The 72,089-nt window shown below is 44.3% G+C and overlaps 1 protein-coding gene across 1 annotated transcript; it reads left to right on the top strand.

Moving 5' to 3' along the window:
- Nucleotides 1–18,520: 18,520 nt before the first annotated feature.
- Nucleotides 18,521–57,024, top strand: ccdc136b (coiled-coil domain containing 136b; the record flags this gene model as incomplete). The annotated part of the gene is made up of 8 exons (XM_084050190.1): nucleotides 18,521–18,636; nucleotides 19,506–19,684; nucleotides 32,319–32,654; nucleotides 33,279–33,353; nucleotides 38,274–38,573; nucleotides 44,976–45,093; nucleotides 55,796–56,048; nucleotides 56,836–57,024. 8 exons carry the CDS (start codon nucleotides 18,521–18,523, stop codon nucleotides 57,022–57,024), a joined length of 1,566 nt encoding a protein of 521 aa, XP_083906316.1.
- Between the last annotated feature and the right edge of the window lie 15,065 nt (nucleotides 57,025–72,089).

The following is a 72,089-nucleotide window of genomic DNA, read 5'->3' as shown; positions in this document are numbered from 1 at the left end:
AGCCTATTAGAGAACAAGTGAATAAGGGCGGGATAGAGACAGCATCTACCATTCAAAAATATAGTCAATTATGAATTGCACAATAATGTCAACAATATTGCAATACTGATGTATAAAATGTATCCGCTATATGGCAGTCTCAGACCAAATGTAATATCTCACCTGAGCAAACTCATCAAAACAAACAGTTTACTTAAAATGTTTTTCTCCGAACTGAGCTTAAATGCTTCCTTCAATGCATGAGGAGGGAGCAGGCCGCTTCTTATCACCTGTTTCCCCGGTAGGATGTAGCACGTGAAAGGAACACGTTATTCCAACCAGTATAGAAGATTAGCTGTGTAGGTGATTGGTGCCTGAATATCTTATTGAGGGGTGCCTAGCTGATCGATTATAATCAATCATTAAAACATGGGGAGCATCTTGGGTGGATAATTGGATTGCTATTAAACTGTGGTTGGTTGATTAGAAATCAAAGGGTGGAGTCTGCAAAGTAAGGGCAATGGCTCAGTATGGGGAGAGGTTGACACTTGGCCTCTCCATTCATTTTAGTTGTTTCTTAGAATTTTTGAGTTTGTTGTTGTTCTTGATCGAATTAAAATCTTCATATCCTTTCTGCAAGCTTGCCCCCTGGTCAATATTTTAGTTTTTCCATGATTTACTGACTTTGTGCCTGCCGATCTACATTCCTAATGTTAGTTGTATCTTGTATTCATTAACTCACACAGTTACCCGACCTCTCGCAGACAAAATACTTATCGCATCGATTTAGTCATCTCAAAGGTGTTATACAGCCCCTCAGAACACAGTTGCTGATGCATAAATACATTGTGAAAATACCATTAACATAATGTGAACCAACTTGTTCCTGATGGTACTCTAGCTGGCCTCTCTCCAAGCCCGGCTAAAGACAAAGCCTAAGCCAGCGTTCTGGCCAGCAGCCAGACACAGATTAACAGAGTCTTGACACTGTCTAACAATGTGCACAGCTGCTGTTCCCCTGTCTGCTGTAGTGTATATGCGTGTGGGAGGAAGAAGTGGAGAAAGGCTGGGCAGTGGATGCATGGGTGAAGAGAGGAAATCCCCTGAGCACAGAGCTGGTAGGCAAAGCAATTCAATCATTTGAATAATTCATTTTCTAGCACAAGCATGCATTTGAGCAAAATGTGTGTTACTCCATGCAGGCTGTTTCCCTCTCCATGCACGACCCACCCATCCTCTATAGCATTTGTTCTCAAAGTGGTCCTTGAGGGAGTTCCAGGGGGTCCCCAGCCTAATGATGGATAATTAGGAACCAAATGGACCCTTATGAGTTTGTAACTCTTGAGAGTGTACAAATGGAACCAAATGGACTCGTCCGGGTCCATTTGGTTCCATTTGTACGCTCTCAGAGTTAAATTAACATTGATTGTACAATAGAAATTGGGGTCCCAGAGATAGAAATGTCGTTAAATGGGGGTCCGTAGCCTAATGCATGTCAACCTTGAAATTATGATGGTTGAGAATCACTGCTTGAGCCGTGAAAATCTTCTCCTATGGGGGTCCCTGGCATATCTTTTCAAATGGGGGTACGCGGGCTAATAAGTGTCAATTTGGGGATCCTTGACATGAAAAGGTTTGAGAATCACTGCTCTATAGTCTACATCAGCATGCATCCCTACTGCCTACCTACCTTCTCAGGTTGTGACCCCCCAGAATAATCATATTTGAACTGGGGACCCCTAAAATAATCCTATTTGAACTGGGGACCCCCCAGAAGAATCATATTTGAACTGGGGACCCCCCACCCTGACAAGCACTTGGAATTGTCGGAGTTGAGGCATTACATTTTATTTATCGGTTCCACAGATAAATATTGTGAAAATAGCAGATCTACAAGCTCACAACGCAAGCTTGTACTTTCTCTCTCTCTGTCTCTGTGCTCATCCAGGCTAGTTGGTCCAGTTCAGGCTTTGTGAGAATCTGGGTTAAGAAATGAAAGGAGGGAATGTAAAAGGATGACTAGTGTTAGAAAAGAGAGAGGGCACTGTATTTCAAAGAGTGGTAACAGTATATTGAACATACATGTAGACCATTTTTCCAGTTGAAGGACTACAAAAAAGGAACAGCGTGATATGTAACGTGCATCTGGGTTACACACACACACACACACACACACACACACACACACACACACACACACACACACACACACACACCTGTACATGCTAATAGAATGTAGTTCATAGTTTTGTTGAGTGAATACAAACAGTGACTGAGAGAGAGGATGGGGGCTGACAAAAAGATAAAAGAGAGAAACAGGTCGACAGGGACATACAAGCAGAGAGAGAGAGAGAGAGGGGGAGAGATTCCAGGCCGTTCATCATTTCAGTGGGACTGTTGAGGGAAACCTTTCTACTCTTTGGGGAGCATATAGGTCGTTCATGAACGTTATCAGCAGCTGGTTCAGCGTTGGGTGATCTTCTCTGCTTCCCTCCAGGACCTTCTTGTTTCCTTGAGTTCTGCCTTGACAGAGCTTCTCCAGCTGTTCCTGGGACGTCCCGGCTTTCTTTTCCCTCTGGGTTGCAGGTTATGGCCTGTCTGGGTCATAATATGTCCAATCAAGGCCCGTTTTATGCTTTTTGATTTCAGTTTCAATTTGTTCTTGTTTTGTGATTTCCCTGAGCTATTCAATGATTCTCGAACCTTTTTAATATAAAGACCCCCATAACTCAGTGTACAGATGGAACCCAATAGACCATATTCACACGGCGGCCATATTGCCATTAAGCCAATGAAATGCCACCCCAGTTGCCACCCCAGTTGCCACAGCAACGCAATGTTAAATTCCAAAATGGCCGCCGTGTGAATATGGACTATGGACCCTAGTCTGGGAGACATCGCCTCAGAGCCTGGACAGCAGGGGCGCGGCCACTGCGTTCTGATTCAAATCAACAGCCAATGAAGAAAAGGGGGCGGGATCCACATGCAGGTGTTGCATGTAAATAGGAGCGACGTGAGAAATTGCGGCCGCCATTGTTGTGTACTGCTGTTTGCCTCTCGTCGGACTGTTTAGACGAGTTGCACAGCTCTCAGACCGGTAAGAGGCGTGTCCGCTCAGATTCTGAGCGTATAAGCTACATCCCGCGCACAAATACCAGGGCTCTGGCCCAGAAGTTTCCTCGCCCCTCCCGTTTGTATGCGAGAGCTGGCGAAAACTTCTGGGAACTCAGATTAAATGGACCCTTAAAGACTTGTAAGGGTCCATTTGGAACCCCCTCAAGGAATCCTGAGGGTCCACGGACCACACTTTGAGAGCCACTGGGTCATTGTGTTTGGCCAGTAAGATTCCCAGGATGTGTTGTACTGTAGCATCAGTTTAAGAAGTTTTGAATTTGAATGGTTGTTGCTATCCATAGTTCTCCATGTTTCTGCTCCATAAAATTAGACTGATTTGACATTTGTGGACAGAGAGGTTTGAAGGACAAAATACTCAATGGACAGAAATAAAAATAGGGGGAAGAGGAAATTAATCAGTGCATTTCTAACTGTTCTCTTTTCCATCCTGCTTGTGCTTTCAAGTAGGCCTAAGCATGCGTTGCAAAAAAGGAAAGAAAACCAATATAAGCTTGCATTCCTAGCACATATGTTCCCAAGTAGGTAATATATATCTGATATAGGTACCTGTTAGCTAAACCAACCATCTTATAGAGCCTATAATGAATATAGCATGCATGATATATCTACTGCCAAGGACTGTCTTTTTCCTAATGCTCTGTTGCCATCTAGAGGCTGCTTAGAGTACTGCATCTCTGATGTGGTGAAAGAAAGCAGTGAGGGCCAGTTGTGTAAAGTAACTAAGTACATTTGCTCAAGTACTGTACAATTTTGAGGTACTTTTACTTTACTGGAGTATTTACAATTGTCTATACTTTTACTTATACTCCACTAGATCTCAGAGGCAAATATTGTACTTTTACTCCACTACAATTATTTGAAAACTTAACAAGTTACTAGTTACTTTGCGGATATAAATTATTACATTATAAAGCATACATTCACCACTTTAGCTCTGTTTTATACCCAGGCTATCAAACATTTTAGTACTTTTACTTTTGGTACATTAAGTACATTTTGATACCAATACTTTCGTAGTAAATTTTGAATTCCGGACTTTTACTTGTAACAGAGTATTTCGACATTGCAGTATTGATAGATTTACTTAAGTAAAACATGGGAGTACCTTTCCCACTACTGGTGAGGGGGCACAGATTCAGATAGATGTCCAAAGGGACTTGGCTAAGGTAAAGGTTTGTTTACTCAAAAATGTTTTGCTCAGTTCAAATTAGAAGTTAATGAGAGATGTCAGATAGGCCTATAGGCTATCTATTTGTGTATGGATGTTAGTGCTTGATTTCAGACTATACACACCATGCACCACATCTTAGCTTGATAAGAGTGGCTTAATAATTTAGACTGCCATATTGTGCCCTCCCATGGGGCATGGCCTGAGGTTCTTGGCATTTCGTAGATAATCCTGTACTACCCACTGATGATGGATGCGGTGCGCGTCGGAAGCAGTGCCAACTCCATTAATGACTGATTGAACTGAATATCTCCCACTTGCAATATTACACAGAACATCCAGAGAAAGTGTGTGTGTGTGTGTGTGTGTGTGTGTGTGTGTGTGTGTGTGTGTGTGTGTGTGTGTGTGTGTGTGTGTGTGTGTGTGTGTGTGTGTGTGTGTGTGTGTGTGTGTGTGTGTGTGTGTGTGTGTGTGTGTGCGAATCTCACTCAAATTGTTATTGATGACTTAGAGATGGAAAGTGAGACTGTGAGGAGGGGAGACAGAAAACAGAGTTCACACAAATTTAAGCTGTTAGACCTACCTTAGACCTAACTTTTTTTTATGACATGACACCTGTATTATTTGAAACAAAAGCCTGTTGCAAATGTTGCATACAGTATATGGCACTGGGTCAGCCACATTCAAAACCCCTTTCAAATAGACTGGATTTATCTCGATACCCGTTTTCAAAATGCCAGGCATCTAACATGTGTTATGGTGTTGAAACTATGGTTAGTGAAATTGTGACTGTATTTGTAGCCTTTTCTTTTCTGTCTTTTTTTAAAAACATTTTTATCCCACGATTTTGTAACCCATTTTTCCACCCAGTGCCAATTGCCTATGTAATCCTGGGTGCTACTCTCCCTCTGCCAGCCTAGGGAGAGCCCAGAACTGAGCTCATGCCTCCTTCAATGCATGAGGAGCTAGCAAGCCGCTTCTTATCACCTGACAGGGGGGGAGTTTCCTTGGTAGGACGTAGCGCGTGGAAGGAACACGTTATCCCAACCAGTTCCTTTCCCCTCCTTCAGGCGCCCCGGCTGACCAGGGGGAGGCAGTATAGAGATCAGGATTACTGCATGTTTTTTGTGAGGGTACCTACCCTAAGGGACACGGGGAGAACAGGCAAACTCCACACAGAAAGGCCCTTTCGCCAACCCCACCTAGGGTATGGGCACTGATGACGCTGAGGAGAGGACACTGTTGTAGATGTAGGTGCATAATAAACAGGCAAGTCAAGCTGTGTCTTGATGCTGTGTATTATAGTAAGCAGATAATAATACAACTGAAATGAGGTAAAGTCACTTGAGGCAGGTATATAAGTCACATGCTCAAAACGTCCACAGGGTGGAGCTGTAGGCTAGCATAAACCACCCCGTAACCTCCCTTCCTTTAGTAAAGTATCAACACAGATCAATACTGCAACTCAACTGTTGACCTTCAATCAGAACAGTAATCATCACATTCAACAACAAATAGTGCACATAAGCAGAGACACTTAACCCTTTAAGACCAGGAACGCATCTGTGTCACTTTAGATTTCTATGGCTATTCAAAAATAGCAGATCTATTCAGCTTGCAGATCGGCTATTTTTGTTTAAATCGTGAAAACATTTGGAAATCTTAATTAATATATATTATTATAATATATTTTTTTTAAAGCAAACATTTGTAAGATATTTTGTTCCAGGGACCCCCAGAAGCAACAACTGAACTTACAAATGTTCGCTTTCCCCCTGAAGCAAGCAGCAGCCCAGACCAGCCTGACTGGAGTCGCTCTCTATACGGTGACCGGCTTGCGGACGTCATAGTACCTTAGGACTGGTACCGCGTGACCAGTGCCTTGATTTCCTTCATGGTGGTGTCGCCAGAGCCACATCACGTCTTTGTCCAGCAGTCTCCTCAGTGGTTCACATACAGTACCTCTGACAAGTGCGGCATGAATCTGGACAGATCAGATTCACAAATCCGACACACCGCTGGACCCCTTTTGTGTCTGTGGGGTTTGGCATGTCCAGAACCGCCCTGACTTTGTCAGGGTCAGCCTTGAGGCCCTCCGCGGACAGTATGTGGCCGTGGAAGCGGACCTCCTTCACTCGAAACTGCAGCTTTTTTCAGGCCCAGTCTCAGCTTCACTTCCCTGCATCTGTCCATCAGAGCGTTGAGGTTTGTGTCATGGTCGCGATAGGCTCTATGCACAGCAGCCATATTATCACTTCCTTCACAGGTGTTACCAATGATACTAATGAAGGCTCTGTTCCATTTAGTGTAGCACAGTGGTTTCCCCATAACTCTGAGAGTTACACACCTGTAAGGGGCCATTTGGAAGCCCATGAGGGTCCCTGGACCCCAACTGTAGACCCACTGGTGTAGCAGAGTGTTTCCAGTGGGCCAACATGCACAATATCAGCACCCTGACTCTGTTTGACCAGAATGGAACAGAGCCTTCATTAGTATCATTGGTAACACCTGTGAATGTCTTCATAATATGGCTGCTGTGAATAGAGCCTATTGGCCTCATCCTCTGTGTCCCCACAGCCGACTATAAGGATATCATCGGCTATGGGCTCAATCCCTGTCAAACCAGCCAGCAGCTCATCGACGAAGTCAAAGTCATCGACTTTGACTTCAAGGTCAAAGTCGATGACACAATCATCACTAGCAAAGAAGAGATTACCTATTTGGGATGTATTCTTGACAAACACCTGACAGGTGAAAGCATGGCAACAAAGGTGTTCAAAGGAGTAAACCAGAGAACCAGATTTATGGGCAGAGTTTCCTCTTTTGTCAACCCTCAGGCACTCAGGACCCTCTCTGGGGCCCTGATTCAGCCCCTTTTTGACTATGCTAGCTCCTCTTGGTACTCCAACACCTCAGTGTCACTGAAGACTAAGCTTCAAACCTCCCAAAACAAACTGATTCGACTACTTCTCGGACTGGGGCCCATGACCCACCTCTCTCCCACTCACTTTGCCAGCCTAGGCTGGCTCAGGGTGGAAGACAGGGTTATACAATTAAAAATGGGACTGGTCTTCAAAATTGTAAATGCAGATTTGCCCGAAATGCCCCCTATACCTGCATATCTGTATAAGTACCTCGAAAAAGTTAGTGACACCCACAGTCACAAAACTAGAGGGAGCGTAAACAACAATCTGGTAACACCCACCCATAAAATAAACATGGGCAAATTCTCCTTCTATAGCACTGCCACCAAGGAATGGAATAGTCTAACCCCATCCCTCAAAAAATGCAGTTCGCTGGGCTCATTCAAAACAGCCCTAAAAACTCATCTTTCTGGAGGCCTAAAGAGGAGCTAGTACCAGTTTCCCTGTAGACAGACGACCCCCCCCCCCCTCCCCCTTTTTTGTACACACTTTTTATTTTTATTTTGATCATGTTTTGTTTTGTATATATTTCATTTTCCCATGACCTTTTTTGTACATAATGGTATTTTTTTTTCCCTCTGTATTCTTATGTTGATTTTTGAACTGTTTGGTTGCTACTATATATGTCTATGAAATTAATTCAAGGACCCCAATGGAAACAAGCCCGCAAGGACTTTTTTGGCCGGACCTTTTAGACAAAAGCATTATAAATGTAACTGTGTTGTTTTACATTCTTTTGCCTAATAAAAATGTCAATCAATCAATCAATCATGCTGCTTCCTTTGATACAGCTCCGGAGCAACTGACAGCCAGCGTTTTCTACCCCACGGTGTCCAGAACGTTGTGATCAGGCTGCTCTCTTCATCCAAGAGGCACTGCAGGAATGCATCACGTGCATTCCACCAGGGTGAATATACTGCCTTTGGCAGCTTATACAACACGTCATCTAAAGTGGGCATAAGGTAGTGGGCCGGTTTCAGAGCACGGTTGAGGGGCTTCGGGTCCAGGTGCGTCACGTCCATTCACTGTGCGTACGACACGACACCATCACTCTCACAGTTCCGTGATTTCATACCCCCCACTTTTTGAAAAAATAAAAAAGATATATATTTTTTGATAATAAATCGGTAAAATCAGGCAAAAATAAGAATTAAATAACCTAACCCTAACCCTAAAACCGAAATAAAGTAACCAAAACACGAAGAAAAAAAAATACGCCCAATCTTTTTTTTAAATACAGAATTTGTTTACATTTGACAGTTACAAATGTTTTTCACACTTTTTCAAAAATAGAAGATCTACAAGCTCATCGCGCGGCGCTCAGGTGGTGCCTGTGTCCCTTTTATGCCCCTATACTGTATGGGGTCTCTGCAGTGTCCCTTTTATGTCCATATGTGGATATGCCTGATCAACAATATATCATATCATATCGGATCGGAGGTTCTGGAGGCATATGGAGGCATATCGGTCGGATCGGAGGTTCTGGACAGCAGCATCTCCATATATGCCCATACGTGTCCATATATGCCCATATATGGGCATATCGGTCAGACTGGCAGTTCTGGATCCAACTGAGAGCCAATCAGACACCAATGAGTGATGAGTGATGACGTCAAAATGTGAATATATAAACTCAACACGCTGTTTCTATGCTAGTGAAGAACTAGATTTTTTTGTCTGGTTCTAAAGCACCAGCTTACTGACAAACTTGTTTTAAAGTGGTGAATGAATCAGATAGGAGGTAAACGTAAAGCTCTGAATCTTGTATTTGCTTCCACTGGATTCCTAAGAAACCAAGAATGGGTGAAGAATTCAACTTTGGTCAAACCTCTGGGTTCACATTTGGAGGAACCCCTAGATCTGCTGCTACAACCCCCAACACTGGGGCTTTTAGCTTTGGTGCCCCTGCAATGAGCACTGCAGGTGGAGGACCCTTCTCTTTTGCGGCTCCAACAACCACTGCTGCCGCCCCTGCAGGTGGGTTGTTTTTTACAAGTCCATCACAGACTCAAATGCAGCCTCAAGCTCCACCTGCGGCATCAACAGCAGTACCTGCTGGACCAGGTGGGTCGATTTTTGGAAGTCCATCACAGACTCAAATGCAGCCTCAAGCTCCACCTGCGGCATCAACAGCAGTACCTGCTGGACCTGGACTGGCTGGTCCTGCTGGCTCCTCTGGTTTTGGCGGGTTCCCCCCTGCTGTGGGGTATAGCTTTGGTGGCCCTGCAAAGAGCACTGCAGGTGGAGGAGCCTTTTCCTTTGGCACTCCAAACACCACTGCTGCCTCCCCTGCAGGTGGGGGCTTCTTTGGTACATCCCAGACATCACAGTCTCAAATGCAGCCTCAAGCTCCACCTGCGGCATCAATGCCAGTATCTGCAACAAGTGTCCCAGCTTCCCTGGCTGGTCCTGCTGGCTCCTCTGGTTCTGCCGGGTTCCCAGTTCCTGCGGTAGGGTTTAGCATTGGTGCCCCTGCAAAGAGCACTGCCAGTGGAGGAGCCTTCCCTTTTGGGACAACCACTGCAACCACTTCCGCCTTACCTGGTGGGGGCTTCTTATCACAGACATCACAGTTTCAAATGCAGCCTCATGCTCAACCTGCGGGGACAGCGGCAGTACCTGCAATAAGTATCCCTGCTTCCTTGACTGCCCCTGCTGGCCCCTCAGCTTTTGGTGGGGTGGCATTCAAGACCCCCAGTGCTGCCCAGCTTCAAGCTCCAGCTGCGGCAATAACGGCATCACCATCTGGGGGCCTCTCAATAGGTGGAGGGACGTTCGGTGGAGCCATTGTCCAGGCTACCACAGCAGCCCCTACTGCCTCACCCGCTTTAACAGCCCCAGCGCTTGTAACACATGTCCCAATTGCCCCTGCTGGCTCTTCAGGTTTTGCCGGGTTCTCATTGAAGACCTCCAGCACTGCTCAGGCCAGTAGCACAAACCTAAGTGGGCCGTTTAACTTTGGAGCAAGTACCACAGCTTATGCATCTGACCATAGAGCTACTACTGCTGCTGCTGCTGCTGCTGCTAGAACAGATGCCTCAACTGGATATTTGCTCGGTCACAAACCTCCTGCAGCCACTACAAGCAGTACAATAACTGCCCCTTCAGTGATGACATATGCCCTGCTAGAGGATATGATCAACAAGTGGAGTGTCGAGCTAGAGGACCAAGAGAGACATTTCCACGAGCAGGCAACCAAGGTTAATGACTGGGATTGCATGCTGATGAAGAATGGCGAGATGATCACATCCCAGCACAAGGAAATAGAAAAACTGAAATTGGATCAGAGACGGCTGAATCAGGAGCTGGATTTCATCCTATCCCAACAGAACGAGCTGGAGGACTTGCTTTCCCCACTGGAGAAGTCTATGAAAGAGCAGAGCAGCAGAACCATGTACATGCAGAACGCAGATGTAGAGCGCGAGAAAACATACAAGCTTGCCGAGAACATAGACGCACAGCTCAAAAAGATGTCACAGGATCTGAAGGAGATCATTGAGCACCTCAACACTTCCTATGGCCCAGCAGACACCAGTGATCCACTTCATCAGATCTGCAAAATCCTCAATGCCCATTTGGATTCACTTAGGTGGATCGATCAGAATTCAGTTCTTCTACAGAGGAGAGTGGAGGATGTGTCCAAAAACTTACAGTAATTGCCTGAATATGTACATTTTGAATTAAACAAGTTTGTTTTATAGAGCAATACTTTGTGACAACATAGTATAGTGATTTGTGCTTTCACAAGCATGGTGTTGGATTTGGACTTGTTTTGAACCGACAAGGGCAGCGATCCAGACATTGTTCCAACCACTACACCGATAAAATCTCAAATATCTTGTGATGACAACTTTTTTTTTTAAATATCATCTTATATATATACAATTTGAATCCTGCGCCATGTCGGTTGTCAGTATGTTTGTCAGTATGTTGTATGTACGTTGCATCACTCCGAATATGGACACAACGCCAGTGTGACGTAATCTCACGACAGCATGACATCACGCATGACATCACATCCTACCTATAAATTCTAGGATGCCGTCAGATCGCACCAGTTCGACGGCTTCCATAGTGGGTTTTGGTCATTGGAGAGGTGATGCACGTCACCTCTTTCTGAAGTGGGTACTTTCAAAGCCTGCCGTGGATTTAGGAGAGCACAAAACTCTCTCTCACACTGTGAGGTGCCTGTAAGGTGGCACTGCAAAGTGAACGACGCGTCACGCTAGACGTTCGGGCCGCGTAGCGGCCCGAACTTCTAGTATATTACAATTGGCCAATGGAAGGGAGAGCAGGCGGTCAGACAGACCTCGGCCACGTCACTCTGACCAGGAGGGGCAACCAGAGCCTCATATTAGAGAGTTACGCCACTGAGGGGGCAGAAACAGTGTCGTCACGTGGTTCATGTAAACTGGAAATGGCCCATAGACTCCAATGCATTCGGTAAACTTCCGGTTTAGGGCTTTCTCACTATTTGCCAATAGAAGAATATGCAGAAGACCTGGCCCGAAGAAGTGGACGGAGGTGAAGTATCTCTCCTTGAATGGCTCTGCCATAAACAAACCCGATACGCCCAAATATAAGCAGGACCACGGCCACGTCACTATGTCTCAGACATAACCATAAACAAAACCGATATGCCCATATATATAGGCATGTCACTATGACTCAGACATAACCATAAACAAAACCGATAAGCCCACATCATCACACCACCAGATAGATCTCTGTCCGGGGCATAACTTGGGGAGCGATAGACCAGATGGTCCCAGATTTGGGGTGTGAGCTTGATTGAATGTGCCAAACTGTAATTTGAAGGGGCTTACCGATCCTGAGGAGAAGGCACAGGATTTTCCAAATCCTGAGGTCTGAGGCAGAGGCATCGGTTCTAGGCTTCTCTGGTGGCTCTCTCTTCGTGAGAAGTTTGTGCCGGGCATCGCGAATGTGAAGGGGGTTTATTATTGGCTAAGCTAAGCTGACTGTTGGCTATCCGTAACTCGTTCGTTTTTCAAATTACATATACTCTCTTTTGTAACATGACATTTAAACGTAACGTTTGTACAACATGGTCAATGACGAAGAAAACCCGACTAGGCCGGCGGGGGCCTGTCGGGTGAGAGATTCTCTGGCGGAGATATGCTCTCCACAGAGCACAAGTTTGTACAATACAATACGTTCTTTCATTATCGCGAAATGCAAGTGAAAAGTGCTTGCATTCTTTTATTCACCACAGTAAACCGGGAGCAAGCGTGTACGTGTGCTGATGAACAATGCTTTGTATCCATCAACAATATCGAGGGTGCACTCAGTGGTAGGACGTACCTGGGGAGACTGCAGAATGCTAGGGGAAATTGGCATTGACAAAATAAATTTAAAAATGGCCCACACCTTGTCACGGGAGGCATGCGTTAATCCGACAGACCTTTTCTCCGACTATGTGGCATCCGCGTGCGGTTAGGGTTAGGGTGCGGGTTTGGTTCGGGTTTAGTATTGGAAACGTCGGAGCGCTGCGCTGTCGGAGGAATGCGCTGTCGGACTAACGTACTGCACCCCCTTGTCACGATGAGAGGGCTTTTAGCCAAGACCGGCTTATTCCTCATTGTGTATTGTAACTGAACCTAACCACGGATCTAATGGAAAACTGAATGTCAGGGTGTGAGTCTGGAGAAGGTTGAACCCAACTGCAGAACGAAGAAGCACTGCAGTCCAAATGCAAGGGTTAGAACATGCGGCGGCACTAGAACACGACTACTGACTTACACACAGGACACAGGTGAACAATTGTATTATGGTAAGAATTGGTATCCCGGCCTGAAAATGCATTTTCTGTATACTGAAGAGCTGGAGAGACCCCTGTTACTGAAAAAAACACTCTATAGAGTACTGAAGTCCTGACATCACTCGTTCATCCCCTGGGTCGTGGAAGTAATTTCTCTATGGGGAATAACATTGGGTCGTCTTGGGAATCGTCTCATATAAGAATTGTGGTCCAAAAATAACTGTCCCACCGATATTCATATCCATATGAGTCAAACCGCCGGGATCAATTGTTTATTTTTGAAACACAGTTCTTATTTGACGCGATATTAAACAAGTCTATGGGAATTCTGAATGGGGAAATAAACCGCCACCCAGGTAGGATGAGTAAATTACATCAGACTTCGGTGCTCTATAATAATTACTGAGTGATTAATATCTGAATATAGATACATTTAAAGCAGCCCTGTAGCCAGTCTTTGCTTTGACCTGCAGTTCTGCCTTGGTGCCTTGGCAAATGCCAGGATGAAACTCATTGTCTCCCCTATACATACAGTAGTAATAGAGTCAAGCCCCTAGCAAGGACGGATGGAGGGATGATTGTTATTGCTTAAACATGTAACTGTATAATTTTGTGGGACATAGTATGCAATATAGTTGTTAAAATGTTACATAGTGCGACTCTTACATGTATTTCAACGAAAGAATATCACTTACCCTACCTTTAATAACTTACCCTACCTTCAATAACTTACCCTATCACTTACCCTACCTGAAATAAATAAATAAATCATCTTTCACAAAATAATGTATTGATATTCACAAATGACCAATAGTCAAAAAGTCAGACATTGGACTCCTTTGACGATGGACAGTCAAGGGGAGTTGCAGTGTATGTTTTTGGGATCACAATATAGTTGAATGGTGATGCCAGCTAATCACCATTTTGCCACTGCTTCTTGGCTTTGATCATCTGCCAAGAACATAATGCTGTGACTTGACTAATTGTCTGGGTTGGCCGGTACGGTTCTACACACGTCATGAATACCAGTTCATACCAGGCACAACATCAAACCCACCACTGTTATGTGCACAGCATTTCACCTGATGTTGCCCAATTAGAATTTAGAATCTCAACAAAAGACACTGGTGTCTATAAAAATCACACCTGTGTGAAGGTAGCGGCGCCTTTGATACATTTTGTCACAGATATGTGTTTCAATATTAATATCTAATATATAATATCAATATTAGTTTATACCCCAGTTAATAAGAATACAGAGGACGAACATAAGGATGGACATACACCTGGACATAGACACGGACATACGTACACACAGAGAAATACTAGAGAAACAATATTAAATCTCTGTACATTTATTTCAAGGCTTCCAAATTAATAATAAAATGAAATTACTAAATATTTCTAGATATTACTCATTGTTTATTTAGTCATTGTTTATATAGACATCTAATTCTATATTCATGACATCATAGTGATGTCATGAATAGTCCCCTTGCCTGACAAATCAGAACCTTGACGGGCCTGACCAATCAGAACCTTGACGGGCCTGACCAATCAGAACCTTGACGGGCCTGATCAATCAGAACGTTGACGGACCTGACCAATCAGAACCTCGACGGGCCTGACCAATCAGAACGTTGACGGACCTGACCAATCAGAACCTCGACGGGCCTGACCAATCAGAACGTTGACGGACCTGACCAATCAGAACCTTGGCGAGCCTGACCAATCAGAACGTTGACGCAAAAGCCAGGTATAGAGGGCTAATATCCCTAAAGGTATAGAGCGGCTAGCGCCGCTAAAAACATTAGCAGGACAGACACAGGGCATATAACTGTTTGAGGGACGTTTTGTCAAACCAAGGGGGGCATGGCACCCATGAAATCCCTGCTCTGGTTACAGGTGTCTACTGTAGCCGCCTGTCCTAACTAATAGCATACAGCTGTCATATGGTAGCTAGAAGGGGCTTATGGGGGTTTGGGACTGGTAGTTCACTGTATAGTGACTTAAGGCCCGTTCAAAGTCCCTAGATGGGTCTGAAACGTGCGTCAGGGGGTGAGGGATTCGGTCCGTTCTTTACGGACACATGCATGGTCGCTCACGTTATTTAGGAGAGAGAGATACGCCGTACCCAATGTTGCCATGTCTGCTTATTATAAGCGACTTTGGGCTTATTCTTCTGTATAGTTGCTTGTAAACAAACAAGCAATTTTGTATTGGTGGTTGCGGTTTTATTTGGACTTGTTTCTAAAGTGTAGTTGCTTATTTGGGCCAATTATTATTTATAAACCAGTGATTCTCAAATATATATTGTAGATCTGCTATTTTCATATGCAGTGGTGTAAAGTAAGTACATTTACTTAAGTACTGTACTTAAGTAAAATTTGAGGTAATTGTACTTTACTTGAGTATTTCCAATTTCCAATACGTTTACTTTTACTCCACTACATCTCAGAGGCAAATATTGTACTTTTACTCCACTACAATTATTTGAAAACTTTAGTTACTAGTTACTTTTCAGATATAAATGATGATATTATGAAACATACATTAACCACTTTAGCCCTATTTTATACATAGGCTATTTGAAAATAGCCGATCTACTGTGAGCTTGTAGATCAGCTATTTTCAAACATTTTTGTACTTTTACTTTGGGTACTTTAAGTACATTCTGATACCAATACTTTTGTACTTTTACTCAAGTACATTTTAATTCCAAACTTTTACTTGTAACAGAGTAGCCTACTTCTGCATTGGAGTAGTGATACTTTTACTTAAGTAAAACATTTGAGTACTTTTTCCACCACTGTTCATATGTGGCCTGGTCGATTCTTTTGGGCTTGTTTTCATAGACCTGGTTACTTATTTCTCTCACAAAACCTGGCAACAGGTTACAATGCTATGAAACTAGCATTGTAGCCCAGTGGTACAACAGGCAAAACGTAGTGAATGTCGACTGAACGGACGGAAAAACTGGAGCCGCAAGTGACGGAGGGGGAGTAAAAAACGACAACGCAAGGAGCGCCGGCGCTCGTTGCGTATACTTACGTCCGACTATGAATGATACTTTAAAGGGATTGTTCACCCAAAAAAAGAAAGTTTTTCTATCGATTAAGTCACCCCATGGAGACTTGAATTCATGATTTTATTTTTTTATTTTTTTGTCACATGGGGTGACTAATCGATAGGAAAAAAAAGTTTTTTTTTCGTGAACTATCCCTTTAATCAGAGTTTTAAGGCGTTTATAGTAGTAATTGCAAAATATGCCAGTATGAGTGGCCATCCGGTGGCCCCTTCAACGCAAATAGTTTTTTGAGGGGAGCCACAAACATGGTCTGGTTTGCCTCTCCCCTTCCCTGCAAGCCTGGTTCCATCACAGATATAGAAACCTAGATACCTCATTGGCCTCTGCAGTTCATTGGAGCGACGTGCTTGGTATGGTGGCCGCCATATTTCCGGGGGGACGGGCACTGGCCAATCACAGCGCGTTGACTACTGGCTAATCTGAGTTCCCAGAAGTTTTCGCCAGCTCTGGCGAGGAACTTCTGGGCCAGAGCCCTGGTGTTTGTGGGCGGGATGTACCTTACGCTCTGAATCTGAGCGGACACGCCTCTTACCGGTCTGAGAGCTGTGCAACTCGTCTAAAAAGTCCGACGAGAGGCAAACAGCAGTACACAACAATGGCGGCCGAAATTTCTCAAGGGGAAATTGCTTCCCGTCGATCCTATTTAGATGCAACACCCACTGCATGTGGATCCCGCCCCCTTTTCTTCATTGGCTGTTGATTTGAATCACAACGCAGTGGCCGCGCCCCTGCTGTCCAAGCTCCGACGCTAACCCTCCCAGACTAACTACTGGCCAATCGCAGCGCGTCTTTTCCAGGACTTGTCAGAATCTAGTTGTCCCGCCGCCACCTTCCTCTGATCGGCCTACTGAACGCCCCCTTCTGTGACGCACACGGAAGTTTCCAGCTTGCCCCCCAGAAGCGGAAGTGCGTCCGAGATGCACACGCTTCAGAGCCAGAGGAGGCGTTTACCTTTATATGTCTATGGGTTCCATACCATAGACCCCGCCCACTCTCTGAGTGGACTGCCTCTTGGTCTGGAGCTGTAAATGTGAACCTAAGACTTCTCCGGTACAAAATGCGTTGTCCAATGAGAGGCGGAGGTGGGCGTGGGGATCCCTTGGGATTGGTTTAGGGAATTTCTAATCCCCTCCCCCTTGTAATCCCCGACACTGGAGCCAATTTCAGACTGAAGCTCCACGCAGCTTCAGTCTGATAATCAGGCTACTCCCCTGCTACTGAGAAAAACAAATGTGCCTTCTGAGCTGATAGTAGGCCGTCTGGTGCTATAGCGCGTGGATAGTTTACTGAGAAGCACCAAGGCCTGGATCAGGTGTTTTCGTTCCTGCTGTTCTTATATAATCCACATGTGGTGGGGGTTCGGTTCTCTCCGTGGCATCCTTGTAAAGCACTCATGACCACTGAAGACCTTACATAACTCTTGCTGCAGTGGTAAAATGCAGACCAGTTGCTGTAGGTCTCAAGATGGAGAGGAAAGTTGCATCAACATCAGAACCTGGCTGATAATTGAATACATATGCAGAAGCTATAGACTGAATGTGATGGTGATAGAGAAACGTATCAAGTTAAAATAGTAGTCTTGTGTTTGAGCCTCCTGACACACACACACACACACACACACACACACACACACACACACACACACACACACACACACACACACACACACACACACACACAGTAGGTAGTTGTTATCATTATTGTCATAAAGGCCATTTCCATCAAGTGGCCTTTAACGTCATACAGAAATATTTTACTCCTTCTTTTTGTCCTTGTTGCTAAGCAACTGCTCAAGCACAAGCGAGATGCTCCGAGTTCACATGCAGCTCCATTAGTACCACAAGGGGCTCACTGGGGAGTTAAGTGTCTCTTCCTGGGTGTGTTTACCTCTTCTGTAGGCCTACTTAGTCTAATAAAGAGACAAATTGAAAACCAAGTGCATGTACTTACAGTTTCAAAAAATACAAAATACAGTTTCTACAGTACCTTCAAATAAGGGTGTGCCTTCATATTTCTTTTTCACATTTGATAGCAATAATGTTTCCCTCACTCCACCCTTGGAAACATGAACAATGCTTTGACAATCGTAATGGGATGTACTAACAGTATTTAAGTCAAAAATAAGACGTGTCCTTCATTGGCCAGCATTTTTTTTTTAAAATATACACAGTATCACATCCTAGAATCTCTCTGAATATTAATCTCTCTCTCTCTCTCTCTCTCTCTCTCTCTCTCTCTCTCTCTCTCTCTCTCTCTCTCTCTCTCTCTCTCTCTCTCTCTCTCTCTCTCTGTGCCTGTCTCCGTCACTCTATCAAGCTCTCCCTTGCCAAGTCCCTTCCCCTCCGAGTCCGACTCCTCCTTCTCTGTTGCCCCCCTTCCTCTGTATCGCCCTCTATCTTCTTTCTCCCCCTTATTTCTCTCCTCCTCTCTCTGTCTGCCTCTAAAGGATGGAAGCAGCTGGGTGTCAACCCAGTTTGTCTGACAGGCAGCTGAAGTGGGATGGAGAGAGGAAACAGGAGAAGAGGAGAGAGAGCATTGGAGCATCTGAGCTCTCAATGATGACGTCTGCATAGTTAACCACATGCTTTGACCAGGGGAATTACAAAGGGAGAGAGACTGTCAGAGAGAGAGAGAAAGAGGAAGGGGAGGGGCGAGCATCAGATGAGATACGACTCGCAGGCTGCAGGAGATTTAGCTGTTGGCACGCTGAACTGCATGGTCCGGATTTCACTGCAGGTATTTATTTGTATGTGTGTGTGTGTGTACGTCTGTGTGTGTGCTTATGTGTGTGTGTGCGTGTGTGTGTGCGTTTGCGTGTGCGTGTGCGTGTGCGTGTGTGTGTGTGTGTGTGTGTGTGTGTGTGTGTGTGTGTGTATGTGTGTGTGTGTGTGTGTGGGAGAGAGAGAGTGTTTGTTTGTGTGTGTACCGAGACACACCACATCTGCTAAGATATTTGTTATTGTGTATGGGCTTTCAGTTGCAGGTTGAAATGCAGCAGGTTCAGAGAGAGAGAGAGAGAGAGCGCTTTATCTCTACAAACTACAGAGACTGGGCATTATAAAACATCTCCATGATAGAATAGAATAAGAGAGACCAATACAGATAGACTCAGAGGAGAGAAAAACAGAGAAAACCAAAGCATGCTGAGCTCACGAAGATGTAATGAGAGAGAGAGAGAGAGAGAGAGAGAGAGAGAGAGAGAGAGAGCTGCATGGCAACCAGTGAATGTCAGGAATAGACGTGTCATGACGCAGCAGATATCCCAGTCACCATGCCTTCCGTTGTGTCTGTCTGTCCCTGCATGTAGTGTGTCTGCCCGTGTCTCATCAGCTCCACCATGGAGCGGCTAAGTCTGCCCGGAGCTTGAAGATACCCCCCCGCCAGGGCTTTGTTTGCACCTGCTGCAGCCTCTCCTCTTCTGCCTCACTCCAGGGGGCCATCCATCCATCCTCCTGCCCTCCTTGGCCCCCCGTCCGGGTCTCCATCTCTGCAGCATCAAGTCGACGTCAGGGCACGCCCCCCTTTGACACTTGCCCCGCCTCCTCCGGCCCACAGCACCATGGATGGACTGCGCCTGCCGCCGGTTATAGAGGAGGTCATGGATCCCTCTGGTTAGTGTGTGTGTGTGTGTGTGTGTGTGTGTGTGTGTGTGTGTGTGTGTGTGTGTGTGTGTGTGTGTGTGTGTGTGTGTGTGTGTGTGTGTGTGTGTGTGTGTGTGTGTGTGTGTGTGTGTGTGCGTGCGTGCGTGCGTGTGTGTGCGCGTGTGTGCGCGTGTGTGTGCTCAAATATATAAGAGATGTTTACACTTGGCCACGGACCCCCATTTGAAAAGACTTTGTGCCAGGGCCCCTGTGAGAGAGGACGTTGTTGTTAGATTATATCTAGTACAAAAATCTACTGTTCTGAATAGTTAATCTTACTAGACCATACCCGTCGGGGGATATGAGCACCCAAATTATATGCTGTGTGGGTTATGCGCTGTGCACAGACACTACATCAGGGATGGAAAGTGTACTTGGTACCGGCAACAGTTCCAACACACGCGTGCGCGTCATGTTCCGCTTGTTTCACGGATGTGGCAACGACGGCGCTTGTTTCACGCACATGATTGGGTAACCCGGGAGCCAGCTACTGAACGATCACACCCCCACCCCCCCACCCCCCCCCCCCCCCCCACACACACACACACACACACACACACACACACACACGCACACACACCCGAAGCCACGGACGGCGGACCCCCGAGGGGGTCCCTAGACCCGGAGTCGCAGACCACTTCGGTGTCGTGCATGCTACGTGGCCGCGCATGCGCGTATCAGACAGTGAGAAAACAACAGGCTAACGCTTAGCACCAACAGCTAACAACATACTGTGGGGACTCCGTGGTCTCCAGATCCCATAGGCTGGGGGGCTGTAACCATGACGACAGTCCCATCGGCCAAGCTCAGACTGTCTGTTGTTTACAGCAAAACGCAAATAAACATGTTAAATTGTATCGAAGAGAAAAAGGGGCTCCGTCACGGTGTGCATATGCTTATGATCAATGGCCTTGTGCAAGTACAGAGCAATTGCTTAAGCCACTGCAGGAGAACCAAGCAAGATTGACTGACTGACTGACATTACTAAAATTATATGTAGGATACTGCTCTCTCATTGGGCTACAGCAACTTCTAGCCGATGAAATTAAGGTGAAATTCAATTGTTCCCCCTCACGGACACCTGGGGAAACCATGGGGCATGTACTGTAGCTATAAGCTTGGAGTTTGGAGCGCAAGCTCATTTGTGCACACGGACACGTGCGTATGCTTGTCTGTCAAACAGGCCTGTGTTTCTGGGCAGTCTGATTAGCTCGGAGAAACACAGCCTTACACAGTAAAATTCTCAGTACAAATGGAAAACTCTCATTGTTAATTTGATGACATTCGTAAACTCTTGGATTAACAAATGGACAAAATAATACTGAGGATTTTATTGTGTACCAAATTCCTTTTATGGCTCTCAGCCAGCCCTGAGACAAAGAAAGCAGTTATTAGCAGTGTTGGGACTAACACATTACTTTGTGGTAACTTTAGCGTTATTAGTGCAACTAATTACTCTTTCCAATTCAATAACGTTGTTACTGTTACTGTTACATAATGAATTACGTGCATTGTAGGATGTGTACAAAATATGTGTAATTCTGTGCAGTCTTTAAGTGTGTTTCCAGAAGGAACCATACGTAAATATGCTGCACATGTATTTCTTAGTGAAGGATCGCGTGAGTCTTGTAAAGTGTGTCTTTGTGACATTTTAGCTAAACATAGCTAACTAGCACCTCTATTGCTGTATCATGAAGTCGCCGTCCCCATCTCTCATCTTCAAAGCATTTTGTATGCTGGTGTTGACTGACTGTCAGTGTTACACACTAAAAAGAAAGGCTTTCTTATCTGCCTTGTGTTTCTGTGACGTGCTGGGAGCACAGCTCATTTCTGCACAGAAGGTTCTGTTCTTTCTGCGTTCCTGATTTGACTGGCAAATCACCTGCCGCTGCTGTTGCATCATGCACAGGTCGCTGCAAGGGACAGGAAAGGATGGGGAGGGGCGAGTATAGAGAGAGACAGAGAGATGGAGATGGAGGGGTATAGAGAGAGACAGAGAGATGGAGATGGAGGGGTATAGAGAGAGACAGAGAGATGGAGATGGAGGGGTAGCCTATAGAGAGAGACAGAGAGATGGAGATGGAGGGGTATAGAGAGAGACAGAGAGATGGAGATGGAGGGGTATAGAGAGAGACAGAGAGATGGAGATGGAGGGGTATAGAGAGAGACAGAGAGATGGAGATGGAGGGGTATAGAGAGAGACAGAGAGATTGAGATGGAGGGGTATAGAGAGAGACAGAGAGATGGAGATGGAGGGGTATAGAGAGAGACAGAGAGATTGAGATGGAGGGGTATAGAGAGAGACAGAGAGATGGAGATGGTGGGGTATAGAGAGAGACAGAGAGATGGAGATGATCATGGAGGGGTATAGAGAGAGACAGAGAGATGGAGATGGAGGGGTATAGAGAGAGACAGAGAGATGGAGATGGAGGGGTATAGAGAGAGAGACAGAGAGATGGAGATGGAGGGGTATAGAGAGAGAGACAGAGAGATGGAGATGGAGGGGGCACGGGCTGTTTCGGCGAGTCCTGCAACATTGTTTCTTGATCTCTCTTCCTGCCCTCATTGCACACCAGTAACAAAGATATGGGTAGTCGAGTATTGCATTCAGATGGTATGGGGATGCTGGTTGGTTTCTGGATGAGAATGTGATCATTGACACGCTGGATCGCCTAAGTTATTACAACACCCAAAGCCATGGTGAAAGAGGATATTAACACTACTGAATGCATCTTCCTCTTCTCTATCTCTCCTTGTCCGACACATCCATCATTGCTGTTCTCCACAGCTGCAAAGCATGAGAGCTGACATCGAGCTTGTTTCGTGTGATTTACACACACATATACACATACCAACCGATGCACTGCAGTGACCTCTGCCAACCCACGGGCCAAGGAAAACAAGCACACATTCTACAAAATTGTTATGCAGGCAGAGATTCTAACGTCTCACTTCAATCTCCCCTTCTCATGTGTTCTCGTAGACCAAAGATGTCTAGGCGGCAAAATATTTTGCTCCGCAACTGTGACCACATTCTGCACATCATAGATGGCACGGTAAAGAGGGAGAACACTGATGAGAGAGGAGGAGAAAGATGGAGGGCCTCATGACCTAGCTGTCTCTCTCACGTGCATGCCAACCCCCTTGGCCCATGCATTCTTGGCTGATCTGTTGAAGCAGAAAGAAACACTCTGAATGATAACCTGTAAAGAAGCAGGGCAAAGGGGCGGTGTGGTACACAGATGCATTATTGATACTTCAGCCTGCTTCTCACCCCGGCCCTCGATCAATGGCATTTTCTCATCAAGGTCACAACACAGTGTGTGTGTGTGTGTGTGCGCGCGTGCGTGCGTGTGTGTGAGAGCACGAATAATATTTGAATGGGGTCGGGGAACGATAACAGACTGAGCCAGGTCGCCTGTGGCTGGATGGATCGATTGATGATGCTTTGGAAACGATAGGAGGGAGAGAGGGAAGGTCTGAGAAAGATAGATGGAGGGAGGGTGACAGGAGTGGAGATGCTCAGCTCCTCTCATCCAAGCCTCAGTCGACGTCATCTCCATTCTCCAGGCTTGACCACTGCGACTCAAACCCCTACAACTGATCTAAAATGCTGCAGCATTTTAGATCAGGCCTACAAACCTCCCTAACCTTTCACGTCTCCCCCCTTCTGCGCTCCCTCCACTGGCTTCCAATTGCTATACCTGCATCCAATTCAAAACATTGGCGATGACCTGCAAGACAATTACAGGATATGATCCATCCCTTACACCCCTTCCTGCACAATTAGGTCAGCTAACAACACAGGATGTCTGCCCCTCCCTTTCAACAACAGTAACAACACCAACGCTCTAAGCAGCCTAGACTCCTCTCCCTCGTGGCTCACAAGCTGTGAAGTGACCTGTTCCACTATATTTTCCGCCACAGTCTGAAAACTCACCTCTTCAGACTGTCGCTGGTGGTAAAAGTACATTGTTTACTCAAGTAAAAGTATCAATACTTCATTGTAGAAGTACTCCGTTACAGGTAAAAGTCCGGAATTCAAAATTGACTTGAGTAAAAGTACAAACGTATTGGTATCAAAATGTACTTAAAGTACCAAAAGTAGTAGTACTCATTATGCAGAATGTCTCATTTCACAAGCTTTCAAAGGTATACAAATCTTTTGAAAATATTAGATCTACAAGCTCACAATGCATTGCATCGCAACGTATTGTGAGCTTGTAGATCTGATATTTTCAAATGGTCGATATGTACAGTATATAGGGCTGAAGTGGGTAATGTATGTCATGTAATAATAATCAGAATCTACAAAGTAACTAGCAACTAGTTTTCATATAATTATAGTGCAGTAAAAGTACAATATTTGCCTCTGAGATGTAGTGGAGTAGAAGTAAAAGTACTGAAAATTGTAAATACTCCAGTAAAGTAAAAAATCCTGAAAAGTGTACTTACAGTGTACTTACATTTACTCATACTTACAGTATGAGTAAATGTACTTTACTCATACTGTACCACAAATGCCGATGTTATTTAGGTAGCATGCTAGGTATGATGTTTACTTGGTATTCCTGCTTTGTACCACTAAATGGTGAGACCATTTACCCTGTTGTTTGTTAGGTTCATGCCATTACGCTGATCTTGCACTTTGTAAGTCGCTCTGGATAACAAGAGTGTCTGCTAAATGCCTACATTGTAAATTGTACAGTAGTGAGTGGTTCTCAATTTTCAGCCTGTATCCACTTCCTGTCTTCACCTCCTGATCAGGGACACCTAAGTGCTTGTGTGCGTGCGTGCGTGCGTGCGTGCGTGCGTGCGTGCGTGCGTGCGTGCGTGCGTGTGTGTGTGTGTGTGTGTGTGTGTGTGTGTGTGTGTGTGTGCGTGCGTGCGTGCGTGCGTGCGTGCGTGCGTGCGTGCGTGCGTGCGTGCGTGGCATTCTGTCTGCAGAAATACTGCAATGCAGTAATTACTGTTACAAGTAAAAGTACAGAATTCAAAATGTACTTGAGTAAAAATGCAAAAGTATTGGCATCAAAATATACTTACTAGATACTAACTAGACACAGATGAACATAATTACAATCAACACACACGATAGGCTGAAATTGATCAAGACACACAGGTGAACAACATTTGCAAGTGAGACAAAACAGGCAACAACTACAAGGACAACAGGAAACACTGGGACAACACTTCAAAATAAAAGGCAGACAGCAGTAACGTAAAACCAAAGACACCGCAGATAACAGGAAAGAATAGTTCTGTATATCACTACAAATTAAAATACAAGGTGACAGGTCCTGACACTATATGCGTAATAACCCAGGCTGTTTATATTCATTGACGGGCATGTCATATGATTAATTGTCACTATGATTTGATACATTTGAGTTCTTTATGCTTACTGTATATATCTGGCTTGAGGTTAACACACACACACATTTAACTTCAAATCTTTATTTGCATTCACATTTAACAAGAAATTCTTGAACACAAACAAAGGTAGATGCACAAACGTGGTAAAACTGCCCATTATCACAGACACTGAACAGAATTTTGCCAATGCCTTAGCTCTTGGCTTGGGCATTCCTGCAATCTGCAGGCCTCTGACAACTGTAATGGACATTACAGAGACTTCTAAATATGAACACAAGCAGTTTACATTTGTAACCAAGCTGTACACACGCACACGCACACACACTTAACAGGCCCTTGTCCATTTACAGTGCCATTCAAATACAGCATTCTCTTATTTCACCACGATAGTGCACATTGAAACAGTATGCAAATTTCAACAGTAAAAGGTTAGATTACTCTGACATACCTCACTCCCTTGCTTTTACTTGGCAAATATCTGTTGACCCTACGAGGACAAGTAAAACAATTTACATTTGACTCTGTGCAATGATCAACTACTTGTGATGTCCCTTCTGTACCTGGACTTATTTTGGACACTGACTATAATCATGCTTTTCTCTGAGATGCTCTAGTGTGTTTTCACCTGAACCTGTAACATAATGATTCTTACTGTATATGTAGGACATAGTGCAGCACATTATATCGTTTCAGCATCGACATCGCAATGTACACGTGCAATCATGACATTGCAAAGGATAGCTTGTGCAAATTGGGCAAGTCAATCACATTGTAGGCCTACTAAAACACTTTTACTCCTTGATAGAACATTTTAACTAGCTAGGTTCACTTTTTTCATGACTAATCTGGAACGAAAACAGTCTATATGATAAATAACAATGATTTAATATGACTTGTTGGTATGAGTAGGCCTATAATAAGTAAGCCTTGCCGAATCCTGAGGCCCACAGGGCAGGAATCTATCTCCAGTTTCCTTAGCCTGAGGCAGCTTGATGTACAATTTACACCCACTGGACGGCGCTAGTATGTCACAGGGACTTTACCCCAATTCAACCTTTGATGCCGAGTACCAAGCACTCAGGGAGGCACTGGGTACCATTTTTAGAGTCTTTGGTATGACCCGGCCGGGGATCGAAACCCCTCCAAGTTTTAGGGCGGACACTCTAACCACAAGGTCACTGAGCTGATATTGTTGGTATGAGTAATGTAATGTTGAGTTGACCAGAGTATTGAACAACTGCTTTATTTCACTACATATAACTAGGGAAATAATCAAACTCCTGCTTTATTGTCTCCGCAAGGCCAAAAGGCATGGTGAGAGAGTATGTTTTGACCCCTGTCCGTCCGTCCGTGTGTCCGTCCGTCCGTCCGTCCTTCTGTCTGCGAGCAGCTAATCTCCGCCACCGTTGGTCTGGTCGCTGTCAAACTGTGCAAACACACTCCCTGGATGCCACAGCAGAACCTCTGCCCCACATTTTTCCGATCAGCCTGTCATAGCTCCACCATGAGGCCGACTTTTGCAAAGCACATTTTTGGATATTACTCCTACAGATTTTGTCCGAACAACACGCAAATCGATTTTCTACATTACATCCGGATTGGCTAAGATTGGCTTCCAAAATTTGCAGGATTCATTCGTTTTGAACACAATGCCTCCAATCATGAACGCAGCATGTGATTCCCGTGATTTTTTTCACGTGGATTCCCACTTGGCCCAGGAAGAAATGCCACTTAAAAACTTTCACATCAGCCTCATGGTGGCGCTATAACAGGCCGATTCACGTTTTTACCTATAACTGCACCGATCTCCGTGAAACTTTGCACACACTCCCTAAAGGCTAAGGAAGAAATTCCCCCCTTTTCACATTGGCCTGTTATAGTCTATTTGTCTAATTTATCAAACCACATTTTTGGAACAAAATGCCTCATTCATGAATGCAGTGTCCGATTGCCGTGAAAGGCCTAAGAAGAAATGGAAACCTTTTCACATTGGCCTATTGTAGCGCCACCAGGAGGCCAAGATAACCTACCTGACCTGGCGGAGATTTGTGCTCCGAGGAGCACTTTTTCTAGTTATTTTTGCTTTTGCAATACATATTTCGAACGACAAAAACATTGTTATATAATATATGTCATTTAAAAAATATATATATATTTTTTCTCCTAGTAAGACAATAGCCCCAGCAGCCAGGTTGTTGCCACTGGTAACCAGTGAGTCTTTAAGCACAAGTCCCCCTCCCCTCCCCCCATCTCATGTGATTGCATTCAAGGACAAAGACCACAGCTTCTCTTCTCTGTAGTGTAGGACCGTATGTGTCGACGTTCTGCAGATCTGTGGTACGAATAAAGCACTGTCTTTAACACCATATGCCTTAACACCAATAAAGCAGTAAAGCAGGGTATAGTTAACACCCTTATCTTGTTTATGTAATGCTTTGAAAATAAATGAATGCAGACAAACACAGTGAGAGAAAGTGGACAAATGGTTGGATAAAAGACTGTAAAGAGCTGTGAACAAACAGAAAGCAGTGAGAAAGAAAAGAGAGATGAGCGAAAGAGAGAGAAAGAGATGGAGGGCGCAGAGAAAGAGAGAGAAGATAAAGAGAGAAAGAAGACAGACAAGAAAAAGAAAGAGAAGACTGAGTTATGTTGACAGTGTTTGAACCAGCAGTTCTGTAATAATGTAATGTGATGTATAGTAAATGTTCCAGCTGTGACGTGTTATGTGAGTGTTAGGCAGTGGTCGATTTGGTATCAAAATGTAGGCCTACTTAAAGTACCAAAAGTAAAAAGTACTCATTAGGTAGAATGTCCAATTTCACAAGTTTTCAAATGTATAAAATAGCAGATCTACAAGCTCGCAATGCGACGCATTGGGAGCTTGTAGATTTGCCATTTTCAACTGGCCTAAATGTATATAGGGCTGAAGTGGTTGATGTATGTTTTGTAACTAGTAACTAAAGTTTTCAAATAATTGTAGTGGAGTAAAAGTATAGAAAATTGGAAATGCTCCAGTAAAGTAAAAGTAGCTACCTCAAAATTGTACTCAAGTACAGTACTTTAGTAAATGTACTTAGTTACTTTACACCACTGTCATAATCCAAAGCTTACTGTGTTGCAGACCTGATGGTCAAAGAGACCGTACCATAAAAATTCAAGCCACTGTGTCATGTTGAGTCTCTGCACTGCTTAGTTGCTGACAAGTGACGAGTTTCTTGCCTACCTATGTCGAATGTGGCAGCGGTGGCCTAGTGGTTAGAGGGGCGTCCTTGATACCGGAAGGTCCCTAGTTCGATTCCCCAATTCATCACATCAATCATGAATCACCGCTGAATAGCCCTTGAGCAAGGCTTCCATGCAGGGTCCGGCTGGAAACAAGCTTCGTGCTTAGTCCGACACCCTGGGTAAACAACAAACTTTGCTTTGCTTTGCTTTGAATACACTTATTGTAAGCCTCTTTGGATAAAAGCGTCTGCTAAATGACCGTAATGTAATGTAAGTAGCCTCACTTTGAACTTGCCCTGGGTGTGTGTGTGTGTGTGTGTGTGTGTGTGTGTGTGTGTGTGTGTGTGACTGAAACAACAAAGGAGCTGATTACTGCATTGTCCTGAAGCAGGTGTGAGCTACAGCTGTCTGTTATGAATGCTTCTCTCAAAAACACACCTGGCCATGATGCGCGCGCACACACACACACACACACACACACACACACACACACACACACACACACACACACACACACACACACACAAAGGAGCATAGAGAGAGATGAAGATGAAGACACTAGAGAGAGGAGAGGGAGAGGTGAAGAGTGGAGGAGAGGGACTATTTTTAGACGGGCAGACGGCAGGCAGCCATGAGATGCAACAGCAGTTGGAATGCTGTGTAGTGCTGTCTGTGCGTCAGCTCAACGTCATTATCCACTACTCTCTCCCAGTGGTGGAAAGTATAACTAAGTAGATTTACTTAAGTACTGTACTTACGTACATTTTTTTAGGTATTTGTACTTTACTTGAGTGTTTCAAACTTGCAATAGTTTTACTTCTGCTCCACTAAATCTCAGAGGCAAATATTGTACATTTACTCCACTACACTCGCTCACAACGCCTCGCAGCGCGAGGCGTTGCGAGCTTGTTGATCTGCTATTTTCGGCTAATGTTCCCCTCAGAATAGGGATGCTAGGGTTCAAGTGGTTAATGTAAAGACCCCCTATAGTAGCTCTGAGGACCCCCTAGGGGTCCCGGACCCCCTGTTGAAGACCTCTGATCTAGAGGGCGGATTGTGCGCCCCCAGCTATTCATTTCTATGAAATTGCTCAGTGGCGTTTTGAAGCACCCGGAAGTAAGAAATCTTGGTTCGATATTGGTTCGCGCTAGGGTTTCTACGGAGCCTCTGAAGGGACATTAGTAGGTTTTAACGGTATAGACGCACGCGCAGTAGCATTTTAAATGCGGAAGTGTTGACTATCCCAGATTTGACCACCAGGCGAAGGCAGCTTCACTGTTCTACCTTGGTTCTGGGGGATTGGAGGTTCCCAGTTCGATCCCCCAGAGTTAGTGTCGAAGTGTCCTTGGGCAAGACACTGTACCCTATAGCTTGCCACCTTTGGTGTATGAATGTGGGAAAAGTGAGGACGCTGGCGTCGATTGTTCACTGATTCACCATTGTAAAGTGCTTTGAGCACTTGGGAAAGCGCTATCAAAATGCAATTCGTTATTATTATTATTTTTATTATTATTATTATTATTATTATGGAATTCTTGTAACTTGGAGAGGAGAAATTGAGAAACATTATACTTCATTCTTACCATTAGATGGCTCTTTTGCACACAAAGAGCCAGTGGAGTTCTAACATGTATTATACCGAGGCATACTTATTGGTTGTTAACAGGTGTGTGTGTGTGTGTGTGTGTGTGTGTGTGTGTGTGTGTGTGTGTGTGTGTGTGTGTGTGTGTGTGTGTGTGTGTGTGTGTGTGTGTGTGTGTGTGTGTGTGTGTGTGTGTGTGTGTGACGCAGCAGCTGCGAGTGGAGGAACACCTCATGGGGGGGTCCCTCATCAGCTGCCTGGGTGGGGGGGGGTTAGGGTGAGCAGTGTGAGAGCCCCTTCCACCATATGGGGTCAGTGAGTTCCACTCAAACCAACCAAAACATGATCTTATTATAATCTTCATTTTGTTCTCTCTCTCTCTCTCTCTCTCTCTCTCTCTCTCTCTCTCTCTCTCTTTCTCTCTCTCTCTCTCTCTCTCTCTCTCTCTCTCTCTCTCTCTCTCTCTCTCAAACTGTGCTAGTGTGAAGGAGAAACTTCACCCTAGCACCTCTGCAGGGAATCCGGGACTTGCAGTGGGTACAGTATTTTAAGGCCAGACAGACAGTTTCTAAAGCAGCTGAAAAGCCGCCTGTGAATCTTTTTTGAGCCCTTTTTCATCCCGCGGGGGGGAATTTAGTTTCAGCTTCACCCAGTCTGGTTGAAAAGAACAGACGGTGGCTGGATGAAAATCCATCTTATGACTATGATGGGAACTGAATTTAGATGGTGTATAGAACTCCTTAGCTCCAGTTGCTTTTGATGTATTAGTTGGAGAGTCACATTGATTACTGGGATAATAAAACTGCTGGGTGGGCTGTTTCAAGTCAATGGCATTAGCGGTTACTTCTGCGTGACACAATTTTGCCCCGAGCAGATCAGATCAGATTGCTTGAAGTATCAATACAGGGCAACCGCTGAATTATCCTACAGTTGAGGTCAATAATGTTCAATGTGAGTCTAAGACACAATGCAGAAACCAGTGGCTGACAAAACATTTACTCGAACCGGTGACACATAAGGCTCACTCACAGCCTGAGCACTACACTCACACTAAATGACACTAAATCCATAAACTGATGATGAATTTGGCACTCTGGGTGGAAAAATGCAGCTAGGACTTCGATGGAATTCTTTGGAGTCAATGAGGGCCAGGTGGACCAGCTTATGAATAATCACTATTTCTGAACGACTGAGACCTTTGTAAAATACTCTGCTTCTCCTTGAGGGGGTTCCAGGTGGTCCCCAGCTAAATGATGAAGAGTTGGTGACCAAATGGACCCGTATAGATCTTCTTGAGAGCGAAAAATTATTGATAAACCTCTGCATTACTTAAAGAGGTGGTGCCATGGTTTTGCACTTTTTCTGTTTTTCATGTGTCTATGAGGTTGATAGAACTTCATTAAGCCCCCTGGTGGTGTTGTTATGGTGTTTTATGTCTTCTCTGACTATTTTGAGTTCCTACCTGGAGGCTGAAACCTTGAGGGTCAAACGTGCCAATAGAGAAACAGCGCTTTAGTGACATAGTAAAAACATACCCTCCCCCTCATTATCATAACACAACAGGTGTGGGCATGAGGAGGAGGAGTGACTAGGACAGGTGGGTGGTGCTAAGGTGGTGGAGGAGGTGCTAAGGTGAGAACCAGGTATACTTAATGAACTGGAGGCGTGTCCACATAAAAACGTAATTTTAACAATTTCTGTACACTTTTTTGAAAACAATCTTCCTCCTAGTATAACCATAATACCTGATGATTATGTTTTAGGGGGGGGGGGAATCACTGAAAATCACGGCACCCTGTCTTTAATTAAAGAATTGTTAATTTGATCAATGTTTGCCTTTCATCTCTCCTAATGGTGCCACATCAATACAGTGTTTTGGGTCTGAGGGGCTAAATCTAATCTTTGCGGTGGTCCGTGGCCCAAATGCCGAATAAATAATTGATATGAAAAGGGTTGAAAACCACTGACCTACAACATCTAAACCAGGGGTCTTCAACAGGGGGTCTGGGACCCCTAGAGGGTCCTCAGAGCTACTATAGGGGGTCCGCCAAATCTTTGTGTGATAGGATTTAGTTTTTTTTACATTAACCACTTGAACCCTAGAATTCCTTTTCTGAGGGGAACATTAGCCGAAAATAGCCGATCTACAAGCTCTCAACGCCTCACGCGAGGCGTTGAGAGCTTGTAGATCGGCTATTTTTGGCAAAGAGGTATAGGTGTAGAGGGAAAATAGAGCAGACCAAGTAAAAAAAAAGGTTGAATCTGAAACAAAATTTAATACAACATAGAGGGGGTCCCTGCTTCATCTCTCTCTCAGCTAGGGGCCTCTCCTTGGCCTGAAAACGTTGAAGACCCCTGATCTAAACCTTAGATAATATCATCTCACTGATTTCCTATTCTGTTTGTGTTGGGTTCTCCCAGAGGACGTGTGTGACCTGAAGGCCGAGCTGGGCACCGAGCAAACCCTCACCGCCAAGGAGAGGGGCTCCCTGGAGGACAACGAGAGGACCGAGGCACCGGGGAACGGAGAGAAAGGCCAACAGGAGCAAAAGGAGGGAAAGGAGAAGGAGATGAAGGAAGAGGTCATGGAGGAGGAGGAGGAAGAGGAGGATGAAGGGAGAGAGGAGGAGGAGGAGGAGGAGGAGGAGGAGGAGGACCTGGAGTTGCTCAGGGCTCAGGTGATGCATCTGCTGCTGGAACTGGAGGAGACCAGAGAGCTTTCTCAAAGGCATGAGGAGAGCTTCCTGGAGCTGCAGGGTCAGTGTCCATCCTGTGTGTGTGTGTGTGTGTCCATCCTGTGTGTGTGTGTGTGTGTGTGTGTGTGTGTGTGTGTGTGTGTGTGTGTGTGTGTGTGTGTGTGTGTGTGTGCATGTGCGTGTGCGTGTGCGTGTGCGTGTGCCTGTGCCTGTGCCTGTGCGTGTGCGTATGTGCGTGCGCGTGCGTGCGTGTGTGCGCGTGTGCGCGGCGTGCGTGTGTGTGTGCGTGCCGCAAGGTTTCCAGTTCGATCCCGGGCTCCCCCCCAGAGTTAGTGTCGAAGTGTCCTTGAGCAAGACGTTGAACCCCTAATTGCTCCCGATGAGCAGGTTGGTGCCTTGCATGGTTTCCTCCGCCATCGGTGTATGAATGTGTGTGTGAATGTGTGTGTGAATGGGTGAATGTAATGCACAATCTATGTAATGCGCTATATAAATGCACCATTTACATGGTGTCATAGTAAACCAGTGTCATACATATTCTGAGGAAAACCTGGAGACTGAGACTTTCAGTGATTGGGTCATATGATCAAAATAAGAACATTATGATGTTATAAAATACAAAACATAATATGACCCGTGGTCCTCTTTCCTCCGTTCACGTCTCCTCCCTCCTCTCTGCTCCCAGGTTTGTTGGAAGACGAGCGTCTTGCAAGTGCCCACCAAGCTGAGAGCTTCACCAGACAGATCCACAGGCTGCAAGGTAGGCCTATGCAAGCACATGTACGGCACAGACATAGTACGTGCACACTTGATAAAAAAAAGTCATTTGGAAAGCCCACGACTCTTAACAGTGGTCAGAGAGTTATTTCAGCAAAGTAAAATGACCTCAAAATTGTACTTAAGTACAGTACTTGAGTATGTGTACTTAGTTACTTTACACCACTGATTTTCAGGATGTTAATAGAAACAACTTGTTTTTATTAAATTTGTACAGCGTGTCTCAGTAGGAGGTAAGCCATCTAGAAATGTGTGTGTGTGTGTGTGTGTGTGTGTGTGTGTGTGTGTGTGTGTGTGTGTGTGTGTGTGTGTGTGTGTGTGTGTGTGTGTGTGTGTGTGTGTGTGTGTGTGTGTGTGTGTGTGTGTGTGTGTGTGTGTGTGTGTGCGTGCGTGCGTGCGTGCGTGCGTGCGTGCGTGCGTGTGTCTGTGTACGGGCTAATCTCACAAACCACTGGAGCGATCAGCGCCAAATGTCTTCTTGTGTACGCTGCCAGTGGGCCAAGAAAGCAACTCCCATTTTTCTCTTCACATATGTTTTATATCTACTTATATAATCGGGGAGTGACTTCCGCGCGCCGCTGACGCTATAGCCACAGCTCTGTAATCGAGTAAACACAACGCCGACACACCACATCTCGCCAACACAGTAGCCACGGCGGACGCGCAGAATTTACGGGTGGCGTAGGGCACCTATCATTGCTCACTTCACAGTTTCCACGTCGCAACATAATTTATTCCACTCACCACATTACGGACAAAACGCAAGGTGAAACAGTTTCGTACCGTTTACCGTGCGCACCACCGACACCGAACGGCGACGGCTTTAGCCGAAACAACACGAGCGGCCGCCATTGAACTCTGCGCATCTCCACAACAACACACAAGCAGGTCCTTCGCTTCAACCCCCCCCCCCCCCCCCCCCCCCCTTCTTACGTACCTCTTTTGTTCCACCCAGGCCGTTACTTTTTGGGGCTGAAACTTTGGCCAAATTAATAATCATACATCATACATCATAAGATACGATGACTGATGTGACAGGCCACATGAAGCCATGCTGTTATTACACCCCGCCTTGTTTATTTATTTGTCTATCGCGCAAAAAGTGGTTCATATCATAGTAATTTCTCTCTCTGTGACCCAGAGCCATGATGAATGTCTTTGTTTACCTCAGAACTGGACAGTGTTGGAAAGTAACTAAGTACATTTACTCAAGTACAGTACTTACGCACAGTTTTGAGGTATTATACGTATGATTATATGCTGGAGTATTTCCAATTTTCTGTACTTTTACTTCTACTCCACACAATTTCAGAGTCAAATATTGTACTTTTACTCCTGCAATTATTTGAAAACTTTAGCTACTAGTTACTTTGTAGATTTGGATTGTTATTACAAAACATACATTAACCACTTCAGCCCTATGCACATTTCTGCCATTTGAAAATAGCCGATCTACAAGCTCACAATGTGTCGTGATGCGACGCATTGTGAGCTTGTAGATCTGCTATTTTCAAAAATTGTACTCAAGTACAGTACTTAAGTAAATGTACTTTGTTACTTTCCACCACTGGCAAAGCTCCCGGGCAGTGGGAGGACGAGAGGAGAAGTGTGGGAGGATGGATGAGGAGTGAGAGGAGGAGGAGAGAGAGGAGGATGTGAGCTGTATTTTAGTGTGCTCATTGTTGTAAAAGAACTCCATGGCTGAAATAGAAGCAGAAAATATAATTTTCTGTTGGTGGTCTACTCTAGAACAATGGTTCTCAACCTTTTCAGGCCGCGACCCCACCCAAAATAATCCAATTTGAACTGGGGACCCCCCAAAATAATCATATTTGAACAGGGGACCCCCCAAAATAATCATAATTTGAAAAGGGGACCCCCAAAATAATCATATTTGAACGGGGGACCCCCCACCCTGACAAGCACTAGGAGTTGAGGTATTACATTTTGTTTGACTTGGTTCCACAGATACATTTTATGAAAATAGCAGATCTACAAGCTCACAACGCCTCGCAATCTTTCAATTTTCACAATTTCTGCCTCTTTCTTATATTATTTGACAATCTGGCCAGTGTTTGACCAGTTTTTATAGTATAGTTTGTTGATTACTTTTGATGCCGTAATGGGCTTTTTTAATTTAATTAAATTTCCTTTTTGGTCTTAAAAGTCCTTAAATTGTCACTTTACTGTCAATTACAATTACTTTACTGTCTCGATAAGCAAACACCCTCGCTATACCTCTATCCCAACGGGCATCCGCTCCATCCACGATTACCTTACGCACACATGTGCTAACACAGTGGTCTTCAACAGGGTCCGGGACCCCTAGGGGGTCCTCAGAGCTACTATAGGGGGTCCGCCAAATCTTTGTGTGATGGGATTTCGTTTTTTTTACATTGACCACTTGAACCCTAGAATTCCTTTTCTGAGGGGAACATTAGCCGAAAATAGCAATGTTTCATTCAAAATACACATTTTGCTCCTGACCCTAAACCTATAGCTCTGTAACCCCAACCCCTAACCTCAACCACTTGAACCCCAGCATCCCTATTCTGGGGGGGGAACATTAGCCAAAACTTGCAGATCTACAAGTTCACAACGTGTCGGCGCTGTGAGTTTGTAGATCTGCAGTTTTTGCACAAGCAAACACGCACGCGCGTACGTATGCACAAACACACACAGACGCACGCACGCACGCACGCACGCACGCACGCACACGCACACACACACACACACACACACACACACACACACACACACACACACACACACACACACACACACACACACACACACACACACACACACACACACAATCCTTTGTCTGACACTTTCCACATGGCTTGCTTGGAATTCGGAGCAGGGCCGAGGGGTTTTAGAGAATGCCAGTAATTAGTCTATTTGTCTTCATGTTCCTCTTATCATCACAGTGCAACAGACGTCAGTTATACAAGCTATAGCACATAAACAGAGCCTACACACAGTCAAATCCTCAGTGTTCATTTAATTAATTCAATCCAGGAACGCATCCTGTCATTTTAGATTTCTTTGGCTATTAAAAAATAGCAGATATACAAGCTCTATGAGCTTGTATATCTGCTATTTTTGAGGAGGAAAATCATGAAAATGTGTGCAAATCTTTGAATATATATATAAGCTTTTAACTCAAATATTTGCTTCTGGGGGTCCCTGGAACAAAATATTTTGAGATGGGGGTCTGTGGCTAAATACATATCATTTTGGGTGGTCCTTGACATGAAAAAGTGTGAGAACCACCGATGTACATCAACATACGTTATTTTATTTGTTTTATAGCTGTTAGGATTTAGAACACATTTAGACATTTGTAGAATCCCCAGAAGCAAATATTTGAGTTCAAAATCTTATATCTATATATATTCAAAGATTTACCCTCGATTTTTTCAACAAAAACAAAAAAAAGCAGATCTACAAGCTCATAGCGCGGCACTCAGTGCCGCGCTATGAGCTTGTAGATCTGCTATTTTTTAATATCCAAAGTATAAAATAATCGTTAAAGCGTGTTCCCGGTTTTAATTAACTTAGTTAACTCAGAGAGTGTAGAAATGGAACCAAATGGACCCGGGTCCATTTAGTTCCAAATGAGTTACATGGATACATCGAGGATTTTATTGTGTACAGTAAAGGCCTTCTTTGTGTTGCTTAAAGATGATGTCATTGGTAGGTTGTGAGCCAGATTCATGCCCACATCATCACACTTACACTGTAAAATGTACCTATATGGGAGCATTTTAAGAACGCTTTTTTATTTTATTGCCGTTAATTGGCCTGTGATTTTGTGTTATACAGTAGTCATGAGAGAGAGAGAGAGAGAGAGAGAGAAGGAGAGAGAGGATAAATCTAACAGGCAGTAAACAACAATGACACCAATAAAGCTCATGGAATGAAAATTGAATTGGAAAAGCTTACGGTTGATGGAGAAACTGGTACTGTCTGTGGTCACTTGGCCTTTAGGGTGCTGACCCTGTGTGTGTGTGTGTGTGTGTGTGTGTGTGTGTGTGTGTGTGTGTGTGTGTGTGTGTGTGTGTGTGTGTGTGTGTGTGTGTGTGTGTGTGTGTGTGTGTGTGTGTGTGTGTGTGTGTGTGTGTGTGTGTGTGTGTGTGTGTGTGTGTGTGCTTGTTGTGTGTGTAAACAACATCAGTCTCTCCCCGTCAAAATGTGACACACACACACACACACACACACACACACACACACACACACACACACACACACACACACACACACACACACACACACACACACACACACACACACACACACACACACACACACGCGCGCGCGCGTGCCATTAATCACAAGATTAGGGTTGGTGCCAAGGGCTCTGCGCCAGAGACAGAGAGAGCCCTGAACAGTCCAGTCCAGACTAGAGACACTGGTCTCCCCTCACCCCACAGTTATGGGCGGCCGGATCTGAGAATTGGCAGGCCGCCGGTTCAACCCTCGGGTCACCGAGTCTACATGCCAGAGTGCCCCTGTGCAAGACACTTAAAGGAGGAGTTCACCCAAAAAATGACTTATTTTCTATCAATTGCACACCCCATGAAGCCTTGAATCCATGGATTTATTTTTGTATTTGAGGCATTCCTAAGCCAATAATTTGATTCCCGTCTCCTACCGGCTAATGTATCCGGTAGGAGACACAAAGTAGATTATTTGTTTCTCCTACCGGATACAGACCCGGTCATCAAATGAACTATGATGAACTAGGCCTACTCCTTTAACTGCTAACAGCTCCCCCTCTGTGCGCTCATCTGAGCCATCTGAGCAGCCGTCTGCTGTCTGAAGAAGTAAAAGCATTTTTTTAAAACATATCCCTTCTCTCTTCTCTTCTCCTCTCCTCTCCTCGCCTCTCCTCCTCCAGCTCAGCTGCGCTCCGTGCAGGAGGAGATGGACAGCCTGGAGGAGGAGAAGGAGAGCGAGCTGGGGGAGGCGCAGGAGGAGCTGCGCTCGGCCCAGGAGGAGGTGCTGGTGCTGCAGCAGGCCGCGGAGGAGGCGGCGGCGGAGCGGGAGAACGACATCGCCTCCCTGCAGGAGGAGCTGTGTCGCATGCGGGCCGAGCTGCAGCGCCTGCGCTCCACGGCCCAGGAGTACGAGCTGGAGATCACCACGCTGAGGGCCGAGATCAGCATGAAGACCCACCGTATGCACGGAGACTCTGATGGTAACAATGATATGTTTAATCTGCAATGTAGAAATACTCTGTTACAAGTGGGGAGGGAACAGCTGTGGCGTTCCGCAAGGAAGCATACTAGGACCTTTACTGTTCCTGATATATGTAAACGACATGTCATCAGCTTGTGAGCTTGTGCAACCTGTTCCTGTTCGTGGATGACTCGGCTCTGCTGGTCTCGGACAGGGACAGGCTGCAGGTTGAAAAAAACTCTCGGCTCTGAACTCGATACGATCCGCATCTGGCTCGCTGACAACAAACTATCATTACACCTAGGAAAAACTGAATCCATTCTTTTTGGGTCTAGTTTTAACCTCGGCAAGGCCGAAAGCTTCACAATCAAAGTGGGGGATAATGTTATCACAAGAAAGGAGGACATTACCAAGGTTCCATTTTAGAGGCAAACCTTTCCGGTGATAAAATGGCAACAAGACTCATCAAAAAAGTCAACCAAAGAACACGTTTTTTTAATAGGATTTCCTCTCTAGTCAGTAAGAATACTTCAAGGATTCTAACAGGGGCCCTCATCCAAGGTCACTTCGACAATGCATGCACCTCATGGTACCATAACACCACTAAGGCCTGAAAAACAAGGCTCCAGACATCCCAAAACAAACTGGTAAGGCTTCTCCTTGGCCTTACACCCACAACTCATTTAACCCCTGCTCACTTTGCAAGGGTCGGATGGCTCAGGGTAGAGGACAGAGTACAGCAACTTGCAATGGGCCACAACGTTAAGATACCCATGTACCTGTCAAAGTATGTAAATGAAGTCCACAATCACAACACCAGAGTTAGCTCCACAGATCACGTCCAACCCAGATTTGGCACAAACAAGGGGTTGAATTCGTTCTCCTGCTCTGCAACAAAAATGTGGAATGCCCTACCAAAAGTAGTGAAGGAATGTAAAACCCTACTCACCTTCAAAACTGCCCTAAAAGAGTACCTTCAGTTGGCTGCAATTCGAAACTGGCCCCTGTAAAAGTCATCTAGGCCCTGGACACACTTAAAGGATCATTGACACACGTCACGCATGTCCGCCTTTTCAGATCGTCTATTTCATTCATGAACAGACACAGACTTGTGTTTCTAGAATGGTCAAACAAATACAAACAAACATGCATACTACTGCAGTATACACTGCAATAGTACTTTTTGCGTTGCTCTAAGTCATTTTGGATGGCCTGTGGCATGCATTGAATTGATGCCTACAACTGTATTTTCAGGCAAATGAATCACTCAAAAACAACGCCCTCGATGTGTAAGGACCGTAGGTCTTATTTCACTCTCTCAGAGTTGAATGGCTACTCAGGATTTGGCAACGTAGGATTTGCAAATAGTGTATTTGTGTCTGGCATTTTGTAGTAAACATTGTTACAAACTCTTACTTTAAGTGGGATTAGAAAACAAACCCCTGCATCCGCTGTTGCACAATAAAGCATTGCCTAATACAAACAACTGGGACATACACTCTAGAGAGGCCGTGTGTAACAATGAAGTAACAGTTCTTCTTTAGCTGGTTTGTCCACTTCTTGCAGGCTAGGTGAGCGCCAGTGGTGGAAAGTAAAGTTAAGTAAATTTACTTAAGTAAAATTTTGAGGTATTTGTACTTTACTTGAGTATTTACCAATACTTTTACTTCTACTCCACTACATCTAAGAGGCAAATATTGTACTTTTACTCCACTATAATTATTTGAAAACTTTACTAATTACTTTGATATATTTGATATAATTTTGTATTATTATTACCAAACATACATTAACCACTTCAGCCCTATATACATTTCGGCCATTTGAAAATAGCCGATCTACAAGCTCACAATGCGTCGCGATGCAACGCATTGTGAGCTTGTAGATCAGCTATTTTTCAAAAGACTTTTATACATTTGAGAACTTGAAATGGGACATTCTGCCTAATGAGTAGCCTACTTTTACTTTTGGTACTTTTGGTACATTTTGATGCCAATTCTTTTGCACTTTTACTCAAGTACATTTTGAATTCCAGACCTCTACTTGTAACTTGTATTTCTATATTGCAGTATTGATACTTTTACTCAAGTAAAAAAATGTGAGCACTTTATCCACCACTGGTGAGCATACACTTGGGAAGCAGCTTGTTAATTTAACTCTGAGAGTGTCCAAATGGACCGCGGAAAGGAGCCTGTGGTCCATTTGGCTCCATCATGTACACTCTCAGAGTTACAGGCCCGTAAGGGCTTCAGTTCTGTATACTAGGACTGCAGTTTACCTCCTGCTGTTTTTATATCGATCACAGAGACAGTGCACTGAAAACGCATTAAAAAACACAGCTTGATGCCATTGTAAAAGGATTACTTTACTATTTATTACCGTCCCTGTTTGCTCGTTATTGTGGATTCGTGCAAGTCATGCACTGTAGGTTTTTTGTTGAACAAATGGTTTTGTCTGAACCGATATTGCTTGGTATTGGTATTTATTGTGTTTTAGTCCCAATACGTATATATTTTTAAGCATTTCTTTACTGGATCTGAGGCAAACAGGAAGTGGAGGGTAGAAAATAATGAGCAGCCGCGTGATGAAGCATACTTTGTTGGAGTGTTGCGAGAGAGCAGTGGTGTAAAGTAAATTTACTTAAGTACACTTTTGAGGAATTTTTACTTTGCTGTAGTATTTCCAATTTTCAGTACTTTTACTTCTATTCCACTACATCTCAGAGGCAAATATTGTACTTTTACTCCACTACATCTCAGAGGCAAATATTGTACTTTTACTCCACTACAATTATTTGAAAACTTTAGTTTCTAGTTACTTTGTCAATTTGATTATTATTAGAAAACATACAGTAACCATTTCAGCCCTATATACATTTTGGCCATTTGAAAATAGCCGATCTACAAGCTCACAATGTGTCGCGATGCGATGCATTGTGAGCTTGTAGATCTGCTATTTTCAAAAAAATGTAATACATTTGAAAACTTAAAATGGTTCATTCTGCATAATGATTACTTTTATTTTGATACTTTAAATACATTTTAATGTCAATACTTTTGTATTTTTACTCAAGTAAATTCCGGACTTTTGCTTGTAACAGGAGTATTTCTATATTGCAGTATTGATACTTTTACTTAAGTAAAAAAAAATGCTTTATTTTTTCCATCACTGGTTCCAGTTATGTGGTGCATAAAAGCTGAACACTAGATTCTCCATGTTTAGCTTTAACTCTGGGGACAGAAATCAGAGCTGTCCCAGATGACCTGAGAAGTCTGGAATGGATGGGTTCATGGCGTAGCACAAGACCAGAGAGCCCTTTTGGCCCCAAACCATTGAACTGCAGCTGTCTGATCAATTGTTAAGGAAACCTGGAGAGACACCATTACAGTAGTCAAGTCTACTGGAGATAAAGGAATGGACACGTTTTTTTCCAAATCCTACTGAGACAAGTGCTTTAAGATGATATTATACTGACATAGTATTTGTCTTAAAGGAGTAGTTTAATCTTATTTTCTATCAATTACACATCCCATGAAGCCTTGAATTCATGTTTTTTCCCCCCGCATTCCTAAGCCAATAATTTGATGACCGGTTGTATTTCCGGTAGGAGACACAAAGAGTCTGCTTTGTGTCTCCTACCGGATACATTAGCATCTTTGCGCCGGTAATGAAATTGTTGGCTTAGGAATCCGAGAAAAAATGTAAAGAATCCATGAATTCAAGGCTTCACAGGGTGTGCAATTGAAAGAAAATAAGTCATTGTTTTGGGTGAACTACTCCTTTAATGTGATGCTGAGTCCATGAATATACCAAGATATCTGACTTGGGTTGTGGTTTTTAACATTACTAACTGAAGCTCAGCACTGACTACAAAACTACAAAACAATGACTTCAGTTGTGTCTTTAATTGAAGACAATTCTGCTATTTCCAATCGTTGATTTGTTGTTTGTGTCATCTGCATAATATGCCATAATTATGGTAACACTTGACCCTCCACGGGACCTCTCATTTGAGGAATTAACACAACTATGAAATAAAACTAATTAAAGGGATCTTTCACTTTAAAAAAAAATTGGGTCATTTTATCGTCTACTCAGGCTTTTGTGAACACCCCAGACAGTTTTTAAGTTGATTGATTCAGTATTTAGATATTTGATATTTATTTGATCAAACACACCCCTTCCTATACTAACCCATTGTAACAACACTAGAGGTGCGGGTCGCTACGCGACCCTTCCGTCTAGTCGCTGGCGCGAGGCTCTCGTGTAGTAGGCTGTAGACGTGTTCGACACACAAACCAAAAGCGAGAGCAACAGCAGTGTTTGTTTTGAGACGCAAACCGAAAACGAAAGCAAACTGAGAGACGGACACATTTCACCCGTTCATCTATCTATCTATTCACACAGGCTTTTGCAGGACCAGAATGTGCGGCAGAGATTGATGAAGCAGCCCGCTCAGCCCAGCGAGACGGCGTTCGCTGCGTTCAACCCTCCCAAAGAGTCAGACAGACAGTATTTGGATGGGGGCCGGGGTTGCCGGGGTTGCCATGTCCAGGAGTTGTAAGCGTGAAGTGGCGTGTAATTGGTTAGGGAAAGTGCGTCCACGCATGCGCAGTGCGCAGTGCGCAGCGCGGTGTTTTTGCATAAAGCTGGTTGCTTGTTGCTCGCGCGCAATCTGGCAACACTGATGCAACGACGAACGTACAAACATTCTGGCGCATGACTGTAGATTCCAATTGTAAGGTAGATGGCCCCCTCGCGTATTAGAGGGCGGTATGAGTCGCCAGAACCAAGGACGGGTGTTCTTGGTTAATCTAACCAAGAACCAATGGTTAAAATGGAGTTTGAAGTTGAATGGGTTTGTATAGGAAGGGGGCGTCTAGTAAAATTAATATCAAATATCTAAATACTGAATTGAGCAACTTAAAAACTGTCTTGGGTGTTCACAAAAGCCTGAGTAGATGATAAAATTACCAACATTTTTTTGAAAGTGAAATATGATTTAGCAGTACTAAGAACTGCTAAATCATATCTTACATAATTGTTTCCTAAACGTACCATTTCATTGAGTAAGAATCACATAGTAATAAAGAACAAAGGGTCGATGCACATCCAAATGTCAAATAAGCTTGGTACGTATGAGTGTGCCGACGTAATGTTACGATCTCAAAGCACTTTTTGTTCACTTTAACATGAAGTCACTTTTTCCAGCTGTGAAAGATCTCCTGGCTGCAGCTCGATGAAAACCCTCCAACAGAGGAAGACTTTATACGACAGAGCTGTTAGCAGCGTGTGAAATGGAAGCAGCTCAAACTCCCCCAGTTTATGTAGAACTAGAACATGTTGACTGCATGTCTTTGGAAAGCATCTGGCACTTTAACCATTAGCTTATACTTTGATATAGACAGTGTTGCAATGCTGAATTGGAACGTGTTTGCACTCTATTTTAATGACGTCACACGCACGTCGCTTTAAGGGGGGGGGGGGGGGGGGGGGGTTTGAAAGCTAACCGCGGTGGTTTGAAAACTACAACATGACGTCACTGAGCCGTGGTGATAAGCGACTCACCGCTCACCTCAACACATCTCTCTCTCTGTTTTTACTAACCGAAATCACCGGACTATGTGCGCCTAGTATCCAAACCACCGTTTCGGTGGTCACAAACGGTGATAGGGTGACCACCACTTCATTAGGTAGCATGCAGGGGCCTTAACACCTACACTACAGGTCACACAATGGACAATTTATACGCATCTAGGCTCATTCCTATGTTAATTCACCTGGTCCGAGTCGGGAGCCTTTGTAAACTTTGTTGAGGTGCGAATTTAAAGTTGTTTTAAATCTATGCATGTGCCTGCGCGTGCTCATGTTCAAAAAGGTTGTTGCACGGCGTGTTACGCCGTCCCATGAGCAATATAGATATACAAGATATAGATATACAAGCTCATATATCTGCTATTTGGCCGCGGACCCCCATCTCAAAAAATGTTGTTCCAGGGACCCCCCAGAAGCAAAGAACTGAGTCCAAAAATGTTGCTTTAAAAAATAATATATATATATATATATAAAATATATATAAAATATATATATATATGCAAAAGAGAATCTAAAATAGCAGATCCACAAGCTCATGGCGCGGCACTCGGTGCCGCCCCATGAGCTTGTAGATCTGCTATTTTTTGGTTACACAGATGCGTTCCCGGTTTTACTGGGTTAACGGAGCATGTTGTTGGTATTGCACAACAACCCACCACCTCCCACCTGGAACACAAACATCCCACCTTACAAATATATTCTTATCTGGAGTGCGTATGTGCGCGTGTGCGTGTGCGTGTGCGTGTGCGTGTGCGTGTGCGTGTGCGTGTGTGTGTGTGTGTGTGTGTGTGTGTGTGTGTGCGTGCGTGTGCGTGGGATGTGGCAGATGAAGTCAGCCAGCTGAAAGAGGAGTGCCGTTCGCTGACAGACAAGTGTCAGACGCTGAGAGACAACAACGAGCAGCTCAACAGCAAGCTGGATCGACTGCAAAAACATCAAGATCGGTGAGTGGCTAGTGTGTGCTCAATGCACGTACATAGCGTATATACGTTTCTTTAGCTTTAGCGTATAGTCCTACAGTGGTCACCTGTTCATTCATGCACGATCTTCAAACGGCCACCTATTGGACATCAGAGGTTTTCAAAGGTTCTTTGTCGTTTTGAGTCGTGAGGCACTCACTATGGGAAACAGCGCCATCTGGCGATGCAACAGAGCTACACAATACGCTCCCGGGGCCCATTTCATTGGGCTAGAGGGTATGTCACGTAACCGGCTGTCCCTTCCCCTTTCCGGAAGGACATATAAGGGCTGGTCGTGACGTAGTACTTCCTCTTCAGTTCCTCTGTTCGCAGATGTTACAAGGCTACACGCTTGTTAAAAACTGAATTCTACATTTATTCGACAATTACTACACTTCAGGACCCAAAGTGAGAAACCAGCTTTAGCCCTAAAAGCGGAGACTAGGATAAGTCACCCACGGGTTTTCTCGCTCGACTAAACTCCAGAAAACTAACTTTATTCTACCTCGTGGTGAGCCGGTGTTAGCCCTTAGCTGCCTCTGAGCCTAGCCGCTAGCTGTTACTAGCTTCGGCTACCTCCACAGCGCTAACCCCCTTTCCCGCTGAGAAACTAACTTTATTCTACCTCGTGGTGAGCCGGTGTTAGCCCTTAGCTGCCTCTGAGCCTAGTCGCTAGCTGTTACTAGCTTCGGCTACCTCCGCAGCGCTAACCCCCTTTCCCGCTGAGCTAACTCCCCGAACAGAGCTGTTAGCCTAGCTTTTTGTGAGCCGACGTTAGCTTAAAGCTGTTCTTAGCCTAGCCGCTAACTTACTAGCTTAGCTGTTTGGCTACTTCCACAGCGCTAACCCCCTATCCGTTGAGCTAACTCCCCGAATAGAGCTGTTAGCCTAGCTTTTTGTCGCTCTTTTCCACGATACTCGAACTGTGTTGCTTGTCTCGTCCGGCTCCCGGTGAGGCTGCTTCGTCACAGATACGGCCTGTGCCGGTAGTTTTAGTGGACACCAGCGGCTCTCGCTCTGTCCCCCCGAAACTAGCGGAGACTAGGATAAGTCACCCACGGGTTTTCTCGCTCGACTAAACTCCAGGAAACTAACTTTATTCTACCTCGTGGTGAGCCGGTGTTAGCCCTTAGCTGCCTCTGAGCCTAGCCGCTAGCTGTTACTAGCTTCGGCTACCTCCACAGCGCTAACCCCCTTTCCCGCTGAGCTAACTCCCCGAACAGAGCTGTTAGCCTAGCTTTTTGTGAGCCGACGTTAGCTTAAAGCTGTTCTTAGCCTGGCCGCTAACTTACTAGCTTAGCTGTTTGGCTACTTCCACAGCGCTAACCCCCTATCCGTTGAGCTAACTCCCCGAATAGAGCTGTTAGCCTAGCTTTTTGTCGCTCTTTTCCACGATACTCGAACTGTGTTGCTTGTCTCGTCCGGCTCCCGGTGAGGCTGCTTCGTCACAGATACGGCCTGGCTTTAACCAGCTTAACTGTTTCGGCTACAGCCGCAGCTGCTTCTTTCACTACGCGATGGCTCGCTACGGTCAGGCCAGGGCCTGTACGGGGAACGCCGAAGGTGCTAGCGGTGCTCGCCCAGCACCACCGCGACACTCCCGCCTCCCTACCCCAACTCCAGCTGCCACGAGCGGTGGCCCGCGGTAAACTAGCCCGACCCCCTTCGTGAGCGGAGTACGCGACGTTGACCGCCCTGTTCCTCCCAGTGTCTACAGAGCAGAAGCAGGGTAGTTTTTTGCACATTCTGTGAGGTCAGTACAAAAATATAATGCCTGTTTTTTGTGCCAATAAAATTTGTTACAAAGAACCAAACCTTTGCATTATTCAAACCATGTCGACATGAGTCCACAATGCTAGGAAAATGGTCGGTGCTCGTCCTCCTACACTGTCGGATACAACATGTTATGCATATCAACGTCAGTATATTGTGGTACTTAATGCTTATCACTGTGCCAATATGTCTGTCACACTTGTCACATATTGCATTTCCAAATACGGCTGGGATACGATATAATGCCTTAATGTCAATATATTGTTTTTATTGCCTGTTTTTGTGCTATTATGGTTGTTCTTTCACCACACCCTGCATGGTTCAGACACTATCTGAAATAAACCCATAGTGATTGGACGGAACCGGTTTCTCGGCCTTCCAAACACTAACGGGATACGAAGTATAATGCGTTTATCCATTATTTTTATATAATGTTCGCCATTATGCCAATGTGTTTGCTACACTGAATTGACTAACTCTGAACTAAGCCCTTAATGATTGGACGGAACCGGTTTCTCGGCCTTCCAAACACTGACGGGATACGAAGTATAATGCGTTTCTCCATTATTTTTATATAATGTTCGCCATTATGCCAATGTGTTTGCTACACTGAATTGAATAACTCCAGTGCAGATGGGAAAACCAGTCTCCAGCCTCCACAGCCAAACAGAGGAGCATGTCGCACTTACTGTAAGATCTGTGAAGAAATACCCTGTGATTGTGGTTTTACATGCGTTGAAAAGTACAAAACCTTGTCTTTTTCCAACTCCGCCTGTGTGCCAGGGAGAACGAGGACCGTTCTCGATGGTCTGCCTTTGGGCCCACAGTATCCGAAAAACCCCTCGTCGGTTTTTCAGATACGTGTGGGACAAGCAATCTGACCCCCCCCATGAGCCCACAGTATTTGGTAAAGCCGGTTCTCGTTTTTCCAAATACGTGTGGGACAGAAACACTGCATGTACTGACTCCCTTGAAGGTAACAATAAAACCAGTTGTAAAATCAATTGTAAGAACGGTACCACCCCTGTCCGCCAGAGGGCGCCTTTGCACCTTGGCACAGGCGTCACGCCCGTTTTTACAACCGATTCCACCATCTTGGAGAGGGCGCCAAAACGCTTCTGCATCACAGGGCCCTCTCAAGATGGCCGAACGGAGGGTAAACAAGTTACATACTTCCGTGTCCGACCGGAGACGGACGTCGAGCGTCCCCCACCGGATGTTGACGTCGGGGAGGTACCGCGTACTGTCTCACGTGACCTCCCCGAATCCAACTGTTTCCTTTTCCGACCGGAGACGGACAAGGGGCTTCTCCAACCGGATACCAATGTTGGGGAGGCACCGCGTGCGGGGTCACGTGACTTTCCCGAATCCTTCTGTCAATCAGGTAACACCCGTACTGCCTCTATCGAGCGTCACACGTTTGGCAACGCCAGAGCGTGCGAGCGCGTCACTGGTCTCCATGACAACGGGCAGACAGCCGGTGGAGCGAGCAGTTTCTTTAACTCGCCTCAACCCACTAGCTCGCTGTCTAGCGAAATGGAAAGCTTGCGACCCGTCTCATTGGGTGCTGCGCACCATACAGAAGGGTTACAAGTTACAGTTTTGCATGAAACCCCCGATGTCAGACAAAGTGATTTTCTCCAGCGCGACGGGCGCAGCGGCAGTTACGTTACGAGAGGAGGTTCTCTCTCTCCTAAACAATGGCGCAATAGGAGAGTTCTCCCCAGATCGGAAACGCCTGGGTTTTTACTCAAAGTTTTTTCCTGGTTCAGAAAAAGGGGGGGGGTGTACGTCCCATACTGGACCTGAGAGGTCTCAATAAATTTCTAACGAAATTCAATTTTCGCATGCTGACGAACGCAGCGTTACTACGCACGGTGCGTCAGGGCGACGGATGGACCAGCATAGACTTAAAGGATGCGTGTTTCCACGTTCCCGTCTACCCGGTGCACAGGAAATTTCTGCTGTTGTTTTCACCTAGCGGCTACCTAGCCTCGCTTACGACAACACTGTGTTGCTTAATGCAGCAGGTACGTCAGTATTACACTGGTTTTCTGTACTGGTCAGGCTCAGTACAGCAGTAACACACTGTGGTTGTACCGGTCAGCTCCCCTGGACAACAACGTGATTTTCCACGTACCTTTACATGCCTCCTATGTCAGACACAGGATGTTCCTCTCATGCGGAGAGGTAATGCAGCCATGTCTCTGAGAGAGAGGGACTCTCTCTACTGAGCAAGGGCATCTTCAGAAAACCGTCTACGAATTGGAACCTAGAGGTTACTTAGGTAACCCCGGTTTTTTTTCCCAGTTTTTGGTACAACTGGTTTTCGTGTGTTTTCTGGCCAAAGAAGGAGGGGGGAGGCTATGTGACCCTTTCTGGATGAAGGGGTCTCATCAAGTCTCTTACGAAATTCAGGTTTCGTATGCTGATGACCGTGGCGCTCCTGCGCACGTTCGGTCAGGGGGACAGGTGGACCAACGTAGCCCTGAGGCGCGATTACTGTCGGTTTTTCACTGTCGGTTTCTAGAAGGAGCGTTTTTGGTTCCGTCCCAGCAGTCCTCCCTTATAGGGTTCTCACTGGACTCGACCACGCTCGCAGCACGTCTGTCTCAGGAGTGGGTAGACGGCTTCCTGTCCTGTGTGAGGCCTTTCCACGTAGGGAAGACAGTCACTTACAGGCTGTGCGTGCAGGTGGCGGGTCTCATGACTTCAGCCATACACCTGACCTGCCTAAGTAGGCTATTTTGGGACCTTTCAGAGGTGGATGCGGGCTCTCAGGATCCCACCTACCGTGGACCCTCGACAAGGTCTGGTGTCTCCACTTGCGTGGATTCACTTAGGCTATGCTCATGCGCACCTTTTCTGTCAGAAGGCGTCAGGGGAGGCGCTGTGATCTCACGGACGGCTGTCACGACGGACGCCAGCCTGATTTGGACCAGGTTCGATCGACCACGGGTCGATTTGTTTGCCTCAACAGAGAACGCGAAGTGCTCTCGCTTTTTCTCGGTGAAGGCAGCGGACTTTCGTTGGGACTGGACGCGTTGGCTCACAGCTGGCCGAGGGAACTGCTTTATGCATTCCTGCCGCTGGAGTTGTTCCGCCCGACGTTGGAAAAGGTCAGGCCCCAGGGCCTGACTGTACTGCCAGTTGCTCCAGGTTGGGGCGTGTGGGGATCGGAGATAACTTCTCTGCTCCACGCCGAACCCGGGTCCCTTCCTCCGATCGCGGACCTGCTGACGCAGGTGGGGACCGAGATCAACCACCCCAGCCCCTGGGACCTAGATCTGTGGCTCTGGCCTGTGTGAGGGCCAACCTAGATTCGTGTGGTCTGCCCCCTGACGTGGTGGTTACCATCCAGAGGGCGAGGGCCGTTTTCTACTAGGGCTGCCTATGACGTCAAATGGAATATTTTCGTGTCATGGTGCCAGGGGCAGTCACCAGTGGTGGTGGCTTTTCGGGCCCCGGTACGCGGCTTCCTTTTTCTCTTGCAGAGCAAGCTGAATCAGGGTTTGACCTTCTCGACGGTCATGGTGTACTTGGATGCCATCTCCGTCTGCCACGAAGGTTTTCGAAGGCGGGACGGTTGGCGATCGTCACCTGGTACGGCGGTTCTTGGGCGGGGCCAGACGGACCAGGCCGGGTAACAGGCCTCTGTTTCCGGCTTGGAATCTGGCGGTGGTGCTGAATGCACTCTGCCTTCCCCCCGTTTGAACGTCTCGAGACTGGGAGCCTCAAGGTGTTGAGTCTGAAAACAGTCTTTTTGGTGACCCTGGCTATGGCCAAGAGGGTCGGTGACCTGCATGCACTCCCGGTGAGTTCGGAGTGCTTGAGGTGCTCTGGGGATAGCAGACGGGTTCTGCTGACGCCAAACTTGGCGTTCGTTACCAAGACCGGGGGGGTTGCACCGGCTCCGGTCGGATTGGTTGCGTTTCATCCACCTCCTTTCGCTTCGGCGGTGGATGAGTGGTCACTTTGTTTCTGTCCAGTGAGGGCTTTGAGGCTCTACTGTCAGGTGACGGCGCCTGGTAGGTCGTAAACACGATTGTTTGTCACCTACGGCTGGGGTGACCAGCGGAAAGCGATGGCCAAGTCAACGCTTTCCAGGTGGATGGTTGAGGCCGTAAGGCTCGCCTATACTAGTAGTGGGGCCCCAGTACCTGTTGGATTGGGGGCGCACTCGACTAGGGGATTGGCTGCTTCCTGGGCCCTCTCTAGAGAGGTTTTCGGTCCAGGAGATTTGCAGGGCTGCTGACTGGTCGTCTCCTTCGACCTTTGCAGCTTTCTACAGCCTGGACATGGCGGCTTCCTCGGTGACGCACGCAGTCCTTGGCGTGGCAGCCTCATCTACTTGAGGTGCCTTTCTCCCCCTGATGTGATCCCGTGGGGCTAACAATCTGTTGGGTCCTAGGGAGCAGGGGGGCCCTGTTCCCTTACTAGGAGGTTAGTAGGTGACGAGCCTTGTCTTCTATTAGCTGAATGGGGAAGACTTCGGTCTGTCGGGGTTTTCGTTTATCTCATCCCTTGTGCCGTGTCCAGGCCCAGTGGGCCTGGGCGTCCCTGAAGCGGGGGCCCGCCGTGTGCGGGTCCCTGAGCCAGTAGGGGACGTGCGGTTTTTTCTGGGGATACAATGTTTTTAACGCTTCCGGGGGGTTTATAGATCCCATAGTGAGTGCCTCACGACTCAAAACGACAAAGAACTAGAGGTTACGTAGGTAACCCCGGTTCTTTTAGTTTAGGAGTGAGGCACTCACCAAACACCCCTTTGTTTCGCCACTGCGAACAGAGGACCTGTGGTAAGAGGAAGTACTACGTCACGACCAGCCCTTATATGTCCTTCCGGAAAGGGGAAGGGACAGCCGGTTACGTGACATACCCTCTAGCCCAATGAAATGGGCCCCGGGAGCGTATTGTGTAGCTCTGTTGCATCGCCAGATGGCGCTGTTTCCCATAGTGAGTGCCTCACTCCTAAACTAAAAGAACCGGGGTTACCTACGTAACCTCTAGTTTCTTTAGGTACCTTTCAAAGTTGACGCCCACAGATTCTTGGCACCTCCCATTGAAATGATTAGAAAGTGTAGTGTGGCCGTCCAGCCACGAGATGGCGCTTGGTATCAAAATGTATTTTAAAAAAGTAAGTAAGGCATGTGTTCAAAATGTTACTTGAGTAAAAGTACAAAGTATTGGCATCAAAATATACTTAAAGTACCAAAAGTAAAAGTACTGAAATGTTTGAAAGTAGCCGATCTACGAGCTTGTAGATCGTCTATTTTCTAATGGCCGTGGTATAATATAGGGCTAAAGTGGTTAATGTATATGTTTTATAATCAGTGTTGGGCTATATTACTTAGGAGAGTAATATGTTACCTACTTGTATTACTTATTACTCCTTTGAAAAGTAATAATATTATATAACGTATTACTTGGAATCAAGAGTAATATATTACATATTACTTTATATTACTTTCCCCGTGCCCCCCCCCCCCCCCCTCAAAAAAAAGACGTGTACAGTTTTTAGCCTTTTAGAACTGAATCCAATTTAATGGAACAATAGAAAACAGTTTTTATCTTTTTAAGTATTTTGCTGCTACAGATTCCATATTTGGAATTGGAACAATAATTATCCTTACAGGAACAACATAAATCTGAACTGCACACACTGGCTGCAGCCTCTCAGAAACTGAAACAATAAAGTAAACTTTTTGAACATTTCTTAACCTTTTAAGAAATGCCTTTTAAGAAAGAGAGAGAGAGAGAGAGAGAGAGAGAGAGAGAGAGAGAGAGAGAGAGAGAGAGAGAGAGAGAGAGAGAGAGAGAGAGAGAGAGAGAGAGAGAGAGAGAGAGAGAGAGAGAGAGAGAGAGAGAGAGAGAGAGAGAGAGAGAGAGAGAGAGAGAGTGTTAAATCAGGGGTCTTCGACAGGAGGTCCGAGACCCCTAGAGGGTCCTCAGAGTTACTGCCGGGGGTCCGGCAGTAATGTGTGGTTCCACGGTGTGGTGGGGACAGAGGTACTGTAGGGGGGAGGGGAACCTGATAGCAGAGTTCCTCAGCTTATTTGGAATACTGTAGTGTAGGCTACACAGTATATCATTAACATAACCGGTTTTGCTATCTGCTACCTACCTCCCCCTACTGTCTGTCTGTCTGTCTGTCTGTGCCCACACACTGCACAGTCAGACACACACACACACACACACACACACACACACACACACACACACACACACGATGTGCAAGTGTTTGAAAACTTTAGTTACTTTGTAGATTTTGATTATTATTACAAAACATACATTAACCATTAACCTTATATAAAGTTGTCTATTTAAAAATAGCAGAACTAAGCTACACGTTGTGAGCTTGTAGATCTGCTATTTTACATTTCGTCACCTTATTAAACTAATGGCCTAAGTCATTTTTTCAAGGTTTTCAGGAAAAATAAAAAACTGATCCAGAACAAAACTATATGATATTTCTTAATCATTTCACCCAAAATGTTTATAACAAATTATGACTATTTAAATAGAAATAACACTGTCTGTCAGTTATGTAACATAAGAGATTTAAATAGGTTTAAATAGGATTAAATCTGACTTAGGCCAAAATAAAAAGCAAAACAAATTACAAAATGGCCTAAATCAGTAAATAATTTGGCTTAAGTCACAAAAACATGTGACTTAGGCCAAACAAAAGGCCTATTTTGTCCTAAGTCACACTAGGGAGTTAGGCCATTATACTAAAAGGGGCGTGAACAGCATGATCCTTTTCAATTAGGAGATAGGCGATTTTACCAGAGGTGGCCAGTGTCATGAGGACCTGACTTAGGCAAAAATATAATTTCCTCAAAAAATGACTTAGGCCATTAGTTTAATAAGGTGACGATTTTGACATAACGTGTGAAAGAGGACTTTCTGCATAACAAGTAGAGAGAAAGAGAGAGAGAGGGAAATAGTCCAGTAAAGAAAAAAAAAAAACTAAAATCTTTACTTATGTACAGTACTTGTGTAATGTAATGTGTTACTTTACACCACAGTAAAATGTTTGAAAATACATTGTTGTGTAAAATGTTTGAAAATATTTTGATGCCAGTACTTTGTAGTTTTACTCAGTAACATTTTTAACACAGGCCTTTTACTTGTAACAGAGTATTTTTATATTGTGGTAACAAAAACTGGACATTCCGCATGGAATTTGCAAGCTCATAGCGTGGGATTTAAACCCGGGCCGCAAAATCACTGGACATCAGCTTTAACCACAAGAGGGACTCTTACTTAAGCATCAGAAAGATACATACAACTTAAAACATCACATCAGAGAAAATTTGATGCATTTAGGGTTGACCTTAAAAGGCAGTTGATACCCAGTTAATACTGAAGACAGAGAGAGAGGGGTGCTTGAGCTAATGTGAGCATTTTTTCCACCACTGAGAACATGATTTCAAAAAAAGCTAAATTCTCCCCCAACCCCCTCTCCCTGCTGACTGTAGCCTACCTAACTGTGTGTGAAGGTGGCCAAACTTGTTTTGTGACAACAATGGCCAAGCTTGAAGCCACTGTCTGTCTATTAGCATATGTTAACCATGATCCTCTCTCACTGAATGAAAGGAAGGGGTCGCGACCAGCGTTGCCATGTTTGCTTATTATAAGCAACCTGTTTTTCTGTAAAGTTGCTTGTAAATATTGGTAGAAGCTTGCTGCTTTTTATTTGAGAACTTGAGGTGCATATAGGTTTAATGTGCTCATGTGGCCTATAATAATCCATCTCTTTTGGGCTTGTTTTCATAGACCTGTTTGCTTATTTCTCTCGTAAACTCTGGCAACACTGGTCGCAACAGCTGTCTCCTATGACTGAGAGAGAGAGAAAAAAAAAGAATGAGAAAAACACTGGCTTATCCTCTGTTCTTTAATTGTTGTTCTTCAGTGGTGGAAGAAGTACTCAGATATTTTACTTAAAGTAAAAGCCACCACATATACCACATAAAAATACATGTAGAATGTCCCGTTTCACAGGTTATCAAAATATATAAAAATCCTTTGAAAATAGCAGATCTATAAGCTCACAACGCATCACATGGCTATTTTTAAATAGCCAACGTTTATATAAGGCTAGTGTCATGAGGACCTGACTTAGGCAAAAATATAATTTCCTCAAAAAATGACTTAGGCCATTAGTTTAATAAGGTGACGATTTTGACATAACGTGTGAAAGAGGACTTTCTGCAAGAGAAAGAGAGAGAGAGGGAAATAGTCCAGTAAAGAAAAAAAAAAACCTAAAATCTTTACTTATGTACAGTACTTGTGTAATGTAATTTGTTACTTTACACCACTGTAAAATGTTTGAAAATACACTGTTGTGTAAAATGTTTCAAAATAGCATTGTGAAAATTGTGAGCTTGTAGATCAGCTATTTTCAAATAGCCTATGTATAAAATAAAGTAAAAGTACTGGAAATTGGAAATACTCTAGTACATAAGTTTGTTTTATTAATTCAATGATAAATTGTCTGCATTCATAAGTTCTCTAATGACTTCTGCTTTTAAGAAATAAACTGCAAGTAGAGTAATTGCTTTCCTCTGCTCTCTTCTGCCACCTACTGTCCACCTAAAATGAAAAACTTAAAACACACCCCCAAGGCATAGCCACACCCCCAACCTTTCACAACCTAAGGTTATGGTGGGTTATGGTGGGTACCTTTCAGAGACTCTGGTGCGTATGTGAATAGGTGACCACTGTAGAACTCAAATGTTTCTCTGGTGAAGAAACGGTTCGAATCTATGGGACTGCTGAATTAAATTATACAATCACATGTAATTCCGAAAACAGAATTCAGTCGACATTTTAAGCAAGAAAACCATGCTCGTGCATAGTCACACACATAGAGTCGTAGTATTTACCGTAAGGTGCCCATCTTTATGCCCAGCCCCCATGATACATACCTGGATTTAAGGGAGGCACTGGACGAAGAGGACCAAGTGAAGAGCGATTACATGAGCTTGTCCCAGGCCCAGCCTGAGACCCTGCATGACACCCATCAGCTGGAAGCCCACGTCCAGAAGAACGTGGGACCGTTGGACAGCCAGCCCCATGTGAACGCCATCATCAGTGGCGAGGTCAGCTCCCTGAAAGAGCAGCTCAGAGAGGCAGAGGACAGAGCCCAGCAGGTCCAGAGACAGGTAACGTAGTTATACCTCCATGTATCACATCACTTCCACCATGTCATTAACATAACATCAGTGTTGATTTCGTCGACTAAAACTATGACGAAAAATGTTGGTCGACTACCTTTTTTCACTGGCGAAAACGAAATAAAAAGATGGAGAAGATATGCAGTAGAACTAAGACGGGTTGTGAGCTTGTAGATTAGCTATTTTCGGCATGCAGCTGAGTGAAAATCAGCCATTTCGATGGCATCACGGCCCACCAAAATGTTATTTTAGTCGACTAAATCAACTGTAGATTAAATTAGTCGGCTAAAATCTTATTATATTTAGTCGACTAAAACTAGACTAAAAGTAAAACATTTCAGGTGACTAAAATATGACTGAAACTAAACAGAACTTTATTCAAAAGGCTGTGACTAAAACTAAATCAAAACTTGCTGTCAAAATCAACACATGAAATGCATAACGTGCGAAATCATATGATGTGATATAAAACAGTGATTTAATACCTTTTTTTTTTTAATCTCTGGGACGGCAATCTATACGGTAAAGTCCTAACTCCGAGACTGTGGTCCATTTGGTTCCATTTGTACAGCTTGGCGTTACAGGCCTGTAACCTCTGAAGGACCCTCATGGTCCCTGGATCCCACTTTGAGAAGCACTGATTTACAGTATGCAGTTACAGTAAATGCCTGTTTTTTGTTTTCTCTCTCTCTCTCTCTCTCTCTCTCTCTCTCTCTATCTCTCTCTCTCTCTCTCTCTCTCTCTCTCTCTCTCTCTCTCTCTCTCTCCATGTCAGTGTGAAGGTCTGAAGGGCGAGCTAGCGGAGCTGCAGGCGCTGTACGACAGCAGCCAGCGTGAGAGGGCGGAGCTTGAACAGGAGCTCCACCGCTGCAAGGCGGAGCTTGAGAAGCTGGTTGGCCGAAAGTCACAGGTGAGGTCAGAGAGGCTTCTGGGAGAGCAGAGTGGTGTGCATGTGGAGGGCTAAGATGTTTAATCCTTTTAGACCGGGAACGCATCTGTGTCATTTTAAGATATCTTTGGGCTATTCAAAAATAGCAGATATACAAGCTCAGTAGATCTGCTATTTTGGGGGGAAAAAATGTGAAAATATGTGCAAATCTTTGAATACATACATATACAAACTCAAATCTTTGCTTCTGGGGGGTCCCTGGAACAACACATTTTGAGATGGGGGTCCGCGGCCAAATAAATATAATTTTGGGAGTCCCCAGAAGAAAAGATTTGAGTTAAAAATGTTGGCTTTAGAACATATACATTCAAAGATTTATAACATTGTATGATGTTAGGAGGAGCTGATGGAAGTATACACATTTATATATGAATCATTATAGAAAATAGAATATAATTGAAACAGGAATATATACCCTCTTGGTCTCACTGTGTGTAGAATTAGAAACAGATAGGATAAAATAGGCTACATACACATACAGTACAAACCCAAAACAACACGAGGACAACTTAAGACAGAGCTTCGGTGGTGGAAAAAGTTTTGCTTTACTTAAGTAAAAGTATCAACACTGCCATGTAGAACTACTCTGTTACAAGTAAAGTCCGGAATTCAAAATTTACTTGAGTAAAAGTACAAAAGTATTGGCATCAAAATGTACTTAAAGCACCAAAAGTAAAACTACTCATTATGCAGAATGTCCCATTTCAACTTTTCAAATGTGTAAAAATCTTTTGAAAATAGCAGATCTACAAGCTCACATTGTGAGCTTGTAGATTTGCTATTTTCAAATGGCCGAAATGTATACTGGGCTGAAGTGGTTAATTTAGGTTTTGTAATAATAATCAAAATCTGCAAAGTAACTAGTAACTAAAGTTTTCAAATAAATGCAGTGGAGTAAAAGTACAATATTTGGATCCAAGATGTAGTGGAGTAGAAGTAAAAGTATTGGAAATTGTAGATACTCAAGTAAAGTACAAATACCTCAAAATTGTACTTAAGTACAGTACTTGAGTAAACGTACTTAGTTACTTTACAACATTCCAGGTCTAGAATTGTGAAATAATGAAACACAGTACGAATTCTGTACGGTAATTGTGAGATAAAAAGACCTTCTTGAATACATGTGTGCTTCAACTCAATGCGCTACAGATCCATTCACTGTGCAGCCTAAAGCGCGTCTGTCTGTCTGTCTGTATGTCCTGTAGTGTGCATGTGGCTCAGTAACGGCTTGGTCAAACCACTCTATGGGCCCTATTTCCGCCAGTGCCTTATGGTGCGTTCACACGGGCAGATTAAAAGATGCAAAAATACAAAAAATACACTGCATCTTTGTCTCTGTGTTGCTTTGTATCTGTGTTGCTCAACACGGTCGCTGACGTCGTCAATCGTGCGGACATCGGAGCTACAGTTGTAGCTTTGTATCTTTGTACCTGGAAGTTGAACCCTGCTCAACTTGAATGTGTAGCTTTGTATCTTTGTCGATAGAGCTACAGCTACAAACGTCGGATGTATCTTTGTATCTTCATGTCGCTGGTTTCCATTGAAAATGAATGGTAGCATGTATCTTTTAATCTGCCCGTGTGAACGCACCATTACCCATTATCCCTAAGCTTCTTTTACATTTCTTACTATTTTTAAAAACATTTTGAAATAGTTCAACTAGCCGATCTACATCGACACGTTGTGAGCTGGTAGATTGGCTATTTGAACTATTTGAAAAAAATGTAAAAAATGAAATTTAGGGATAATGGGTAAGGCACCGGCAAAAATAAGGCCCTATATATCATTGGTTGTCTTACATACTGTATCTTATACCACTTGTCACATCTGCTGCAGCTCTCGTCAATGTGTTCCTCTTCTGAGCCTGGCATCTAACGCTCTTCGCCTGCAAACATACATTGCTATAGGGCAGCTTGTGCGTGTGCGTGCGTGCGTGCGTGCGTGCGTGCGTGCGTGCGTGCGTGTGTGTGGGTGTGTGTGTGTGGTGTGTGTGTGTGTGTGTGTGTGTGTGTGTGTGTGTGTGTGTGTGTGTGTGTGTGTGTGTGTGTGTGTGTGTGTGTGTGTGTGTGTGTGTGTGTGTGTGTGTGTGTGTGAGTGTGTGCGCGCGCGTGTGTGTGTGTGTGTGGCTGTGGCTGTGTGTTCTCTCTGTCCTGTCTCCACGCCGGAAGGCGCTGAACCGATGCTCTATTCCAAATTGCTTAGTGAGAAGATAGTGAACATGGCGTATAGCCAACTGACATTGATAGGATCTATCGGTTTGGCTGATGCTCTACAGTGGTACACAACAATCTATCACAGGTCCAATCCAAACACAAACATTTTGGATTCGGATCCCCCCCAATTTCATTAGTGTTTTTTATCATGCCACCCACCCACTTACATCCTTGTTCTCCATAGATGTAGTTTCACTTTTGTGAAACTACAACTCCCTTGCTTAACGATCAATCAATTGACAATCAGTTCATATCACAGACACAGAAGGTATTTGTCAGATAACATCACACAGTACATCATGATCAGGACAAAATAGATAAATCCATAGTAGCACAGATAAGGGTAAGGGCCACACATCAGGAGCTCCAAAACATATTAAAGGATTACAGTACAATAAGTACACTATGTAAGCATACGTAATGACCTCAGATACTCTAAAAAACAACATTGTAAAAGTCCAAGTAGATGTCTTTGTGGGTGTGCTCACACACTGTCTGGCTGTTACGAAGAAAAAGCACTGCGACGCACATTTTGATTCCATAACATTCTCTTCCTCACCAGCTAGGGATAGTTATAGATTCGTCATTTGTCATCCTCCACAGCCGACAGCACGGTACAGGACATACTGTAGCACAAGTCCCCATCCAGGAGCTCCAGCAGGACAAAGCTCATTTCAAAGCTTACTTCGGAGCAGTGTTGATTTTGACAGCAAATTTTGATAGTCTTTTGAATAAAATCCCATTTAGTTTTAGTCACATTTTAGTCATCTGAAATGTTTTAGTTTTTGTCGATAGTTTTAGTAGACTAAATCTACAGTTGATTTAGTCGACTAAAATGTATTTTGTCAGTGCCTTGATGGCGTCGGAATGGCATATTTTTCACCAGGTTACATGCTGAAAATAGCCGATCTACAGTACAAGCTCACAACGCGTCGCAGCTAGATCTGCTATTTTCAGCTAGCGCAACACCGGAGCGCAACCAAACATAAAATGACTTGTCTTTTAGTTCTATACAGGATCTCTTCTCCACTAGTCCCTTCTTAACATTTTAGTCTAGTTTTTATTTGTTGACAAAATTGTCAATTTATTTAGTCTTAGTTTTAGTCATTATAGCTTACTTTTTATTTAGTTTTCGTCAGTGAAAAAAGGTAGTCGACGAACATTTTTCGTCATAGTTTTTGTCGACAAAATCAACACTGCTTCGGAGGCACTTTGAAGACCTGTTGTGGAGGTTTGAGCTACTAATCTGTAGACATCTGGCACAATTTATCATGATTGGTCAGCTGTTAAAAAGCAGCCCATGTCTTATCATTATGCACATTTCTCAAAAAGTAAAACTATTCTCAACTTTTGAAAGTGAGCAATGTGGTCACCTTTACTGTCGGTCATTAATCATAGATTTCAATGTAAAAAATGTGGTGTCTATTTTTATAGGCACCACAAGGTGTGAACATACCTTAAAGGACCACTTCATCCATTTTCAACCTATCTACATATAATTGGTCCTCACTAATGTTCATGATAAAATGGTGAAAACAAATTCTACTCTGTCTGTCTCTCATAGGAGGGCTGTGGACACTTCAGAAACCCGCCTACCAGTGACAACATCGCTAGGCAGATTTTTTTTTTCAAACCAGATTAAAAAAATTGTATTTAGATTTTTGTTAACGCGAGAACAATGGTTTATAGCATGCTAACTTTCCAGGAATAGAAAGCCTGCAGTTTCCTTTAGCTTGGATTCCCCATCGATGATGTCACTGGTTCTGAACTGTCCACAGCCCTCCTCGGAGGCACAGACCGAGTAGACAAAAATGGTGCCATAATGAGCATTAGTGAGGAGGACCAATTATATAAAGATGGGTAGAAAAAGGGTGAAGTCGTCCTTTCTTACAACATGTCAACCTGCAACCCACACCACAGTGCTGTGATTCCCAACATTCCCTCTGTCCGGGACACCATTCCATTTGAAAGGCAGCAGCACCTCTACAGTAAGTGTAGGCAGAGATCTTTAAATGGCAAGATGGAGCCCCATCGTATATGAACTGTGTGTGCAGAAGTAGGGACGGGGGGGGACGGGGGGCGATGGGGGGGACGGGGGGGGGGACGGGGGGACGCAGGGGAGTTTGAACATACTTAGTTCCATTGGGGGGGGGGGGGATATCCCCCCCCACTTTTGGGATGAAGAAAAAAGAAAAAGAAAAAATCTCCGACATCTACACTTCATGGAGTACGTTTTTTGTACCGAATTAACCAAATCAACCAAATTAAGGTTACAAAAAAAACCTAAAAAAGTAACAAAGCCGGGAAAAAAAAAAAGACGCGCGCATACACGCGCACGAGCGCATGCAACCCTTCGGTTCTAAAATGCCCTCTGCGTCCCTGTGCAGTACCAATAGAGGTCTCCATCTTGTCTTTAATTATCTTTGAGGTTAGTTTTCTAATCGCTCGCTCTTTCTGTTCCCTCCTTCTCTCCCATTGTCATGTTCTGTTCTAACCCTGATCATCTTTGCTGTCGCACATGATGAACATCCATCTAAAATTCTCTACACATTTTGATCCACCTTGCTTTTCTCTCGACCTATCTATGTTTCTGTCTTCTTTGCTGTCTTATTTCACCATATTATTTATGTGTCCGCATTTCCCCATCATTTGTCTCCGGTTGCTCCACGCCTGCCTTTCTACCATCACACATTCTATGACTTTATGATTTGGTCATTTGGTCATCTTTTTTTTGTCACTGCCTACTTCCTCCTCCTTTTCTTCCTTTCTTCCTCCGTTCTCCCTTCACCCCCCCACCCCCCCCCCACCCCCCTCCTCTCTTTGTTTTCTCCTCAGACGTGCACTCCTCTGCCCGAGTCCCCTGTCCTCTCCATCCCCTTCATAGGAATGATTGTAATAGTGGCCTTGATTTGGTGCTGGTGGGAGGAACTGGCATCCTAAAGGGGACCAGGTATGACACTCTGCCTCCTAGAGGACGGGCCAGGTACTAGCTGTAGGATGGACTCACATCCAAGCTCAGCACCAAAGTCATGTTTTTTTTTAGCACAGAAATAGGAAGGAGTATGAAATGCATTGAAGGACCATTGTCTCTTCACAGCTTCAGCTGTACGTATGAAAACATGGAACTATTTCCCATTTTTGGCTTGGTTGATTAAATTGTCTGCAAGTCATGAAAAAGTTACAGAACTGTAAGAGTCAATGTTCGCTAAACATCACTGCACGATTAAGACGTTGTGAATATGAATATTCTTAATGGTACTGTTACATTGTTAACTGGACAACCACCCTCCTCCAAGACCAGGAAATCATTTAACAAACAGCCTCTAAACGTCTGGTCTGACAGCATTGAGAAATACAAATCAAATCACACACCTCTTGCCTAAAAAAAAACAGCATTTGAGGCCTCAGGAGAGCTGCGAATGCTGCTTTTTACAGCATATGGCGTCCATTACACGTAGTCTGGTGACGCACAGCTCCATTTATGTATCCGTTGGGCCTGTATGGAGACCGAGGCTTCATCCAAGAGATGGATGTAGCCACCATGGTGCTGGTTTGGACGTCTCTGCCAGGTTGCAGAGCCAGGCGGAAACAGCCAACCTGCCGTTCCGTGAGAGAACCTTGCTCTCCCTGCAGCCAACCCATGAAGAAACCCTCCTTTATGCCAGATGGCTCTATATGACAGTGGTTTTCAACCTTTTTTCATATCAAGGCCCATTATTTATTCGGCATTTGAGCCATGGACAACCATTTGATTTCAATTCCATGCTGTATTGATGTTGGTACCATAGGAGAGATAACAGGCAAACGTTTAATCTTTACAGTAATTAAGTAATGCAGATGTTTAACAATAATTTTACTCTTGAGAGCGTAAAATGAAACCAAATGGACCCTTACGGGTCCATTTGGTTTAATTTTACGCTCTCAAGAGTTAAAGATCTATAAGGGTCCATTTGGTTACCAACTCTCCATCATTTAACTGGGGACCACCTGGAACCCCCTCAAGGACCACTGGTGGTCCCCGGACCACTGGTTGAGAACCACTGCTCCATGACACTAACATAGGCCACTTCCTGAAGTCATTTAACAGGCAATATTAATGAGAAATATTGCACGTGCATATTTTGTTCAGCATGTTTTCATTGTTCTTTAAGTGTATAAAATGTAACACACACACACACACACACACACACACACACACACACACACACACACACACACACACACACACACACACACACACACACACACACACACACACACACACACACACACACACACACACACAGTGTCTCACACACACACACACACACACACACACACACACACACACACACACACACACACACACACACACACACACACACACACACACACACACACACACACACACACACACACACACAACGTCTAGTATAGGGTAGCCTACATTACATTGGGTGTGCTTGTCTGTGTCTGTCTGTCAGTCTGTGTGTGGCTAGTAAAGTGTGTGTGTAGTGTTTGCATAGAGTACAGTTGTCACGATTAGCTCCCTTAAAAAAAGAGTTTTTAGTGGTATGGTCTGCATTCACTCCATTCATTACAATAAGTTATTGCCTTTTGCCATTGAAACTTAACCCAGTGCACTCCAGTGCACTGGCCCCCCTCCAGTGCACTGGCCCCAGTTACCCCATTTATGTCCCTGTTCATCAGGAACTCCCTGTCTGTACCTGTATCCGAGTTTGCTGTGGATATTTAAAAAGTATTGATGATGACTGCTTTTGCCATCTGGGGTTCTAAGTTTTGGAATAACCTGCATCAGAAATCTAAGCTTGCAGCATTATTATTATTATTATTACTCTCCGCAGGAGAGTATTGTTTTCACTTTCTAAATATGACACACCGATTGGTCAAGCCTCACGTGACACGTGACAATACGGTGAAATACTGTATAAATACATGGCATCACTTTGACAGTGTCTCTGCCACTGTCAAAGTGAGGTAAGACAGGAACCATCACGAAATGGCTGCATGGCTGATACATAATTGGCAGATAGGACAGATAGGACACTTATATAGACAGGAGGGATATGACACTTACACAGAGGATAGGACACTTACAGTACACAGACAGGACGGATAGGACACTTATACAGACAGGACGGATAGGACACTTATACAGACAGGACGGATAGGACACTTATACAGACAGGACGGATAGAACACTTACACAGACAGGACGGATAGGACACTTACATAGACAGGAGGGATATGACACTTACACAGACAGGACGGATAGGACACTTACAGTATACAGACAGGACGGATAGGACACTTACAGTATACAGACAGAACGGATAGGACACTTATACAGACAGGAGGGATAGGACACTTACACAGACAGGAGGGATAGGACACTTACATAGACAGGACGGATAGGACACTTATACAGACAAGACGGATAGGACACTTATACAGACGGATAGGACACTTATACAGACAGGACGGATCGGACACTTATACAGACAGGATGGATAGGACAGTTAGAACATAAGAATTAGAACATTCCCAACATTCCCAACACAAGTCTGGTAAGAGTGAGGTAAGACGGGAACAATCACGAAATGGTTGAGAAATGGCGGATACTGTAACAATTGGATAGGACACTTACACAGACAGGACGGATAGGACACTTACACAGACAGGACGGATAGGACACTTACATAGACAGGACGGATAGGACACTTATACAGACAGGAGGGATAGGACACTTATACAGACAGGACGGATAGGACACTTATACAGATAGAACATTCCCAACATTCCCAACAGCGGAGAGTTGTGCTCCGAGGAGCACTTTTTCTAGTTATTATTATTATGATGTGTTATTACATCAAAGTAGTATATTTGAAATCAATTCTCAAAACCTTCTGTAGCATTTGATTTTTAAAGTAGCTGTGTTTAAAATTATTATTATTATTATTATTATTATTATTATTATTATTATTATAATTATTTCTTCACAGGAGTGCCAGAGTGAGGGCTGGAACCTGGTTGCAGTGGTTGCTATGGCAGCTATAGTGGTTGTGATGGTCCCCAGCCTCACCAGAGCACTAGCCTGAGGACTGCACAGGAAGTGACCTCACAGGACAGGACAGGATGCCTGCAGTTTCACCCTGGAAACTCGGGGATTTGGTACGGTCCCCCCCCCCCCCCCCCCTTCTCACACACACGCACGCACGCACGCACGCGCATGCACATGCACATGCACATGCACATGCACATGCACACACACACACACACACACACACACACACACACACACACACACACACACACACACACACACACACACGTGCACACACAAACATATGATCCTGTGCCACTGCTCTCTTGGGACAGGCCATTTCATAATCTCCTGTTGGGAGGACTTCATTGACCCGTGACATCTTTTCCCATGCTATACACAGTAGTGTTGTCCAGCGTTCAAGGAAAAGACAACAGGAATCAATACGGGCCAATTCTCTTCTGCACAATGTTATACAATCCATTCATCATCGGCTGACTCTTCATTCTTGCTTCAGTGCTTTTCAGTAGCAATAGTAGTAGATGCAGCTTATGGATTTACAGACGAGCTCGCACACTTTTTACCTTTGCACATTTAATCTGTGGATTTTTGATTGATTGATTGATCGATCGATTGATTTGGTTGATGACAACCTGTAAACAGTTTGCCTTACTGTTTCCTTTTTGAATTAAGGATATTTTGCACTCATTTGCTTAAACCATCAACCTTCCTGTAGTTCCTTTTAAAGCTGACTGGGCAAAAGACCCAACAGCTTCAAGAAGACCTTTAAGACAAGTATATGCATTTCAATCACTTAGAACTGTTGACAGTGTAGCAATGTGATTGTAAAACAGATTCTCTCATATACACTTACATATACACCCCAGTGTTCAGTTTATTAGGTATATTATCAGGCATCATCGCCCTTTTGAGTGTGAAATCTACCAGGTGTGAGAATCTATTCTATTAACTTGCATCATTCCTCTTTGATATGTTTCAACAAGCTGTTTTGTAGCAGCAAGACTGGACAGTTGTTATTTGCCACTGTGAAGATAGAGAAACTCCCTCAATTTGATTAATCACGTGACTCACAGATTGAGCACTCTGTTTTAATCAGCAGGGTCGTGTGCCTAATAATACACTGGACACTGACAATAGGTTTGTAGCACCATTTTGCAAAATCCAACAGGAGAACATTTAGAGATTGTGTTTAGCTGACTGATTTCACTGTGTTGGGCTCGGTTATGTGCTGAGACTGTGGCAGAGTTGCTTTGAGATTCAAAGGGATATTTTTGTATATAAACAATCTCACTTGATGTTTACGTTTTATGGATGAAATCGTAATGTGTTTTTAACTCAATTTAATCAACGTGATGACCAAAAAAAGAAAAATACTTTGTTAAAATCCATTGTAGTCGCCTCTTCTTCACCCTGTTTGTTCACTAATTTGATTTGGACGATCACTCCTGATCGTCCCTTTCAAATGATAATGGTCTTCAGAGAACAGGCATGAGACATATACTCTATACACCACTTACACGTAAACAGCTTATAATTTCATTAAGGTCTGCAGTTGCCTGCCTGTCTCGACTTCTAATACTGCATGGAGATTATCAGTGTGATGATTTACATTCCAAAGCACGGGGCTATGACACTATTGAGATTAACAATACTTTTATAATTTATTTTTGCCTGTTATTGTTACCTTGAGTCAGAACATTATATAGTTTATTTGTTAGGTCTTGGCATGTTGTTTCTCCTGTTCTGAGCTGCCCGTGTGACAGGCATGTTCTGTTATAATTACTGAAACGCACAGTATAGAACACGAGGTGCTGAATTGTCTGAAATGAACCCTTTCTCTTTGCTTTGTTGTTCATATAGCATGATAAGATGTAGCTGTCAGAACGTTTCTTTCATCATTGTGACAAAGACAAAGCCGAAAGATTGGCTCGATGCTATGAGTACTGTGGGCAGAAAAGTGGACGTTTTTTAGGGGCATGAAGCAATGTCACAATGTCACTTTGGTCCAGAAGATATCTAAAAAAAAACTACTGGCTAAATTGCCATGGGATTTGTTGTGTTCCTCTCTGCTCCCTGGAGGATTTTGGGGAACCCGTAGCATTTCCTCCAGCGCCACCCTTAGACCAAACTGTCAGCTTTGCACACACACTATTATTTCATAATCTTATAGGCAGGATGAACCCTTATGATTTTAGTGACCCTGTTACCTCTTGTACGACCCTTATATAGGCCCACATTTGCAGTTTCACACAAGATAATCTCAAACTCTAAAGGGTGGATTGCTTCACACTTGCTGAGGGCATGCATTCAGTGGTGGAAAAAGTACTCACATTTCTTACTTAAGCAAAATTATCAATGCTGCATTGTACAAATACTCTGTTACAAGTAAAAGTCAGGAATTCCACATTTACTTGAGTAAAAGTACAAAAGTATTGGTATCAAAATGCACTTAAAGTACCAAAAGTAAAAGTACTAAAGTGTTTGAAAATAGCCTATGTATAAAATAGGGCTGAAGTGGTTAATGCATGTTTTATAATATGATAATTTATATCTGCAAAGTAACTAGTAACTAAACTTTTCGCATAATTGTAGTGGAGTAAACGTACAATATTTGCCTCTGAAATGGGAGTAGAAGTAAAAGTACTTAAAATTGGAAATACTCCAGTAAAGTAAAAATGTACTTACTTCACATCACTGCATGCATTCACCCACTTATGTCCAGTTACAAGAAGCAGCACTGGCTCTCAGGGTTGCCAGCTGGGCTTTTAGAATAAGTGTCATACTGTAAGTACTTTTGAACGTGGTGTTTCTCAGCTCTGGTCATTCATACCAAGCCTGGGATCCAGACTGATTGCTACGTGCAGTGTTTTGCCACGACCCGCGGCTTCTGATTGGTCTGTGGGGGAGGAGGGACCAGTGTTGTCCAATGTAAAACTCTAGTCACTTCCTGATTTCCTACCATATAGACTGTAAAAATGAATGGACAAAGTGACGCCATTGGTTTCTACAGACCGTAAATGAAGCCTATTTGTCAGCAATTTAAAATCCGCCAAATTTCTATATCGCGTCATATCGCGTCATATCCTGCGCAATGCTATTCGTTGGGTAGCTTGTCAATCAAATCATCCCGCCCCTCCTACAGCATACCCTACTTTATCATCAATTTTAAAATAAATGGGACCATAATTTACCAAAACACATATCATGGTGATTGAAAGAAGACTTTAAACTAGCGACTGGAGGCATATAGTATTCATGACAATGTTTATTATGGTAAGAAAATCAAGTCTAAAGTTTGTCAAAAATCCACCCACTTGAATGGAGAAAAATTATTTCTGACACCAGCAGGGGTAAAACAGCAAACCTATAGGCCATTCATATGAACTGTCACTTCCTATATAGACTCAATTTCAAAGCAGGAAGCTGGGCCCTTGCTTCCTACGTAATTGAAATACAAGTCAAATAGGACTCTGGACCCTGGACTGAGTAGCAAAGTGAGAAAAAGACGAACGTAGCGAATCAGTCAGGATTCCAGGCTGATTCATACCGACACGTCTGCTAGTTTTCTACTCTGACGGGTCAATAATGAGGTTCACTTATGTAGCATTCCAGGTTTGAATTAGTCCACAACGAGATAGAATCAGAAACTAACAGGACTCTGGCTCCCCAGAACCAGAGTTGAGAAGCACTGGTATCCCAGGGTTTTTATTATTTTGTGTATTTCTAGAGTGTATTATATCCAGTGTCTTATATGTGTATAATGATGTGGTGATTTGGTTTAGTTATGTTACAGTTTATTGTTTCAGAGACAGACTGGGCCCTATTTTGCTTGTCTTAAGTACCTGGTCTTATGACTTAACTTAAGACCTGGAGGCGTGGCCAATGCTGTTTGGCTATTTTGAGTGGCCAAACAGCATTGGCTACGCCTCCAGGTCTTAAGTTAAGTCATAGACCTGGTACTTAAGACAAGCAAAATAGGGCCCAGTCTGTCTCTGAAACAATAGGGGCTTCAATGAGTGAGTCCATCTTCTTCCATAATCATACAAATTTTAAACCTTAGTCAATGTCGGTGCATGTTGGTGTTATTGCGGTATGTACAACATGTATATGTACTTTGTACCAAAATGTGGCTGTATAAGTAAACTGGATTGTAAATAGAATAGTTTTAGCAAAGGTTTATTTATAGCGGGCCCTCGCTTTGATAGACATTTTTTTAACTGTCTGAGCGCAAGAGTTATAGTTTAAAAGCCTTTATGTAGCGTTTACAATGCTGTAGTAGTACATACAGTAATGTCTTGACATATGGTAGCATAGACCTAGGTGTTGCATGTTAGAATTAGTGATGTGATTTTGCATGCAGATAGATAATAGGTTCAGTAGTGAGTAGCAGCAGTAGAGTTAGCCAAATCCCACTGACCGTCGTAGCAGAGAGCAGCATGCAAGTGTATTGCACTCAAATTCCTATATTAAGCTGACTTTATCTTGCGGCACAAATAGCACACAAAGTGTCGCAGTGCGACATGTTGTTAACGAAGTTAACCTACCTTAGTTATATTGTATCAGTGCCATGCTAATGTATGTACAATTTCTATTCTGTTCTATTGTATGTTGTGTTCTCATTTAACAATGTTTGCATAATTGTGGAAAATCTGTGTTGTTGTTTTTCTGTTGAGCTTGTTACACTGTAGCAGAAACTGTCAGTGTGTGTTATGAACTCAGACCGTTGCTTTACTTCCAATCTTCCAGTGTATTAGCTCCGTAATGTATTCTTAGTTGAGGAAGCTGTGATGTCAACTGGCTCGTCTTGACTGTAATATCTGTTGTTTGAGATGCTAATTGCTAAAACTTGCTATTTGTGTCCATACACATCTGTTTCTGCATCTTCCAATGACACGCCGAACAACGTTTCTAATATTTCTACACGTTGTCGACATGCCTCTGACTCCCTGGGCTTTATCTTGGTGGGGACTTTCTTTGTTTAACACTGTATATTTGTAAATGAACTGACAAATTAAAGTAGTTTATCCATGCCTTTCAAGTCCCTCGTATTTATGGTGCACATTAAAGTGTGTGAACCTTTTTGTGGTCTGGTTGTGTTTGAGCGTGTGTGATGCGTGCATGTGTTGTGTCGTGTAGCAGAGACCTCCCTGCGTGAAGACCAGAAGCCCAATTGTCTCCCTTGGCCAAAGCAAAGGTGGGATTCCCCTATGGATGAGCAGTAAATGTTTTGCAGATCTGGGTTAGTTCCAGGTGGTTACATAGGTCCATGGGCAGCCATAGAGTACAGAAGTCACTTGTTCATCCCCTGGGTCGCGGAGATAATTTCTCTATGGAGAATAACATTGGGTCATCTTAGAATCGTCTCATATAAGAATTGTGGTCCAAAAATAAACAAACTGTCTCGGCGATATTGTCAGGGAGGAGGTTCTGTATCGTTTATGATAGTCAGTCACTCATATTTGATACGGTCTGTTTCTGGAGAAAATGTTACTAATTCGGCAGAAGTAACATTAGCGTTTTCTCACTGTCAGTTGATGCTTCATATCCATAAGAGTCAAACCGTCGGGATCATTTGTTTATTTTTGGAACACAGTTCTCATTTGACGGGATATTAAACACGTCTATGGGAATTCAGAATGGGGGGGGGAAACGCGACCCAGGTAGGATCCATAAATTAAGTCAGACTTCGGTGCTCTATAGCTGAATGGGTAGTGGTGTGGCCGCCTGGCAAACAAAATGTCTTCAGTTTGCCCCACAACCGTGATGTCACTTAACCCCTAACTGCTACCCAGGCCAGGTATGGCAAAGAAAAATACCCCAAAGGAATGAGGACCATATTACATTGTGAATTGGCTTGAGAAGAGGCAGGTTGGTATAAGGACTAGACTTGCTGGAGGTATACTGTACAGATAGGAGAGAGATGAGCGACTCTGTCAACTGCATACTCCCCTCCTGATTCTCTCCCTCTCTCTCTCCCCCTCTCTCTCTCTCCCTCTCTCTCTCCACCTTTATATATACACATATATATAGTTCCAGTGCTCAGTGTCAAGGCCTCTAACACAGATACATTACCGGGCTGCACATGAGGGACATAGACCATTCACTCACAATAACCACAAAGCTACACTGAAAGTATTCTGTTGACGGTGCGTCACTGTGCTATTGTGACATCGTCTCTGACTTAGAACAAGTTAACTCCCCATTGCAGTTAGAACTGCAGACTCACTCCCAAACTTCCGCTGTAATCTGGAGACTCACCTCTTCAGAAGTTCAGACTCCACCTTAGCCCATAGCACTTGCCATCAGCACTTGCTGTAGCCTTGCCGACCTTGCAGGCTTACGGAAAGGTTCAAATGGAATATACAGTAGCATGTTATTTAGACAGATGCCAGGTTCATTTGTTGACCTGGCATCCTATAATTTGTATACGTTTAATGTACAGGTTTTATTATATTAAGCTACTGTTTAGGCTGATGATAGGTAGGTTCTTGGTTTACCTACAAGTAAGACGCGCGAACGCTGGAAGCGAACGCAGCTCGAAAATATTGTATTTTTACAGACTTTGTGTGTGTGTGTGTGTGTTTGTGTGTTTGTGTTTTGACTGTAGCTGCACTCTGGCGCACTCTGTTGGCCGCACCCAGGCAGTGCACTGCACACAGACAGACAGACATACACACAAGCCGAGCAGACTTTCATAGTAAGCTCCACTTGGGCGGAGGCGCCTCCTTCCGCGTTCGCAATGATCCTAGATTACTATCTCTGTGCATTTGATGTATTACCTCGTGTTTACCTTGCGTGTGTAA

Source organism: Gymnoscopelus microlampas (genome assembly GCF_963454915.1).
Source record: "Gymnoscopelus microlampas genome assembly, chromosome: 23".
NCBI classification, from domain to species: Eukaryota; Metazoa; Chordata; class Actinopteri; order Myctophiformes; family Myctophidae; genus Gymnoscopelus; species Gymnoscopelus microlampas.
The sequence above is the reverse complement of the archived record's forward strand: the minus strand, read 5'-3'. Positions and strand labels throughout refer to the sequence as shown.